The sequence below is a fragment of the Delphinus delphis genome, chromosome 11, assembly GCF_949987515.2.
Source record: "Delphinus delphis chromosome 11, mDelDel1.2, whole genome shotgun sequence".
Classification (NCBI taxonomy): domain Eukaryota; kingdom Metazoa; phylum Chordata; class Mammalia; order Artiodactyla; family Delphinidae; genus Delphinus; species Delphinus delphis.
In genome coordinates, this window is record NC_082693.1 from 69,190,454 (window position 1) to 69,262,542 (window position 72,089).

The window sequence follows — 72,089 nt, forward strand, 5'->3', positions numbered from 1 at the left end:
AGAGAAGAGACACAAATGCAATAGGAGAGACGACCATGTGAAATAGGGGCAGAGACTGAAGTGCTAAAGCTGCCAAGGGATGCTGAGGATTGTTGGCAAACCACCAGAAAGTAGGAGAGAGGCCAGGAAAAATTTTCCCCTACAGGTTTCAGAAAGAGCATGGTCCTGCCATTTCCTTGATTTCAGATTTCTAAGCCTTCAGAACTGTGAGACAATACATTTCTGTTGTTTTAAGTTACATAATCTATTAGTTTGGTAGGGTAACCTTAGGAAACTGATATATGCCATTGGGTCTATATTAAAAATAAATTTCATTTTAATTATGGTTTAAATTAGGTTTGGTTCAAAAGAGTACATAATGATGTCCAACACTTAAGTAAATGTAATTAAAGAAATGCTGTTATGCTTTATTTGTCTTCATAGGAATAAAGGCTATATTATGTTTAATAAGATTCTAGAGTATTCTACATAGTGATTTCAAATTAAATACCTCTTAAAAATAACATGTACTTACTTTTGTATAAGATTGTTTGCTTTCAGTCTTTGTGCATCATTTTTTTTTTTTACCTTTTTTCCCCTCCAACTTTATTGAGGTATACTTGACAAATGAAAATTATACATATTTAGAGTGTACAAGATAATTTGATATACATATGCATTGTGAAATATTTACCACAATCAAGTTAATTAACACATCCATCACCTCATACAGTTACCTTTTTTTGGTAGTGAGAATGCTTAAGATCTACTCTTTTAGCAAATTTGAAGTATATAATATAATAGTATATTAACTATAGTCACCATGCTATACATGAGATCTGCATAATATATTCATCTTATAACTGAACGTTTGTACCCTTCAACCAACATCTTCCCATTTCCCTTACCCCCAGCCCATGGCATCCACTATTCTACTGTTTCTATGAAGTTGACTTTTTTGTTTTGATTACTCCCATGTCAAACCTGTCTTCCCCATCTCACCAAGTAAATGATGCCCACTGTTCAAACTGTGAAAGCCAAAATCTCAGGCATCATCAGTGGAGGTATATTTCTTAATGTTTTGGCTGGCTTTTTTTTTTTTAACATTTTTATTGGAGTATAATTGCTTTACAATGTTGTATTAGTTTCTGCTGTGTAACAAAATGAATCAGCTATATGTATACATATATCCCCATAACCCCTCCCTCTTGGCTTAAAAGGACTGGCTTTACTACCAGAGTCATCCTGCTGTGTAATGCCTTATTTTTACTGTGGACCTCTCCTTTACCAGGGAATGAGTAGGAAAATTTAATTTCTAAATTAGAACTTAAAAAGAAAATAAAACTAGAAGTTATAATAATTTTGAGAAAAGGATCTGGCAGGGTCTTATAAACCTAAAGATACCTCTGTCATATGACCGCAAAATTACAATCCTAGGTATTTACCCAAGAACAGTAAAAACATATGTATGCACCAACTGTCAAGAAAGCTCATAGCAGATTTAAGCAAAATTGATAAAAACTGAAAACTTCTCAAGTTGCCTTCAACAGAATGGATTAAAAAAGTAAGCAATATTCATATGATGGAAAATTGTTCAGCAATAAAAATGAAGATATTATCAATAAACACAATAGCATGTAAAAATCTCAAGAAACCATGCTAAATGAAAGAAGGTTACACAAAAGAGTACCTGTAGTCTGGTTTCATTGATATGGAGTTCTAAAAGAGGTGAAATTATTCAGGATTGTGGTTGCATCTGAGGTTTGGTGGGGGAGGAGACTGACTATAAAAAAGTATGAGGGAACAGGAGCTTCAAGATGGTGAAAGAGTGAGACACAGAGATCACCTTCCTCACCACAAATACATCAGAAATACATCTATATGTGGAACAACTCCTACAGAACACCTACTGAACGCTGGCAGAAGACCTCAGACCTCCCAAAAGGCAAGAAACTCCCCATGTACATGTGTAGAGCAAAAGAAAAAGGAAAAACAGAGACAAAAGAATAGGGACGGGACCTGCACCAGTGGGAGGGAGCTGTGAAGGAGGAAAGGTTTCTGCACACTAGGAAGCCTCTTCGCGGGCGCAGACTGCGGGTGACGGAGTGGGGAAGCTTCGGAGCCATGAAGGAGAGCGCAGACACGGGGATGAGGAGGGCAAAGCGGGGAGATTCCCGCACAGAGGATCGGTGCCGACCAGCACTCACCAGCCCGAGAGGCTTGTCTGCTCACCCGCCGGGGCGGGCGGGGCTGGGAGCTGAGGCTCGGGCTTCGGAGGTCGGATCAAAGGGAGAGGACTGGGGTTGGCAGTGTGAGCACAGCCAGAAGGGGGCTAGTGCGCCACAGCTAGACGGGAGGGAGTCCGGGAAAAAGTCTGGAGCTGACAAAGAGGCAAGAGACTTTTTCTTGCCTCTTTGTTTCCTGGTGCGCAAGGAGAGGGGATTAAGAGCACCACTTAAAGGAGCACCACAGACGGGCGCGAGCCACGGCTAAAAGCACGGACCCAAGAGACGGGCATGAGACACTAAAGCTGCTGCTGCCACCAAGAAACCTGTGTGCGAGCACAGGTCACTATCCACACTGTCCCTCCTGGGAGCCTGTGCAGCCTGCCACTGCCAGGGAACCGTGATACAGGGACAACTTCCCTGGGAGAATGCATGGCACGCCTCAGGCTGGTGCAACGTCATATCGGGCTCTGCTGCTGCAGGCTGACCCCGTATCCGTACCCCTCCCTCCCCCCCAGCCTGAGTGAGCCAGAGCCCCCGAATCAGCTGCTCCTTTAACCCCGTCCTGTCTGAGCGAAGAACAGGTGACCTACACGCATAGGCGGGTCCAAATCCAAAGCTGAACCCTGGGAGCTGAGAGAACAAAGAAGAGAAAGGGAAATCCCTCCCAGCAGCCTCAGGAGCATCGGATTAAATCTCCACAATCAACCTGATGCACCCTGCATCTGTAGAATACCTGAATAGACAACGAATCATCCCAAATTGAGGAGGTGGACTTTGGGAGCAACGATATATATATATTTTTCCCTTTTTCTCTTTTTGTGAGTGTGTATATGTATGCTTCTGTGTTTGATTTTGTCTGTATAGCTTTGCTTTTACCATTTGTCCTAGAGTTCTGTCTATCCAACTTTTTTACTTTAATTATGTAAAAAATTTTTTTCTTAATAATTATTTTTTAATAACTTTATTTTATTTTACATTTATTTTCTCCCTTCCTTCCTTCCTCCCTCCCTCCCTCCCTCACTTCCTCTCTCTCTCTCTTTCTTTCTTTCTTTCTTTCTTTCTTTCTTCCTTTTCTCCCTTTTATTCTGAGCTGTGTGGAGGACAGGCTCTTGGTGCTCCAGCCAGGAGTCAGGCAGGGCTGTGCCACTGAGGTGGGAGAGCCAAGTTCAGGACACTGGTCCACAAGAGACTTCCCAGCTCCACGTAATATCAAATGGCGAAAATCTCACAGGGATCTCCATCTCAATGCCAAGGTCCACTTCCATTCGACGACCAGCAAGCTACAGTGCTGGACACCCTATGCCAAACAACTAGAAAGACAGGAACACAACCCCATCCATTAGCACACAGGCTGCCTAAAATCATAATAAGGCCACAGAGACTCCAAAACACACCACCAGATGTGGACCTGCCCAACATAAAGACAAGATCAAGCCTCATCCACCAGAACACAGGCACTAGTCCCCTCCACCAGGAAGCCTACACAGCACAATGAACCACCTTAGCCACTGGTGACAGACACCAAAAACAACGGAAACTGCGAACTTTGCAGCCTACGAAAAGGAGACCCCAAACACAGTAGGTTAAGCAAAATGAGAAGACAGAGAAACACACAGCAGATGAAGGAGCAAGGCAAAAAACCACCAGACCTAACAAATGAAGAGTAAATAGGCAGTCTACCTGAAAAAGAATTCAGAATAATGATAGTAAAGATGATCCAAAATCTTGGAAATAGAATGGAGAAAGTACAAGAAATGTTTAACAAGAAACTAGAAGAACTAAAGAGCAAACAAACAGTGATGAACAACACAATAAATGAAATTAAAAACACTCTAGAAGGGATCAATAGCAGAATAACTGAGGCAGAAGAATGGATAAGTGACCTGGAAGATAAAATAGTGGAAATAACTACCACAGAGCAGAATAAAGAAAAAAGAATGAAAAGAATGGAGGACTGTCTCAGAGACATCTGGGACAACATTAAACACAATAACATTTGAATTATAGGGGTCTCAGAAGAAGAAGAGAAAAGGAAAGGGACTGAAAAAATATTTGAAGAGATTATAGTTGAAAACTTCCCTAATACTGGATAGGAAATAGTTAATCAAGTCCAGGAAGCACAGAGAGTCCCATACAGGATAAATCCAAGGAGAAACATGCCAAGACACATATTAATCAAACTATCAAAAATTAAATACGAAGAACAAATATTAAAAGCAGCAATGGAAAAACAACAAATAACATGTAAGGGAATCCCAATAAGGTTAACAGCTGATCTTTCAGCAGGAACTCTGCAAGCCAGAAGGGAGTGGCAGGACATATTTAAAGTGATGAAGGATAAGAACCTACAACCAAGATTACTCTACCCAGCAAGGATCTCATTCAGATTTGACAGGGAAATGAAAACCTTTACGGACAAGCAAAAGCTAAGAGAATTCAGAACCAACAAACCAGCTTTACAACAAATGCAAAAGGAACTTCTCTAGGCAGGAAACACAAGAGAAGAAAAGACCTACAATAATAAACCCAAAACAATTAAGAAAATGGTAATAGGAACATACATATTGATAATTACCTTAAATGTAAATGGATTAAATGCCCCATACAAAAGACATAGATTGGCTGAATGGATACAAAAACAAGACCCGTATACATGCTGTCTACAAGAGACCCACTTCAGACCTAGAGACACATACAGACTGAAAGTGAGGGGATGGAAAAAGATATTCCATGCAAATGGAAATCAAAAGAAAGCTGGAGTAGCAATTCTGATATCAGACAAAATAGACTTTAAAACAAAGATTATTACAAGAGACAAAGAAGGACACTACATAATGATCAAGGGATCAATCCAAGAAGAAGATATAACAATTGTAAATATTTATGCACCCAACATAGGAGCACCTCAGTACATAAGGCAAATACGAACAGCCATAAAGGGGGAAATAGACAGTAACACAATCATAGTAGGGTACTTTAACACCCCACTTTCACCAATGGACAGATCATCCAAAAGGAAAATAAGTAAGGAAACACAAGCTTTAAATGATACATTAAACAAGATGGACTTAATTGGTACTTATAGGACATTCCATCCAAAAACAACAGAATACACATTCTTCTCAAGTGATCATGGAACATCCTCCAGGATAGATCATATCCTGGGTCACAAATAAAGCCTTGGTAAATTTATGCAAATTGAAATCGTATCAAGTATCTTTTCCGACCACAACGCTGAAACTAGATATCAATTACAGGAAAAAATCTGTAAGAAATACCACCACATGGAGGCTAAACAACACACTACTTAATAACAAAGAGATCACTGGAGAAATCAAAGAGGAAATCAAAAAATACCTAGAAAAAAATAACAATGAAAACACAATGACCCAAAACTTATGGGATGCAGCAAAAGCAGTTCTAAGAGGGAAGTTTATAGTAATACAATCCTACCTTAAGAAACAAGAAACATCTCCAATAAACAAGCTAACCTTACACCTAAAGCAACTAAAGAAAGAAGCACAAAAAAGCCACAAAGTTAGCAGAAGGAAAGAAATCATTAAGATTAGATTAGAAATAAATGAAAAAGAAATGAAAAAACGATCTCAAAGATCAATAAAACTAAAAGCTGGTTCTTTGAGAAGATAAACAAAATTGATAAACCATCAGCCAGACTTATCAAGAAAAAAAGAGAGAAGACTCAAATCAATAGAATTAGAAATGAAAAAGAAGTAACAACTGAAACCGCAGAAATACAAAGGATCATGAGAGATTACTACAAGCAAATATATGCCGAGGAAATGGACAAATTCTTAGAAATGCAAAATCTTCTGAGACTGAACCAGGAAGAAATAGAAAATATGAACAGACCAATCACAAGCACTGAAATTGAAACTGTGATTAAAAATCTTCCAACAAGGGGCTTCCCTGGTGGTGCAGTGGTTGAGGGTCCACCTGCCAAGGTAGGGGATGAGGGTTCGTGGCCCGGTCTGGGAGGATGCCACATGCTGTGGAGCGGCTGGGCCTGTGAGCTGTGGCCATAGAGCCTGCGCATTTGGGGCCTGTGCTCCACAGCCGGAGAGGCCACAACAGGGAGAGGCCCACATACCGCAAAAAAAAAAAAAAAAAAAAAAATCTTCCAACAAACAAAAGCCCAGGACCAGATGGCTTCACAGGTGAATTCTATCAAACATTTAGAGAAGAGCTAACACCTATCCCTCTCAAAGTCTTCCAAAATATAGCAGAAGGAGGAACACTTCCAAACTCATTATACGAGGCCACCATCACCCTGATACTAAAACCAGACAAAGATGTCACAAAGAAAGAAAACTACAGGCCAATATCACTGATGAACATACATGCAAAAATCCTCAACAAAATACTAGCAAACAGAATCCAACACCACATTAAGAGGATCATACACCATGATCAAGTGGGGTTTATCCCAGGAATACAAGGATTCTTCAATATACGTAAATCAATCAACGTGATACACCATATTAACAAACTGAAGGAGAAAAACCATATGATCATCTGAATAGATGCAGAGAAAGCTTTTGACAAAATTCAGCACTGATTTATGATAAAAACCCTGCAGAAAGTAGGCGTAGAGGGAACTTTCCTCAACATATTAAAGGTCATATATGACACACCCACAGCCAACATCTTCCGCAGTGGTGAAAAACTGAAAGCATTTCCACTAAGATCAGGAACAAGACAAGGTTGCCAGTATTATTCAACATAGTTTTGGAAGTTTTAGCCACAGCAATCAGAGAAGAAAAAGAAATAAAAGGAATCCAAATCAGAAAAGAAGTAAAGCTGTCACTGTTTGCAGATGACATGATACTATACGTAGAGAATCCTAAAGACACTACAAGAAAACTACTAGAGCTAATCAATGAATTTGGTAAAGTAGCAGGATACAAAATTAATGCACAGAAATCTCTTGCATTCCTGTATAATAATGATAAAAAATGTGAAAGTAAAATTAAGAAAATGGTACCATTTACCATTGCAACAAAAAGAATAAAATATCTAGGAATAAACCTACCTAAGGAGACAAAAGACCTGTATGTAGAAAATTATAAGATACTGATGAAAGAGATTAAAGATGATATAAATAGATGGAGAGAAATACCATGTTCTTGGATTGGAAGAATCAACATTGTGAAAATGACAGTACTACCCAAAGCAATCTACAGATTCAATGTAATCCCTATCAAACTACCACTGCATTTTTCACAGAAATAGAAGAAAAATTTTCACAATTTGTATGGAAACACAAATGACGCCGAATAGGCAAAGCAATCTTGAGAAAGAAAATGGAGCTGGAGTAATCAGGCTCCCTGTCTTCAGACTATACTACAAAGCTGTAGTAATCAAGACAGTATGGTACTGGCACAAAAACAGAAACATAGATCAATGGAACAGGATAGAAAGCCCAGAGATGAACCCATGCACATATGGCCACCTTATATTTGATAAAGGAGGCAAGAATATACAATGGAGAAAAGACAGCCTCTTCAATAAGTGGTGCTGGGAAAACTGGACAGCTATATGTAAAAGAATGAAATTAGAACACTCCCTAACACCATACACAAAAATAAACTCAAAATGGATTAAATACCTAAATGTAAGGTCAGACACCATCAAACTCCTAGAGGAAAACACAGGCAGAACACTCTATGACATAAATCATAGCAAGATCCTTTTTGATCCACCTCCTAGAGAAATGGAAATTAAGACAAAAATAAGCAAATGGGACCTAATGAAACTTAAAATCTTTTGCACAGCAAAGGAAACCATAAACAAGATCAAAAGACAACCCTCAGAATGGGAGAAAATATTTGCAAATAAAGCAACTGACAAAGGATTAATCTTCAAAATTTACAAGCAGCTCATGCAGTTTGATATCAAAAAAGCAAACAACCCAGTCCAAAAATGGGCAGAACACCTAAATGGACATTTCTCCAAAGAAGATATACAGATCATCAACAAACACATGAAAAAATGCTCAACACCATTAATCATTAGATAAATGCAAATCCAAACTACAATGAGGTATCATCTCACACCATTCAGAATGGCCATAATCAAAAATCTACAAAAAAGAAATGCTGGAGAGGGTGTGGGGAAAAGGGAACCCTCTTGCAATATTGGTGGGAATGTAAATTGATACAGTCACTATGGAGAACAGTATGGAGGCTCTTTATAAAACTAAAAATAGAACTACCATACGACCCAGCAATCCCACTACTGGGCATATATCCTGAGAAAACCATAATTCAAAAAGAGTCACATACCAAAATGTTCATTGCAGCTCTATTTACAATAGCCAGGACATGGCAGCAACCTAAGTGTCCATCTAGAGATTAATGGATAAAGAAGATGTGGCACATATATACAATGGAATATTACTCAGCCATAAAAAGGAACAAAACTGAGTTATTTGTAGTGAGGTGGCTGGACCTAGAGACTGTCATTCAGAGTGAAGTAAGTCAGAAAGAGAAAAAAAAGTACCATAGGCTCACACATATGTATGGAATCTAAAAAAAAAGGTCATGAAGAACCTAGGGGCAAGACGGGAATAAAGATGCAGACCTAGTGCAGAATGTACTTAAGGATATGGGGAGGGGGAAGGGTAAGCTGGGACAAAGTGAGAGAGTGGTATGGACACATATACACTATGAAACGTAAAATAGATAGCTGTGGGAAGCAGCCACATAGCACAGGGAGATCAGCTCGGTGCTTTGTGAGCACCTAGAGGGGTGGGATAGAGATTGCACAGGTGTAAAATTCATGAAGTAATACATTTAAGATTTGTGTAGTTTATTTATTTATTTATTTATTTTTGTGGTACACGGGCCTCTCACTGTTGTGGCCTCTCCCGTTGCGGAGCACAGGCTCCGGACACGCAGGCTCAGCGGCCATGGCTCACGGGCCCAGCCGCTCCGCAGCATGTGGGATATTCCTGGACCGGGGCACGAACCCGTGTCCCCTGCATTGGCAGGCGGACTCTCAACCACTATGCCACCAGGGAAGCCCTGTGTAGTTTATTATATGGACATTGTATTTTAAAATAAGTTGTTAATAAATATTGACCTTTAAGTGATTATATACATGTTAAAGCTTTTACGAGGAAGTGTACTCGATGTCTACAAATATTTTTTGAAATATACTGATATAAAAGGAAGGATTGAAGTATACGTAGATGGAAGGATAAATAATAAAGCAAGTATAGTAAAATATTAATAGTGGGTATATGTAAATATGGGTATAGGTGTACTATAAAATTTATAACTTTTTTCAGCATGTTTGAAAATTTTCATAATGAAATTTTAGAAAATTTTGATGAGAAAAACCCATACACGTAAATGCATAATCTCCAGAGTGTTTTCCTAATAGCTATAATGAAAAAATGTTACTTCTATTTCAGAGTCTTTCAGTCATATTAGTTTCTGAGCCACTTATCATGATTGTTTAATATATAAGGTATCCATTGAATTCAAACCAGAAAACCATCACCTGAAATAAAATATTGTCACTAACAGATTCTACTAGGATGTCTGTATTTATCACAAGAACTGTACATTGTATACTATTGAACGCAATGCTTTACATTTACAGTTTTCTCATACTAATCATAAGAAATTGATACAATATTGTAGTACATTTGCAGTTATTAATTGGAGGCACTGGGGTGTATTTCATAAGACAAATTATATATTTCTATATTGCTTATAATCTTATTGTAATCTTATTTAATATACTAGGTATCACATAGTGGATTTTAAAGAAATGTTTGTGGAAGGAAAGAATGGATAAATGCATTCCATTCAAAATGATAATAAGAACCATTGACATTTAGGCATCAGCTAGAACTAGTGAAAAATTTCCACCTAGATCAGATGGGGCTGGGGAATGATGCTAGACAGCTGCTTTTCAGAAATAATTTTACATTAAGTAAAGGGAGCACTCAGGTTTTTGGGGTTTTTTTCCCCTTTAGGGAAATTTTTTCCACACTTATTTTGTTTTGAGATATTTTAAAGGCCATATTTTCAGCTACTTGTTTGGGTATTATTTATTTTTTTAAATGAGTAATACCTAAAAAGGCATTTGAAAAATAAATTATGTGTACGTAGACACACACACAGATAATGCATACACAGGGCCTTTGAACACTTTTTATACTTGGATAACTTACTTTTCAATACCTTACTTTTTTAAAAGTGTGATACCTTTTATTAATTGTTAATTTTATGGATTCAAAAAATGTCTAAATTCCTATTTTGTGCCAGACACATATTAGAGCAAAAAATATAAATAAAATAGCAAATTTACCCTTAGTGTGTTCAGAGTTTCCGTATCTAATTTCTCTCTAAACATAATTGCTGAATCTATATAAATCTTTGAATCTATATAAATCTCTAAAAGCTATGAAACAAATAGCAACTTCACTTTCGCTTAGAGATCTGGGGAAGAGGGATAAAAGTGATTTTGTGTGTGTGTGTGTGTGTGTGTGTGTGTGTGTGTGTGCGTGCACAAAAAGAAAAATCACCTAAGGACTTATGCAAGTATTTGTTTTTTGTTTTAAGAAAAGCTTGATTGTTTGCTTGGTCAGCAGCTTAATGATGATGGTAGTGATTTCAATAAATAAACCATTCAAAAAAGAAGAAGGATGACAAAATACAAAAAAACTGAGACGTAAACACAGAGGCATTTTTTTTCCTGCCTCAATCAAATACAGATGTCTTCAGGGGATAATGACATTTTATTTTCTTCTGTACTAATGTTTAGTATGAACTTATTACTGTTGATGCACTGTGCTAAGTATTTTTATAATCATTATCTTATTTGATATTCAAAATAACTTTGTGATATTGGATTTTTATCCTCATTATATATATATATTTTTAAAGAGGACTTCAAGGAGAAAGGACTTATCTAAACTCACAGTGGAGTTTTGAACTAATTCTGTAAGTAGAATGCTATATGCTTTTGAAGACACTGTTTAGTGTGAGTATTTGACTTAATAATAAAAAGATAAAATCTATTATTTATTAATACCCATTGTGCTTCCATAATACTATTAGATCTAGTTCTATCAAAAAGTTTTCATTTAGTCAGCTGCTAACATAGTATTCAGGCAACTACCACATTATCCCAATCCTCTAATCTTTAAATTTCCTGCTGATCCAAAATAGAATCAAGTAAGTATTTTGACCTTTATTTATGGTGTGGATCTGCTAATGTGTACAGGACTGAACAACAACCAGGATCAGTGAAGCATACCCAGCTAGCTCACTGATACTTAGCAACTCAATCTCTAGATACAAGTCAGTAAATGAAAAAAGAGAGTTTTCTAAATCGGTGGCTACAGTGTTTGAAACTTTCTTAGAAACAATAAAACCTAGGGACAAAATATTAAGAAATGACTGTGTCATTTATCTTTTTTCTTGATGACTTTATTGTTCTTCAGTAAACTGCCCAGATTCCAATAGACTCCAGAAGATGCCAAAATATTAAGAATAGTTTTATCTTTCTCACTCTTTCTCTTACACAGCTACACAGCTTGTATTAATATATATATACATAAATATACACACATATATAAATAATATCTATATCTATACCTATCTATCTATATATAAATGAGGTAGTATAAGATCCTCGAGGAAGAGGAATGGATGAGAAAATGGGAAGAAAAAGAAAAGGAAGAAAGGGTATAGGAACAGAGAGACAAAGGAGAAGCCTCAGTTAGAAGAATAAATATAATAGGAAAAGAGCAGAAAAAGGAAAAAGGATAGTATGAAGTAGAGAACCTATGAGCAAAGGGTAAAATGAGGTGAGTGAAGTGCAAAGCCAAGGTCTCAAAATCAATTTTCTGTTCTGAGGCCAGAGAGGTAATGCAAATAAGCAAATTGGAGGGACCGTAAGAAAATAATGTTCCTCTCTTTATGACTTTCTTCTCCCCACATTTGATAGAGAAATAAAAATTAATATTTCTGTTTTTAAAAAAGCAGTGGAATGCAGTGATTAAGAGCAACGTCATCCTTAGCCCTGAGAAAAGGGAATGGTGTGGCAAACCAGTGTTCACACTGGCTCCAGAAGAGGGTGAGAAGTAGGTACTCTGACTGTGGCCAATATTGACAAAATTCCTGATTTTTTATGGATAAGCTGAAATCCAAATTTTATGAGGAATCTGAAATTTCGACAACTCATTCAAAAAATGTTTAAATCTATGTGAACACTCTCATCACCCCTTACTGACTTTACCTCTACCAGTTGGGAGGTTGGCCCAGGAGTACCTGATTGTATGCTTACTAGTAAAAAGATAAGGGGCAGGGGAGGATTTACCTCCAGCTATTCTCAAAGCCTGATGGACCCTGCTGTTTACTGTGCTCTTCTCTAGAACACTGTCCTATTTGTGAGATGAATGCATAGTTCTCTACGCACAGTTTATAAGGGGTAGCCTCATGGTATCACCCATTTTCTGCTTTCATCAATTATTTGGTTTCCAAAAGAGGTTTAGCCTTTTGCTTTGGTTTAAATTCATTTTTTAACTAGAGCCTCACAGTGTCCAATTCTGGCTTATTTGTTGTCATCTATTATCTGAGACCAAGCAAGTGAACTGAAGGAACGAGGGCAGCTATAGCCTAGTTCAAGGAATATGACCCAGAAGCAGGGCTACCTTCGTGGCTCTGCAATCACAAGAGTTACAGAGCGTTCTCCAATCAGAAGGTGACAGAGAGTTTAATGAATGTTCTATGGCTGCAGTCTTGAAATTATTAATAATTTTATGTTTGGATATGTGCTTTGTAAGTGAAGTTTAATGGGACAATGGATCATGAGTCAGGGGTGTTGAGCCTTTGTTTACATGCCACACTGTCTTTCTTGGCCTCCCTCCATCTCCCTCCCTTCCAGAATTGGGCTCTTGTCTGCTCCTGTCCAGTTACCACTGCCACCCTGCACTCCAGCAGGGGCCTGGACACAGGCAAGGTGAGAGTTAGGGTTAGTCACATGAATCCTAGGACTGCATCAGGAGGCTGACTACAAGTACCTATGAGGCACTATGCTCACGTGGAAAGTATCCTCATGCTTGAGAGACATGGCATTAAGTAGAAAGTAAAAAGCTCTATGACAATTCAAGAGAAACCACAGAAGAAAAGACTTTTTTCTGCCTTTTGAACGAGTCCCACATTTTCATTTTATACTAAGTCCTGAAAATTATGTAGCCAGTTCCGTATATTTTATTACCAAGATATTTTATTCCTGCTTACCTACTCTTTCCCTTGCACCTTACAAACCTCTTCTCCTCTTCCTAAAACATGCAATATCAAACAAAAAGTCTAGCAAAACCGGAGCATTTAAAAAAGTTGCGTTAAGAGAAATGGAAGGCAACTCCTTTTAGAATCAGGAATGACTCTACACCCCAAATCTGGAGAGTGTGAAAAGCAAGTGCCTGTGTAATGCTATCACTTTTTCTTTTTTTGGTAACATACTTGCTGTTCATTTTAGTTTTTTCAGGCAAATAGTGTGTATAAAGCAGAGCTGTGATGTACTCAGACAAATCTCATTCAAATCCCAATTCTGCCACTTGGACAAGTTACTTAACCTTTCCTAGCCCGTTTCACTCTTCTATAAAATGATTATAATAATGGCCTTGCAGTGTTGTTCTGGTTGAACGGTATAACATGTAACAAATAAATTGTGTAATGCCTAGCATATGGTACAGGAACATTCTTCTAGAAAATATACATATACAACTTAAAGAATATTTTATATTTTAATATTCCAATTCATACATTGTAAACTCATTTTGTGTGAAATAAAAAGAATCTGTAATTTTAGTCGGAATGATCATAGTCATTATATAGTGTTTCTAAGGCTGTGTCCACTGAACCTGGATATGACCATCAACTGTCATTATGTGGAAGAGTTGAGATGGCAAAGAGTGTCCTTCAGCGGCAAGCCTAAATTTAATTCAAGGGCTTTGGAACCCCTGAGCCCCAAGCAAAGTGTTCAGAATCTTTCACATGCCAAAAAATTTTTTTCTTAGATATTGAGAATTTCCTTGATTGTTTTTGATATGTGAGAGTGTGGTTCTATATTAAGTCAATCAGCATGATTTAATAGAGTTAATGTAATGGCTAATTTTTATGATAATCAGCAATTACTAAAAACATAGTGCTGGATACCTTCTTCACTTTTAATATGGAGCAAACAATACTTGTGAAATTACAGCAGTTTGAAATATAATAAAATTAAGTTCCAAATAAGCTATAATTTCTTACTAGGTTGCTTTAAATAGTCTCTGAGAAATTATGGAGGGTACTGACAGATGCAGCATCTAATTCGTTCAGTCTTACAATGGAATCTCACAACTTAGGTCACAGCTGTGGAAAAACAAGTTGTGCAGAGACAAAATTTACTGCTATTAAAATTTCATGGTCATTCTCAATGGTGAATAACTAAAACCATTTCCACTAAGATCAGGAACAAGACAAGGTTGCCAATTCTTGCCATTATTATTCAACATAGTTTTGGAAGTTTTAGCCACAGCAATCAGAGAAGAAAAAGAAATAAAAGGAATCCATATCAGAAAAGAAGGAGTAAAATTGTCACTATTTGCAGATAACATGATACTATACATAGAGAATCCTAAAGATGCTACCAGAAAACTACTAGAGCTAATCAATGAATTTGGTAAAGTAGCAGGATACAAAATAAATGCACAGAAATCTCTGGCATTCCTATACACTAATGATGAAAATTCTGAAAGAGAAATAAAGGAAACACTCCCATTTATCATTGTAACAAAAAAAATAAAATACCTAGGAATAAACCTACCTAAGGAGACAAAAGACCTGTATGAAGAAAACTATAAGACACTGATGAAAGAAATTAAAGATGATACAACAGATGGAGAGATATACCATGTCCTTGGATTGGAAGAATCAACATTGTGAAAATGACTGTACTACCCAGAGCAATCTACAGATTCAATGCAATCCCTATCAAACTACTACTGGTGTTTTTCACAGAACTAGAGCAATAAATTTCACAATTAGTATGGAAACACAAAAGACGCAGAATAGGCAAAGCAATCTTGAGAAAGAAAAACGGAGCTGGAGGAATCAGGCTCCCTGACTTCAGCCTATTCTACAAAGCTACAGTAATCAAGACATTATGGTACTGGCACAAAAACAGAAATAAAGATCAATGGAACAGAATAGAAAGCTCAGAGATAAACCCACACACATATGGTCACCTTATTTTTCATAAAGGAGGCTAGAATATACAGTGGAGAGAAGACAACCTCTTCAATAAGTGGTGCTGGGAAAAGTGGACAGTTACATGTAAAAGAATGAAATTAGAACACTCCTAACACCATACACAAAAATAAACTCGAAATGGATTAAAGACCTAAATGTAAGGCCAGACACCATCAAACTCCTAGAGGAAAATATAGGCAGAACACTCTATGACATAAATCACAGCAAGATCCTTTTTGACCCACCTCCTAGAGAAATGGAAATAAAACTAAAAATAAACAAAGGGGACCTAATGAAACGTAAAAGCTTTTGCACAGCAAAGGAAACCATAAACAAGACCGAAAAACAATGCTCAGAATGGGAGAAAATATTTGCAAATGAAGCAACTGACAATGGATTAATCTCCAAAATGTATAAGCAGCTCATGCAGCTCAATACAAAAAAAACAAACAACCCAATCCAAAAATGGGCAGAAAACCTAAATAGACATTTCTCCAAAGAAGATATACAGATTGCCAACAAACACATGAAAGGATGCTCAACATCACTAATCATTAGAGAAATGCAAATCAAAACTACAATGAGGTATCACCTCACACTGGTCAGAATGGCCATCATCAAAAAATCTAAAAACAATAAATGCTGGAGAGGGTATGCAGAAAAGGGAACCCTCTTGCACTATCAAGGTAAACTGATACAGCCACTATGAAGAACAGTATGGAGGTTCCTTAGAAAACTAAAAATAAAACTACCATATGATCCAACAATCCCACTACTGGGCATATACCCTGAGAAAACCATAATTCAAAAAGAGTCATGTACCCCAATGTTCATTGCAGCTCTATTTACAATAGCTAGGACATGGAAGCAATCTAAGTGTCTGTTGCCAGATGAATAGATAAAGAAGATTTGGCACATATATACAATGGAATATTACTCAGCCTTAAAAAGAAATGAAATTGAGTTATTTGTAATGAGGTCAATGGATCTAGAGACTGTCATACAGAGTGAAGTAAGTCAGAAGGAGAAAAACAAGTACCATATGCTAACACATATATATGGAATCTTAAAAAACAAATGGTTTTGAAGAACATAGTTGCAGGACGGGAATAAAGACACAGACATCGATAATGGACTTGAGGACATGGGGAGGGGTAAGGGTAAGCTGGGACAAAGTGAGCGAGTGGCATGGACATATATACACTACTAAATGTAAAATAGATTGCTAGTGGGAAGCAGCCACATAGCACAGGGAGATCAGCTCTGTGCTTTGTGTCCACATAGAAGGGTAGGATAGGGAGGGTGGGAGGGAGACTCAAGAGGGAGGAGATATGGGGATATATGTATATATATAGCTGATTCACTTTGGTATAAAGCAGAAACTAACACGCAATTGTAAAGCTATTATACTCCAATAAAGATGTTAAAAAAAATTAATGTCCTCTTTTCAAGATCATGAAATCTGTGCCTGTAGCCTTAAGTAATACAAACTGCTTACTAAAGGATATTGTGTAAATTGGTTTATAACAGGTGCAGTATATACTATCACTCAAGTATAGACAAGTAATGATTAATAAAAGTCAGCAAAAGACCTCTAATGCAGTTAACTAAAAGCAGAACAAATCACAGTCTTACGAATGAGAAAAGCTAGGAGAAAAAATCTGAATTACTCTCTCATGAGCTTATGAAAAACTATGCAGTCGACAACAAACAGAGCTTATTTGGAAAGATGGGGCAAAATGGTTTTGTTAATATAATTTGCTCAATATTTGCATGTGACTAGGTTAACTAAATTACATCTTAGTAAGGAAACTAATATGATAAAGATAACCAGGTCCTAATTACCAGGATTATTAGAAATAATAATTTGGTTGGTGATAAATACTAGAAAGAAATAGTGATAGCTTATATATTTCTAAAAACATTTTCCAAATGATCTACAATATCTATGGAAGGAGAGCTAGCACCATGAAATAGGATGCACAAATGTGAATCAAGTTTAAGTCATTGTTGAAATTGTAGGGACCAAAGTAGTAGCTGAAATTAATTCCAGTTGAAATAACTAAATAAATCACTTCTGCTTCAATGAATTAAACCAAACCATATTTGTTCTAATTTAGGTCTATGTTTTCTTGTTCTATATTCAATGGAAATGGACAAATATTTCCTATATTTATTTCAGGAAGCAATACACTACCACCCCCCTCAGCTTTCTCACATACCTTTTTCAATCTTTTGACCCTATTCACTCTCCACTTTCTTGTAGAGATCATTAAAAGCTTACCACAATAGAATGAAGTTTGTAGGATGCCTTTAACAGCACTGGAGTAGAGGTGATAAAAATAGAGAATAGAGAAGAGAGACAGACAAGAAATAGAGTAAGAGATACCACTGAAAACTACAGGTGAAATCAGTGAAAAATACTGAATCTAAAGTCATTTGATCTCTATTATGTGAAAACCATTGTGTTTGAATTCAAAAAATCTTCTAAAAGCTGCCTGGTTTAAAAAATAAGAAAAAGTATAGTTAGTTTACTTTGTTTTCAGGGCTTTGGTTTATAAAGAATTTTAATGAATACCTTAAATTTTTTTCTCTCTCTTCTCCCACCAGCAACATGTGCTATCCAATAATGGTGTGATATCGTTGGGAATTATAAGGTAAACATTCAACAGAGAGATGGTAAGATTTAAAACTTTGAAAAAGTTTGGGAAAGATAAGCCTTGTCTTCTAGAATCCATGATAGTCAACAAGGCAGCTTAAACAGCATCAGACTTCAATATTTAAGGAGGCAATTTTCAAATATTCCAATAAAAATATAAGCATTTCATTGATATCACTGAATAGCACTTTAAAAGAAATGATAAGTAAAGATGACTGGAAAACTCTGAAGAAAAAATTTCTGAGTTGATATCAAAAAATAAATTAAAAATATTATAAACCCATTTATCAAACTCCATTTACAATAGCAACAGAAAAACTATAAGGTAACCATACTTAATTAACAAGAGATATAAAATATTTGTCCAGATAAATACAAAATATTACTGAAACAATTTATAAAAGATCTCAATAAAATTTTTTTAAATCCCCACTTTCATGAGATTTGGAATGCACAATATTATAAAGATGTCTAGTCATCTGAAGTAGATCTATAGATTCATCGCCAATTCCGATTAAATACAAACATACTTTCCTTGAACATGAAAATCTGATTTAAAAAAAAATAGAGAAATGTAAATGAAAACCACAATAAGATACCATTATTGCATTAGCTCAGACTGCCATAACAATATCCCATAGATTAAGTGGCTTAAAGAATGGAAATTTATTTTCTCTCATTTCTGGAGGGTAGAGGTTCAAGATCAAGATGTCAACATGGTTGGCTTCTGGCGAGGCTACTTTCTGGTTTGTAGAAAGCTGCCTTTTCTCTGTAACTTCACATAGCAAAGAGAGGGAGGGAGAGAGAGAGAGAGAGAGAGAAAGGGCTCTCTGATGTCTTTTTTGATAAGGATACTAATGCCATCATGAGGGCCCCACCCTCAGGACTCCAATGTAAACATAATTATTTCCCAAAGGATCCAACTTCAAAGAGCATCATGTTGGGATTAGGGTTAAAACAATGGACATTTTGAGCGAACACAATTCAGTCCATAGGAACTACACAGTTAATAAATTTCTAAATTTAAAAAGAAAGGCCATCTTGCAGGACTGAAACTTTACACCATTGTTTCAGTCATGCAAAATGAAAACGTTCAAGAGATCTGCTGTAAAATATTGCCCTTATAGTTAACAATACTGTACTGTACACTTAAAATTTTGTCAAGAGGGCAGACCTCATATTAGGTGTTTTTTACCAAGAAAGAAAGAAGGGAAGAAAGAAAGGAAGAAAGAAAAAAAGAAGCAAGGATGGAAAGAAGGGAAGAGGGAGGGAGGGAGGAAGGAAAGAAAAGAAAGAGGAAAGGAAAGGAAAGGGAAGGGAAGGGAAGGGAAGGGAAGGGAAGAGAAGGGAAGGGAAGGGAAGGGAAGGGAAGGGAAGGGAAGGAAAGATCATACCAGGTGCTGGTGATGATATGGAGACACTGGAACACTCTCACACAGTTTGTGCAACTATTTGGAAGTTTCTTAAAATTTTAAACATATAACTGGCTCTTAATTCAGCCATTCTATTTCTAGGAATTTACTCAAAAGAAATGAAAGTATATGTCTGTGCAAAGACTTGTACATCAATGTTCATAACATTTTTATTTGAAATAGACAATAACTGGAAGTAAGCTAAATGTTCACTAACTCCAGCTACTGATCTAGCCCTCCTCTGTAAATAGCTATAAAACAGCACACAGCATTTAAAAGAATAGTTTTCAGACATTTGACTAATGGAGTTCAGGACTTTGATCCCTGAAAAATAAATGAGTTGACCCCTATGCATGTTGAATCTTTCTTCCTAGAAGGCCAACCAAGGCTGTAGAATAATAAAAACAAGTATGGCAGCCTTGTTAAGCTGAGAAAACTGAAATCAGAATTCAGGGAAGCTGAAGATAAATTATCACACATAAAAGATCTATGTAGTTAAAAAGCTCTAGAATTCTGCACTTGAGATGCTCAGAGGTAAAGAACAACCACTGTGAAAAGAAAAACAACGGGGGACAATAAACTGAACAGCTCTCTTAGGTGACGCAGGACTGGGAGATGTTTGGGATCCAATCAACTATAGTGAAAAGATTTCATTGACTATTAGAACATTTAGTAACGTTAAGAAAGGGGTTACATTATTCCTAAAGTAAAGACTACTGTTTAGCCACACTAGCAAGTTTTAAAAACAGGCTTTGAAAGGATCAAGCTGATTTGAAAACAAATTAACTCCCTGCCACAAAATTCAAAACCTTTAAGAAAAAATAAGAAAGAAAAATGTAGTGAGTCACAATGTGTATCATGAAAACATGAAATTACTAGAAGAATCAGGAAAATATAACTCAGAATAAAAAACTCAGTTATTAGAGACAGACTGCAAAATGACAGGAATAATCAATTTAACGTTCAATACATGTTCAATACACACACACACACACACACACACACACACACACATATATATATATATATATATGGTAGATTTAACATCATATTAGAAACCACATAGAAGAAAATCAGTGTACATAAGACCTGGAAATGGAAACTATCCCAATTGAAAAACAGAGAGTTAAACCAATATTCAGTGACCTATGGGATAAAATCCAGCCATGTAACATTGATATAATTAGGATCCCAGAAGGGGAAGGGGGCAAAAATTAAAGAAATGTTTTTCAAAAAAAAAAAAAATCAATCCACAGATTGAAAAGCTCAGAGCACCCCAAATTAACACACAAAAAGCACAAAAAATGCTTAAACAAATACTTAGAATAAACACAAAAAACATACTTAGATAATTCATAGTGATTAATATGTTAAAGGTTCTAGTGGAAAAAGAGAACAATGTGAATAAGTAGATGAAAAAACCCATCAGACAGTTGGAAACAACAGGAAAGAGCCAAATGGAAGTAGGGTTCAGAGGTATAAGTTCCTGAAAGATCATCCCAGCTGAAACCTTCAATAAGACTGTATCTCCATGCAACTTCTCTCCCCTGTCTCCTTCTATTTTGTAGGTGTTGAACACACTCTAAAAATCTCCTACATTCGAATCTATATCTCAGAATTTGCCTTCCAGGGGACCCAGCCTGGGTAAAGGGTACATCAAAAAGAGAATGTTAAGTAACCTGGGGGAGAGTAGCTTTAAATATAGAAAATAAAGAAAGGGAATTTATACATTATCACTTGTGCATCAGGCATAGAAATATCTATTCTGGATTGGAACAGGAAAATGAGGGGCCCTAAAGCAAAAGCAGATGGAATTAAAAAAAAAAAAAAGTTTGAGCTGAAACACTGAACAAATGTAAGACAATGTTTAAGAAAAAAAAAAGAAAAAAGAAAGAAAATTCAAAATTCAGCTGTACAGGAAGAAAAATGAAATGGTCATTGACTATAGTGAATACACTCACATAAAGCTAATTTATGTACTAATTTTCAACTGTTATAAATCAATCTATTTGCAAGGAATGGTAGACAAGAATAGTGTCAGAAGAGTGTTTAAATGCTAGTAACATTAACAAAGCAAAAATGTTACTACAGATGGCAGAGGTTGTGAGACAGAAGGGAAGGGAGAGCTGAAGAAGGAAGGGGATATCATTGTAAACAGGAAAGTCAAAAGACAATATCAATAGTTGAAGAAATAAGGAATGCAAGATTGGGGTTAAAAAATGGGGATCTAAATTTCTGGGATGGATATAAATTCCTGGTAAAGGAAAGGCAGGTGTTATCCAAAAAATGTAAATACAGATACAATATAAGCATATTATTAAGGGATTTGAATATGTCAGGAAAAAAATAACACACAAGTGTAAGTCAGAGTGTTTTCTTCTGGGGAATGGGATTGAGAGTGGGAAGGAAGTGTGCCTGGGATGGTAGTTTTGATGTTAGGCATATACTATGTTGATAACAATACAAACTTTTTTTTCTGAGGAATTAGGATATAAGAAGTTGGAGTGTGGGTGGGATATGAGTCAACTTTGGCTGAAAATGTGGAAGTCTTTTCTAATGAATAACACTGGAATAAACCACCTTGTAAAGGAGGGAGTTTTCAATAAGATAATTGAGGGGTGCTACATTCACGTAGGAGACATTCCAATCTGACATTCTATGGTTTACTGTGTCTTTAAACAGAAATATTTTCAAATAACTGCTACTAAATGCCAAAACTAAATTATTTTTTTAAATATAATATTTAACTGCATTTTTGCAATAAGAGATCTCATAATTGTCCTTTTCCTTCTCCATGAACATCTTATGTTCAGCTTTTAGAAATAAAACAAATTTAACTTAAGGGAAAATAAAGACTTATATTAAATTTCCTTTCAAGATATTTTGCTGAAAACCCCTTAGAGAAATCAAAGGAAAAAGAAGGTAGAACTGCATAAACAAGTTATGAAGGAGAAATTGGTTCTGTAAGGATATATTTATTTGGTTTAGCTTTCCCTGAGTAATATGAAATATATAATGTATTTTATGAGAATCTTCTTATTGTCCATACTCAGTTCAAATTCACCTCTCAGAGGAAAAGATAATGTTGATTCTTCCTGGTTAGCCTGAACTTTCTTTTCCAATACTTTCCACAGAATGAAATATTAGTACTAAACCGCACTGCCTATGCTTGAGGGAGCAGCCATAACACAGCTGGATGACCCATCACTGCCCCTGACGTCTCATACCATCTAGTATGCAAGTTGTCTCTTCAGACTGGATGGTGCTGGCACCAGCCAGCTCACTTCACTCTTGAACCACACGAATTGTTGAAACATGCTTCCTCATATTGAGCTCAATTTCTAGACTGTATAAATTAAGTATATGGCTTTTCTTTCTAATATGATGATATTCTTTTGTACCATGAGTTTGCTGTATAATTGGATTAAGTGTGAGCTTCTGTGTCTAAGACAACAACAAAAAAATTATTGAGTATATTATATTGTAGTATAGTAAATTATATTATATTTTATGTAAAATGCAATGTATTTCCTCTCACATCCATCACTACATCATAATGGTACATCTTCTTCATAAGTAGTACAAAATTCCACTGTTACATTCATTGTTCAGAATCACTCCAGGTTCCTGTTATTAATGGCTTTTAGGCTGCTGTTGTTGGTCACTCTCAAGTGATGAAACTGCCAGTTTTATCTCTGACCTTTACCTCTCTGGTCTTACACCTTAGCCATAAAGCATTAGTTAGTGATCAAGACATGATTTCCATGTGCTTTTTGCTAATCTTCCCATTTTGCATGGGATTTCAACTTCTATCACCCAGCACCTGTTTTTCAAGATGTAATACCTACTCCTCTTTAAAAAACTCAGGTTAAATGTTTCCTGAAAGGGAGTATTTTCTGACCCACCCCAATATAATTCACTCCTTTGCGCTCCCATTGAAGCTCACACAGATATCTGTCAAGGGAAAACCTATTACAGACCCCTATATGACTTTCCTATCTCCTGCACATACCAAATCATTCTCCATGATACTGGACTTACCTGACTACAGTGCAATTCTGATTGCATGATTTCCCTTCATAATTCCTTCCCATTCTTTGCAGGATAAAATAAAAAGGATTTATCACTTTTAGCATGGAATATAGGCTCATGCTTTGATTCCAGACAATTTTTTTTTAGCTGTTTTCCTGCAGTCACTTCCCCACTAGCTCAATATTTTTAACTGATAGTAAATTTCTTGATATCACATATATATCCTACATACTCTCTCATATTGCCCCAGCAACCCACCAAATTTTTTCACTTAGTCTCTTAAAGTGGCAATGGATGATTCTTTCATATCTTTAAGATCTAAGCTTAAATATCATCTCTTCAGAGAGGCATTTATTGACCCCTATATAAAATGGCTTTCCCCACCACTCTATTTTTTCTGTTTTATATTCACTTAGCATTTATTACAGTGAAGAACAGTAATACTGTTTTGTCCCCTGGCTTCTTCCATTATAGTAATTTAACTTCTGATATAATAATTTAACTTCCACTAAAATTTAATGATACTAGGAATTTTTTTCTTGTTTCCTGCTCTGTTCCTAACACCTAAAACAGTGTCTGTTTTTTAAATGAGTGAATGAATGAACGTTTATTTAGTGAATGAATGAATATGTTTGTTATTTACCTAGGAAACTCATTATTGAGTCAGCAACTTGTACTTCCCCTTCTTCACATCAAGTATCTGAAAACTGGAAGAGACTCAATGGTCTTCTCTCCAAAAGTGCCCAATATTTTAGGATTCAATGAGTAATAAATTTTAAAACAAAATCATCCACTGTAATTTCAAAAAAGAAATGAAATTTCAATTCCCATAAAGTAGTAAGGACATAACTTCACAATATATTGCATGAATTTAGATTTATGCAAAGCCTGCTTCATGGTCCTTAATGTTTCTCTTTTGGCCATGGAATACTGTAAACCTCAGGAAACACAGACCAACACCTGCAGCTCTATACTGGAAACCTCTGACCCAGCTCTCCTTTCTGCCTTTACAAGTTGTCCTTCATCACATCTTCCTCTAAATCCACTTTTGTGTCTCTTTCCCTTACTCCCAGCTCAGTGAAGGAAACTAATCTGATAATCCTATTTTAACAAAAATGTTAATGTCTTTTTCAGAGGTTTGTATTTGTTTTAAACAACCACCATTAATCCAAAGGAATGAATAAATAACTCAAGATTGTGGTTGGGATTCTAGTAAGGAGAGATGTTATCTTTCCTTCCTCAAACTATACTATGTAAAAAGACTGCATAAAGATGATCGAGATTAACTCATCTAAGGAAAAAAATATTTACTAAAACACATTTCCTTTGAATACTATTAGTTTCTTAATAGTCAATATTTTCATGGTAACAAAAATAATAATGATAAGTAAAATTTATTGAAAACTTAGCATGTACAAAACACTATGCTTTTCACACATTGTGTCTTTGTGCCTGCATAGTAGTATTAATACTATAGGAAATCATTTTTTATCCCAAACTTACAGGTAGAAAAGTAGGCTTAAAGAGGTTAAGTAGCATACTTAATATCTCACTGTTGGTCAGTAGTGGGGCTAAGACTCACATTTTTTTTCAGTGTGATTCTAAAACTTTAATATTCTATAACCTCTCACAAAAAAAGGTTTACAATTGGGTTATATCTTATTTTTCATTAAAACTTATGCATAAATCCCCTACTAACAGCCCTAAAGGGTAATAAAGTCCCTCTATATGAATAATAGAAAAGTCATGACATCATAAAGTGCAATTTATAAATTTTTTTAGCTCTAATTGTTTCTGTATTTAATTGTTACCATTTTCATTACTGGATCAAAACCTATCACCTAAATAATATACATCATTTAATCCTATTTTTGTTCCTCAACTAATAAGATGAGTAAAATCAAATAGGACTCCCAAAGACTAAAAAAAATTTGTGTAAATATTTTGTCAAAAAATTAATAAACAGAAATCTCATGTAAGCAGAATTGAGAGACCAGAAGGGGGAGCTCCCATGTCATGTGAGGACAGCAGAACCCAACAGGAGCAAGGAACAATTCTCTTCTTTCCTGGCAGGGACTCACCCAATGAAAAGCCATGAACCTTTGTTAACTATAGCCCTCTCATCTTCCATTTCGCCTCTATACAAGTGTTCTTCTTTCTCTGCCATGCGGGGGACTTGCAAGTTGTTCACTATGTTTGCAGACCCCAAACTGCAATTCTCTGATGATCCTGAATAAACCCATCTTTGCTGAAAAAATATCTGGAAACCTATTTTAGGTCAACATTTTGGTGGCCCATATGAGGACCAGAGAAGACCCCCAAAGGTTCTGGGGCTAGTCAGCAAACAGATGCAGTACCTATAATTGAGCCCATTTTCCCTCACTGCTTTTCTTGCTGGGGTTTGAAGGTACATCTTTCTCCTGAATTTGAGCGCACACCTTCTTTGCCTTTGAAGCTCTCCAGGCTTTATTCAGGATTTATTTTAAGGTTTTGTTCTCTCTGGTTAATGCTTTGTTCTGTATGCAAGTACTTGTTTGGCACTTCGGTCTGATTTTGAGATATGACTGCTTCAGTTGAAGCTGGCTAGCCTTTGTCCCATTCCTTCAAAACAGTAGTTGCTTTATTGAAACTGTGCCAATTCAGCCTTTGGAAAAGAGGCTGTTCTCTGGAAATTGCCTGACAAAGCCTTTGGCCTTGTTTCTATTGAATCAGCAACCACCTTCGTTACGGGCAAAATCTCCAACTGATATTGGCAAAATTCATTGCATATTTCCCATCAAGATTCAAATAGACCCCTTGAAACCTCTTCCCAGAATTAATCTTGTATAAGAAGACTTCCAAGGCATAAAACCCATAATAAAAGATTAAGTGTCAAGGCCTCCTTATCCCTTGTACTAGCCCCTGTAACACTCTCATTTTACCAGCGAGAAGACCTAAGGGCCAAGGGTGGAAGTTTGCCCAGGACCTCCAACAATAAAAAAACATTGCTATCCCTCGACATCTTGTTGTTCCTAACCCCCATACCTCACTAACATCCATTCCCACAGGAAATAAATTCTTTACTGTAATTAACTTATGCCATGCATTCTTTAGTATTCCAGTGGATGAAGCTAACCAATACCTTTTTGCCTTCGCTTGGGAAGAAACACAATTTACTTGGACTGTAATGCTTCAGGGTTTTTTTGAGAGTTCTTCTCATTTCCCACAAATCCTAAAGGCTGATCTGGGTGACATAAAGTTCCCTAGAGATTCTATTTTATTGCAGCATGTGGATGATTTGATAGCATCCACTTGCTTTAAGCCTTAAAGGTACAGAAGATCACCAAAGAAAAATTACAGTTTTCCCAAACCCAGGTTTGATATTTATGTCATCTGATATCAGAACAAAGTCCACACCTAGATCCAGATAGATTTCATAATGTCCTAAATTTCCCAAAACCCAAAACTGAGAACTGACTGTGAGGTTTTCTTGGCCTAGTTGATATTGCTGAAATTAGATTCCAAGTTTTCTCTTATGGCCAAATCTCTGTATGTTTTACTAAACAATAACAACCCCAAAATAATTTTATGGGAAGAACCAGACAATATAGTTTTCAAGGCTTAAGGAGAGTTTGATGAACTCACCTGCCCTTGGGCATCCCAATTATCAGATTCCCTTTTTCCTTTTTGTATGTGAAAAGAAAGGGAATTCCCTTGGGGTACTCACCAAAGAACACAGGGACCACCATGAACCCATAGGGTATTATAGCCAACAACTGTACCCTGTGGTACAGGGATACTCCCTTTGCCTTAGAGCCATTATGGCCACTTTGATTCAGACTGCTAAGAAAATCACCGTGGGATCCCCTTTAACCCTTTTTGTACCTCATACAGTAGAAGCTATCCTGAATCCTCATTGCACTCAACATTTCTCAGTCAGCCACCTCATCTCCTATGAAGTCCTTTTCTTAACTGTCCCTCACATTACTCTGTCACATTGTAATAACCTTAATCCTGCTACTTTTCTTCCCTCTCTTACCAGTGAAGTCTCTCATGACTGTTTAATGCTGACAGACCACCTCTTGACTCCTTGTGATGATCTGTAGGAAATTCCTTTGGGTAATGCTGCCTTCTATGGTTCACTGATAGTTCTTATTTAATTGGTGACAATGTCAAATATTGTGCTGGGTATGCTATTGCAACTCCTTTTGATGTTACTGAGGCTGCATCTTTACCTATGGCTATTTCAGCCCAACAAGCTGAATTATACACTCTTACATAGGCTTGTACTTCAGCCAAGCACACAACTGCCAGTATTTATACTGTGAGTAGATATGCTTTTGGAGTGGCTCATGATTTTGGAATGTTATGGAAGAAACATGTCTTCCTTAATATCAGTAATAAATAAATTAAATATAGCTCCTCTATTCAGTAATTATTGTAATGTGACTTCTACCTGCCACTTTAGCTATTTTTAAGATTCTGGGGCATTATAAACTTGACTATCTGGAAGCTAAGGGAAATCACCTTGCTGATATTTCTGCAACTTCAGTATTGCAAAGGCCTAACTGCTTATATTAAAAATAACTGTGTTTTGGTAGAGCAACATTTTCACAGTACACTGTTGGGAGTTGAAGACTTTAAGCATCACACCTTGCAACCTGGAGATATTGTCCATTGGAAAAGACACCTCCAGAAGAACTCTCTTCAATCCCACTAGAAAGGCCCTTATCAAGTATTGCTAACCAACCCTTGTGCCACCAAAGGCAAAGGAATAGACTCTTGGATTCATGAGACACACCTAAAAAAAGTGCCAAACACTGACTAGACCCACACACCATCTGGTCACCTGAAAGTAAAGATTTCCCAGAATTGGAGCAGATAACATCTGAGCAGACAGCTTTCCCAAGTTGTCCAGTGTAGGTCTGTTGGAAGTTTGCCCTCAAACCTTTGATGATGACATAACACTTCAGATGATCTCCAATGTCTATGATCTTGATAATAGAAGGAGTTTAGATAAAAAGTCCTGAGAGTTCTTCCTCCTATCCCTCATGGTTACTCACGTGACCCAATAAGTTTCCAATCTGTACATTTTTCCTTTGACATGAAACACTACACCCAGGAAAGGTCCCTCCTGGCATTGAGGGAAAAAAGGTACTGAAATTGGAAAACCTGACTCTTGATCAATGATGTTTTCTGAGAAAGAGCTTGATAAAACGGGGAAAATGTAAAAAAAAAAAAAAAATTAATAAACAGGAACCTCAGTTAAATAGAGTCAAGAGACAAGAAGGGGGAGTTCTCATGCCCTGCAATGATAGCAGAGCCCAATTGGAAGAAGAAAGAGTCCTCTTCTTTCCTGGCAATGATTCAGCCAGTGAAAAGTCATGGACACCTTGTTTACTACAGCCCTCTCAGCTTCTTTTCCTCTCTATAAAAGTGTTCTCCTTCCCTAGCTGCTCAGGGGACTTGCATGTGGCTCATCATGGTTGCAGACCCCAAATTATAATTCTCTGATGATCCGAATAAACCCATCTTTGCTGGAAAAATATCTGGTAGTTTGTTTTAGGTCAACATTTTTGATATTTAAAAAATTTAGATAAATTTTAATATTAAGTCTATATGCTTTTAAATTCTCCAAAATGTACTATAATTTTTTTTAGTAATAAAAGTGTCTTAAGATATCTATCCTTATGTTTTGATTTCAACATTCTCTAAAACCTATGTATAAAAAAATTGTTTTAAAAATCTGATAATTATGAGAATAGATAAAATCATGTGATATTTTTTATTTTAAAATACAAGGTCATTTTAGTTTCATCAGCAAACATTCTGATCTAAGGTGTACTTTCTACTTGCATGGGTTATTTAAATTTCTTAAAATATGATTTAACTCTTATTGTGGTTAATATCAAGAGTTCAAATATGCTTTTTTGGGGGATGGAGCTCAGCCATTCATCATTTTGCAGATAAATAATTAACATTAAATCAATTGAATTATTTGAATACCTAGTTATCTCAGGTGTGCTTTCTAAAGACTACAATATCTTGTATCTAAAATACAACATTCATATTCTTGTTCTTTCACCTCCTTGTTTTGATTTAACTTGAGATTTTGTACGACATAAAATAGATAATTTACTCTTGGGTGCAGATATAAGATTTTTAAAAATTTTATTTTCCAGACTAAATGAAACATTTTATTTGACTTTTATAAAGTTTTAGGAAGTACCTTGACAGTTTGGAAATTCTTTTTTAATTATAAAAGTTAAGGAGAACATTGGGAGACATCTTTGAAACTATACTAGATGAATATTTTAATGAAATGCTGAAATGGCTTTTATAAATTATATTTATTCAAGTACCACTATGTTCTTTTGAAAAATATTATTAATTCGTACTTTTGAAATCAGATAGCTATTTACATGTTTCTCTATTCTAAGTCATTGCTTTAAACTTTGAACTAACATAGTTACTACTTCTTTTTTAGAGTTGTAATCTTATCAACAGCTTTTATCTTATTTTTTTTTAAGAGATGGAAGCAAGATCAGTATTATATTGAATTTGTTTAGAAAAAAGAAAGTTAGAGGGTATTTTTAATTTATTGTTGTTAAAGCTCCTGCTGTTAGAGCTGTCAGTATTGCTGCTTTGTTGAAATTCAGTGGAAGTGATCAGTAAGAAGGCCACTTCAGTTGCTTTGACTTGAAATCACAAAGCATATTCCCCAGACACTACCTCTTGCTATTTTTGGTAGCTCAGGAATGTGCTCATTTATGAGTCATAGAGCATCCATTTTTAAGACTGTAAAATTGCAGTAGCATGAGATAAGGTACTTTAGATTTAGATTGTAAATATATCAAATTTATAATAATGCCTGCTTCAGTTTCTGTGTACATAGTCAAGTTTATTTCTAGAAAAGGAGAGGGGAGTTAATTCCAAATTTTATTTATTATTCAAGTTATTATTTAAAAGATTATAAGCTCTTCACAAACATTGCTCTTTTTTATTGGCTTTGCCTCAGAGCTTAAAATGTTACCGTAAAATTCAACAACACATGAGGTGCCATGGGTAGTATAATTTTAGAGGAATTTGAAAGACTTAATAAAGCCCACAGAAACATTCTCATGGAAGTTGTCTTTTAACTATCTATATAATACTATTTAGTCATATGCATGTCCACTGACAGGAAACAAAAAAGAAAGAAAATAATTTGTGGAATTTTAAAATATCTCAGTGAAACCTTATATAAAATGGATATAATATTAAAATTGTTTATAAAAATTAAGCTAAAAACTTAGAAAAATAATAAAACTGGTGGGAAATTAACTCTCCATTTCATTATCTATTAAATTGTCAAAAATTTTATGTGTATATTTAGAGAATTCAAGGATAGATAGATAGATAAGTAGATAGTGATAGCAAGCAAGGAAAGATGGTAGTTTACAAAATGTTCTTATTGAATAAAATTATTTAAGAAAAAGTGTCTGACAAAGTTCTTAATATATACCCCCTTCCTCACATCTATTCCCTTTGTTCCTCCTATTCTCAGTGTCTCTCCCAGTGTCTCCCAGTAGACACTGGGAGAGACACTGAGAATCCTTTTTCCATGGGATTAGAACAAAAAGACTTACGAAAACTATACACTATTCAGTCCTTCCCTCACCCAGATTCATCATTTATTTAAATCCCTAATACATTCATTTTAATCTCTAATACATGCATTTAAATCTCTAGTAATCTGTTTTTAATGTCAGATTATTAATTAATTCATTCAGCAAATATATATTTTTTTCAGACACAACTCCAAGTGTTTGTAATATCTGTCAAAAGTCAAATCAAATAAAAATAAAGTTTCATAAGACTTACATTCTAATGGAAGAAACAAGTTAAAACTAAGTGTAAGTAAATATATAATATAATACATTAGTAGAAAATATTTAATAGTATGGAAAAGTAGAACAAGTTAAGGGGATCAAAAGTGGAATGATACGTAATTTTTATTTCCATTGGTGGTCACAATAGTCTTCACTATCATTTAAGCAAAAATTTTGATCATGTAAGGAATTTAGCCATGCAGATAGCTAAGTAAACTATATCTGGACAGAGGGAACAGCCTTGTGCCAGCTATAAGATAGATGGAAACCTGTATATGGCATAAGTATTAGTTTCCTATTGCTGCCATAACAAATTGTTACAAATTTAGTCTATTATAACACAGATATATTATCTTACAATTTTGGAGGCTAGAAGTTTAAGATAAGTTTCACTGGGTTGAAATCAGTGGTCAGCAGGGTCATGTACCCTCTGATAGTTCTACGGGAGAAACTTTTTCCTTGCCTTTTTTAGCTCCTAGAGTTGCATTCTTTGTATTCCTTGACTTATGGCCCCTCCTAGGTCAAGCTCTTGCTTCACGCTTTACATCATCTTCCTCTTCTGTCAAACCTGCCTTTTATAGGGACCTTGTGATTAAATTTAGGGCCCACTCAAATAATCCAGGATAACCTTTCAAGATGCTTAACTTAATTTCATCTGCACAGTCCATTTTTGTCACATAAATGAATCAAGTGCCAATGATATGACTTGGATATCATTGAGGGTCATTATTCAACCTACCACAGCAGTCATACAGATCAGGAACACAAATGAACAATGATGATCAGAATCAGGCAAAGGTGAGTGTGAAAAAAATTTATTCTATGATCCTAAGTAATAGATGTGACACCATTTTTATACCAAAATTCCTAGGCAAAAAAATTCAGATCTGTTTCTGAAAGATTCTGTATTATGTATATGTATTATATCTATATATAATATATATGTATGTATACGGAATAATTCAGTAGCTGTATTAAAAATTATGTAATATTTATGTCATTGAGACAAAATATATAAAAATTGCTTGAGTATCTTGTCATCAAATCCTAATTAATTATGTATGCTTACATGTTAATTATTATATATGAGCAGATAAATAATATGTTTACTTTTATATACATATTAATCACATAGTCATAATTTTCTAGACCGTAGATGATTTAACTTCTTATCAGCTAAAGAAATACTGTTTTTTATAACAATTTTGTTTTAGTTAACTTATTCCTTTTAAATAAGAAAGGAATCTATTCTAAGACAACTATAATTTAACAGCATGAAAGATTTGAAAAGTTAACTAATTATAGATACTATTTGTGAATATCATCATTGTGAATACATTTGAAAAAAGACTACACTGTTTTCTTTAAGTGTATGGAACATAAACATGAAACATATTTTAAAATACCAAATGTTTCTTAGGTCTAAAAATTTTTTTCCTAGGTATGGTGGCTGAAGAATTGTATAAAATAAGGAAATATATCTTACTGTCATATTGTTTTTATACTTTGTATCAGAGGATGATAAAACATAAGAATAAAATGTACATAGCCCATAAGATAACTTGCCTAAACTTACACAAATTTAGAGTAAATTATCATAATTTATATTTCAATGTTTTACTTGATTTTTGTTTATTAGTGGCTAATTTGGTATAGTTTTAATATATTTAATCTTTATTTTCTAAAATAAGATTTAAGGAATGGCAATATGAAAAGAACCAATAGTTTTTTAGGATCATAAAATATTTAAGGCAGTTGTCAATATGCTGTAGGCAAAGAAAAAATTTAAGTATGTAAAACAATGATAATACAGTTAACACAGTTTAAGAAAAGAATAATATTGTCCTATAGGTGTTGTATTCCAAGTCACTACTCAAATGAATTTTACAGCAGTTAAAGAAATAACTATAATATAAAGAACCCTAAATTCACAGTACATCTTTTTTCTGTATTACTCATTAAAATTATTTAAAATAAATATTCATGCTCTTTGATTTCTTACTGAAAAATATTCCATTAAAATTGTTGCTTTCCATAATCCCTTTCATACCAATATGATATTTAAAATCAAAGACTACAAAAGAGTACTGAATCTTACCAATTAGTCTAAATGAATCAATGAGGTTTTAATCCCAGTAATCATTCAAGGTTATAAAATGTACAAATCAGTAGAAGACAAAATATTGTAGTTGAATGAAGACAATGTTAAAATTTCTTATGTAAGCCGTTAGTAATTAAAAAAACTAGAAATGAAAATAGACTTCAATTAATTTTATTCTTTAGTTGGTTTATCACTAGAGGCAGAATTTCTTTTCTTTCAATTGAATACAGTAATGAAAATGAAGCATATTGTCACAAACTCATTGATCTTTTCTTAACTAGTAAGTTAAATCACTACTGTTAACAACAAAATACAGATTTCTCTTCTAAGGTTGTTGACATATTGCTACTTTATTTTAGCTATCTCTCAAATTCCTGCAGATTCTCATGGGTGGCAAAATAATGGTTGATGCTTCTATCTGATTAAATTGCATATTAAGGAAACACATTATCTTGTATTAGGAAACATAAGTGTGCCTGGTGTCATCATGAAATGGTTTCCAATACATATTTCTATATTCTTACATTTCTTTCATATTTTTTGTGCATCTTAGATACTGATTAAAATTTATTTTATACTCATTTTATTTTTTGTTAGATTTTGATATGTTTATTTCATTTTTGCTTTTAATTACTTGTAGCTGTAGATGTTATTGCTAAACATGTGATTTGAACCCAGGAGTAATTAGAGCATGTTTCAAATATGCCACTTCATTAAATGTGAATTCTAAAGGGAAAATTATATGAACAACATAGTAATTGTACCATTTAGAAATTCAAATGTTGTATTAGGAGGTAATGTGGTAAGAATACAAATACTTTGGTAATGTGCCCATAAAGAAATGAGTTTTTTCCTGCGTGTAGAAAACAAATTAGGAAAACAGTCAATATTTCTTTTTCAGTAACATTTGCTCTCTGTCCCAGATTTATGTCTAGATGTTTACTTGGTTTGTATCACTCTCAAGAGATGTGGCTTATTAGAGCCACTTGGACAGAAGTCTTAGAAATCTAATGACAATTGTTTGTTTTTCCCAAAGAACCACTTCGTAATGATTTTTATTCAGCTGTGCAGTATTAAAACGACATGTTCAGTTCCAGATGAGAGTTTTTAAATTAGTTCAGCTATTCTAATACGTGTTATAGGATAAATGTCAATTTTTCTGACCTATAGTATATGTTTAGAAGCAGATCAACTGTTTTGATATAAATGTTGCCTACTTCACTAATGCCTCACACAAATATGAATAACAATTTGAAGCTCCCAGATCAATACCATGCATGTTTATTTGCATTAGGTAGACAAACACAGACATTTATTTTTCAATACTATAGATTCAATTATCTTTAATATAATTTGGCTCATAGTAACTGCTAATACTGAGAATTATAAAAAGTTGTTCTTCCTTCACGTAGTCAGATATTGATCTTTTCCATGTGTTTCCATATGAAGTTCTCAGTAATCATTACATACTCAGGTAGATATAAAACAATTAGTATTTACTGCAAAATTATTGTAGCTTTGTTATATAGGCTTTACAAAAAAGTCCTTAACCAAATTCACAAATAAATATACAGTGGAATAGTGCCAAAGTTCTAACTGTGCAATTAAAAAGGATCGTGGTTCAATCCTGACTTCACTACTTTGTCTCTGGATATGAACAAATCCAAACCTCTCTATGGCTCAGTTTATTTATCTGTAATGTGGGTAAAGTAAAAGGATCTAAAGGAGCTACTGTATTAAAAGCAATACAATTCATGCCTGACACAGGGCTCTCTCTCTCTCTCTGTAGTCATTTTTATTCTATTACCATTAATGGGATTACATTAACGTCAGATGGTGTGGTGAGTATCGCATGGGCTTAGCAGTTAGGAAGACCCTCTTGACTCTGCTAATTGGCTGTGTGACTTTGAGCAGGTTCTATTACCAGTAAAAGTCTGCTTATTATTTATAAAAATGAGGATCATATTTTCTTTTACATAATATTGTTGGAGGATTAAATGAGATAAACCATATCTTTTCCACAGTAAGTAGTCAATAAATATTAGTTTTACTCCCTACCCATTCAGTTGAAGAATCATAAAGCCTTAAATTCATTAGACTTTCTAATAAAACGGTAGATTTGTATTACAGAAAAGTAGATGAAATTACTAAAAAGTAACTTTTTAAATTTGTAATTACACATGGGTCATATTTTACATCATAGATGGAAATTGTTAATGTTTGTAGAACCAACTTAACTAATCATTTAAAAAAATTAAGAAAACCACTTCAACTTTCACATTTCTGGAAGTGTGCAAATATCTTACCAGTTTTCTTTCTCCAAACAAAAACATATTCAACAGAATATGAACAATGAGAAATGAAAGCAGTTAAAAATTAAAGCCAAAACATTTTAGCTAACAAAAGTCACTCTAAAAGTGTCTTATCTTACTCCCCCTTAAATAACAACAGGAAAGATAAGGTAGTAAGGTAGTTAAGGAAGATAATTTAGACAAGCTGTATTTTGATATCAGGAAGGTTTTTATATGACTGCCTCAAATATCAGAACACTGCTTGAATGGGTTAGATTTCTTTTCTTAAAAATTTCCTTAAAATATATAGGACCATATATATCATTAAAATGATCATAATTGGTTATGTAAGTACACTACGATCCTTGCAGGATGTTTGGTTCTGTCTGAAACATCCATAAGACATTTGATCCATAAGACATTAGGTACACACCAAAAGGTCCTTGATATTTGGTCCTGTCCAAAACCATTCAACATAGACCAAATGTGCTCATGGATGTGTTAGATAGGACCTTTTGGTATGGACCAGATGTCTTATGGACCAAAAGTCTCATGGACCTTTTAGATAGGACCAAATATCTTCTAATACTTTACTATCCTTTTTTATAATAAAACAATATCGTTTCACCATCACCTTGAGGTCCTGGGGTGCACCACTTTGTAAAATGTCGGCGAAATGTTGTCACCATGGAAATGTAAGGATCAGAAGGACAAGGTTCTTCTTCTGTAAGTTCACTATTTTCTTCCTGCTTCAACCAGCTTGTTGAAATTAAAGATATTTCTGCTCTTGGTCATCTACTAATTAGGGCACAGTGCTATGGTAAGGAGAGGTGGGAAGGAGAGAAGAGGAATTTTCCCCCAAATTCTAATGTCTCTAGGGAGGTCCTGCAGGTGGGAGTTGTGGACAATGTTTGGAAGAATTTGTTTATTTGTATTACTTCCTACATCACCATTCATTTAATGAGGGTTACCTGTAATAGCAAGATCTTTCTTGAAACCTGCTTATATTTGTGCTGAGGCTATTCTAGTTGGTGCCTCAACTTACTTACTTAACGTATCTACCTATTTATTTATTTATTTATGGCTGTGCTGCAAGGCTTGTGGGATCTTAGTTCTCCGACCAGGGATTGAACCCGGGCTCTGGGCAGTTCAGAGCATGGAGTCCTAACCACTGGACCACTTGGAAATTCCCCTCAACTTCTTTTAAAATTCTTGAACTCCATCTCAGCAACTCATGCTGCTCTTTTGAAGATTAAAGATAGAGAAAATCTACTAAAATCCCATAAGACTGTAATGCTCACCACTTCAAAGAAAGCATTTGGAATGAGCTGTAAGAGCCAGGATTCAAAACAATCAGGTTGAATTTGGAGACTTCATCAACAGAAAAGTTCTAAAAAGTCTTGGCTTTCTCTGGAGTGATTTCTGGAGATTTTTACTGAGAAAATTCTAGGTACAATTTTATGTCATAACAGTGTTCATGACATTTCTCTGAAACTTAGGAGAAAGTGTGTGTGTATGAACCTGTATGTGAGCATTTACATTTATTTTAAATGAGCAGTATATTCTAATACTGTAAATGATTCACTTTAAATATATCCCCAGATGATAAAGTTAATTATGCTATAATTGGGCCTAAAAAAACAATCTACATTATTACATATAATGTACTGCATACAATGAATTATACATTTGAAAGAATTTATTTATTTGAAAGCTTTTCTAAGTCAGTTTCTATTTAACCACTCTCTGAAATATTGCCATGCAGGCCACTTGTGTAAACATTGTATTTTTCTTAAGACAGATTTCATATCTTTCATACTGTCATTACTGTGTGAGATGAGATAGGGACTAAGCAGATAATATTTATCAAAAATGCTTATATCTGTGCAGATTACCACCACTGAAAGTACTTATGTTTCATTATCTTCAAAATAAGGAAAAATAATCATGCATACTTCATATTATTCTGAGGATCAAATGATATAATCTACACAAAAGAAATGGAAGATAATTGGCACATTAAAAAACTCAATGAAAAATAGCCTTATTATTATTATTACTATTATTTCATCCAGTAGTGTCTAAACTTGTTGATGCTTAGCAATAAAATATTTTAGTGTTGCCTTTAATACTAGTCATCACATCATATTTATTTGTAAGTCATTCTCCATGCTTATCACTAAATCTATCTATCTATCATTTGTCTACATACATATATATATAAATCAGCTAAAGAATGAATATTATTGGCTAAAGAAGAATACTTAGAAAATATTTTAATTAGGCTCAATTGTATGTGTAAGTGTTATACATTTGGGTTTATATTCATGTTTTTGCATGACTCTGTAAAGTATATTGAAATAATGTGTTAATAACTAGTCCAGCAAGTTCTGATTACTGCAGTAATCAGAATACTTTTTTAAGTACTGGCTTTGAGCTAGTTTGTACTTTTTGTTTTACTAATAGAAATACCAATCACCCTTTTTTCTCATTTCCTCCCATCCCTGAAACCACTTTTAACTTTTGTAGCTGCTCTCTTAATGCTACTTCTTGTTTTGTTTTCAATTTTAGGCACCATTTATCAACACCTCACCAGGACAATAAAGAATTTAGCACTCTTTCCTCTCCTTAATCTAACAACCATGCACAACCTTCCTACAACTTTTTCCCCCTAATTTAATTTAATTTTTAGGAGTTCTTTAAAACTTACAAAATTTTTAAAAATTAATTTAATTTAATTTAATTTTAATGTAGGCTAAATAATCCAAATTTTGACAATGTGAATGCTATTCACATCACAGTTACATAATGAATGATGATTTGTTTCATATTTTACATAACCCTTTTAGTTTTTCCTGACAGTAAGTTTGCTTGGACTTCTTATATCTGCTATTTTTGTTGTTATTACTTATTCATCTGAAACTCTCCCCCAACTGTCTATATCTCCTCTCAAAATGATCAGACACTGTAGGTATTCTATCAGTTTTCTCTTTTTTTGGAGAAATTTTTCACAGAGACTTCTGCTATGCTCAAATTTGGCCTGTTCTGTGTCTGGCACACAGCTGTTTTCCTTGTTTCCCCTACACTACTATCCTGGGATGTCTGCTGCCTTTCTTATTATTTAAACCTCTCATTTTTATGTGTGTGTGTGCGCACACGCATGTGTGTATTTCTTTCTTGGTATGTGTATGCTCTCTTGTTTCTCTGGAAGACATCCTTTAGTAGGTTTCTGAGAAATGATGCATGAAAACTAATGTTTTGACACCTTGAGTGCATAACAAGGTATTTAATCTATGCCCACATTTGACTGATACTTTGGACACAGAATTTTAGACTGGGTAGGAGGAGGGTAGAACAACTTGGTGGAGTAGGAAGAGGAGGAGGGCTTGCCTCCTCCCATGGACATACCAAAATGACAACTTCACATAGAGAAACTATCTCTGAGAATGACCTGATGACTAGCAGGAAAAATATTCCACAACTAAAGATAAAAAGAAAAGCCACATTGAGATGGATAGGAGGGGCAAAGGCACAGTCCGGACAGGGCTCACACTCCCAGTGCTGTGACCCACAGGTGGGAAAGATACCACAGTCTTGGAGGTACTCCCTGAGGACCAAAGCCTCTGAACCCCACATTGCACTTCCCAGACTGAGGGACCTGCACCCATAATGGCTGGCTTTAACTAAATTAATCTTTGGTTTCATACAACATCTTGATACTCGCACAGCTGAGCCCTCCCTAGATCTTATTTATTAACTATTCTGTTCTTTCCTTCACAACATTTACCACCTGTAGATAAATTTCTGTAGGTATCTGTCAATATCTTTGCCTTTAAAGATTGTGGTTTGTGAAAACATCTGAATTTGGTAAAAAACAAGTGCTGTTCAAAAATTCCAATCCCTTCTTGGTTTTTGGTGTTTTGCATCTGATATATTTATTGTCCTGCCTCATCCCTAAAAGTCTGCACAAACTTCCATACTCCTAAAAGCTTACCATGACTAGACTCACTTTTATTTTTATCCACTGTACTGAGTACTTAGTGGACACTTGCAATGGGGGAAATTATGTTTTTCAGTTTTTGAAAACTGTATTGAATTATTTTATTGATGCTTTTCCCCACTCATTTTATTTCTCTTTTTTTGAAAGTCTATAATTCAGATATTGGGACTCCTAGATGAATACACTAATTTGCTTAATTTTTTCTCTCCTTTTTTTCATCTTTTTGTCTCTTTACTTTGCTTCCTGGGAATTGTTCTCATTTACCTTCCAACACTATATTGCAGTCCTGTGCTGAGCCACACCACAGATGAAGCAAAAGAAAAAATCAGTAATACTGATATTGTCTATTTTTAAAATTATTTTGTTCACTTGAGATTTATGCATTAATTTAAAAATATTTTATTAAAATATAGTTTATTTGGATTACTGAGTTGATTGTTGTACCCTTACATTTTACACTCAAAGTCTCATTTGATTCACCCTAGTCTCAACCCTGCTTAATGTTAGCTGATGTGTATTCTTTCTTAGAGCAAAGTAAGCCTGGTGCTGGTTAAAGCCTTTTGTGTTTCATGGGTTGATTTGTTAATCCAAAGCAAGGACACTATGGCTAGTATAGCAGAATTGCAATTAAAAATTCAAACTTTAAAAATTATGAAAACAAAAATTGGAGGAAATTGATATACTTAATAAAATAGGATTTCAAAATAAACAAAAATTATGACTTAATTAGAAACATATGAGGATATTGCCACCAAGAACTGGGTGCTATTTTCAAAACACAGACTAACCAGAGAACTAACAGTTGTTCATTTTTAATCATCTCTCTTTTTTTTTTGCTTCTATCCTACCCTATCATTTATCCCCAGAATCAGAGGTATCTCATGCTGCAAATAACTAAGACTTTGGGGAATTCTGCAGTGTGAAGTCAATTATATTATTTATTGTATTTCCCCACTGATAGCTTAAGGTTTATTTTTCTCATGTGTTTGTTATTTACTTCTAACCCAGAGACTTCCCAGCTTGCAAAATGTTGTTGCATTGTTCTCAACTCCCAGTATCCCCAACTTGAAAGTTTGTGTCTTGAAATGAAAACAAAATACCCTTTACTGTCATTTCATTGGAGTTTGTGGATGGAGAGAAAGCAGAGGTAAGTGTTCAGGCTACCATCCTTATCTAAAATTTGGCTCCTTAAACGTTTATTGGGTTTATAAGATACTATAACCATTACCAGCACAAAAATGGAAAGAAATGAGTCAAAATTTCTGCAAAGAGACTTAAGATGTGCAAAAAATATTCATTTTTTAGCAGAGGGGTTTTCAGCATCTTCTATGTACCAGGTGCTATACTCTTTATTGAGTACACAATCTTTTGGGGAATATAGACATATCAAAGGGCATTGTTTATAGTCTGAAATGTGCTATACTGGAGAAAATCTCAAGGTGCTACGGATACAACCACAAGGAAGTTTGATCATAGCTTGGTAGTTCAGGGAAAGTCCAGAAAAGATGACATCTAAGTCGAGTCATTTAAAAAAATGAGAACAAAGTAATGAAAGATGACAAGGAATGGAGAGGGACAGCTTCAGCTAAATGTAATAGTAACACATGTGAAATTGTGGGAAGATAAAAGAACGTGGCAATGAGGGAAGCCTCAAATAGTTCATTCAGCATATTTAGAGCAAGATATGAAAGGCAAGAAGGCCTGAGAATTGTCAAGGTACTGCCTCCAAAGGATAAGTCACCTATTCTTAACATTATTAACAATGTCCTTACCGAATTAGAATACTATATATTGACAGTAGTAGTGTAAACAAGATTTAAATGGATAAATTTACTACTTGATCTGCCAAGCAGTATGCTTGGCTTTTAGGTTTATTTAGGAAGAGAATAATATTTATAATATATACACTCTAGATGTAAGAAAGTTAAAATTATGCAATTCATGAAGAAAATATGACAAGCAAACAAATGTCAAGGGAAACTATTTTACTTTTTTGTGGAACTGATTGTAAGATACATAATTGTGTTAGAAAAAAATACTGGGAGCACGAGTTGATTCTTGACCTTCCATTAAGTTACTAAGGTTAGGATCTTGACAAAGCTTTTTAAGAAACTGATGTTACCTTTCATTCCAGTGAGCATCTCTCAGCGCTTTAAATTTATCATCACAGAACATACAGTCAACAAAAGGAATTAGCAGCAAATATAATTTTTTTAAAAGTCATGGTTTTCAGAAAATTAAAAAGCATATTTATGCTCAGGTACTAATGCTTTGTCTCTGTTACTTACTGTTAGAAAACAAAATGACTAAGAGCTCATATTTCCAAAGGGCTTAACTGTATCTTAATTGCCACAACCCTAATGAACTGCTAAAAATGACATTTCAACCTAATTGTTTTCTGCCAAGAAATTGTCCCCTGCATGTCTTTGTTTGTGTATTCGATTAATTAATGCTTCCCTGTCCTATTAAAACGATTAATATAATGGAGATTTTGACATGTACTTTTTAAATTAAAGGGCATGGGAGTCATAGTCTAACGTACTCAAGGTAAGTATAATTGCATTGGGAGTACACATGCAAGAACAAAGACATAGGCTAAATGGTTATTTTTCCTTCTCTGCATATAATCATAAAAGGAGAGCTGTTCTCCCAAAAGAATATTTTGGTGTTTATTTTAACATGAATGTTATTTATTCAGGCTATTCTCTTCTCACTTTTCCATTATGCAAGTAAACACTCACTCATTTACTCTTGAGAATATTTTATTCACGGGGCAGTGACACCCAAATTGAAACCAACCTATTTTTTTTTCCCTAAGCTAGAAGAAAACACAAAGATATATATTTTTCCATTATGAATTATGATCATTTTATAATTGAAAAGATGATGGATCTGAAGATTTAGGAAGCTGTTTAAGAATATTATTACATTGATATTTTCCATTTTCCTATTAGCAGTAAATTTTTGAAACCCTTATTTCTTTCAGTTTTGGATATCTCCACAAGGACCTTATATCAGTAGTTTGAAGAACAAAGAGCATTGATATTCTAGACCTTAACAATATTTGTGTTTGGGGACCAGTTTTTGGCTTCTCACAGTATTAATTTTTCGATATGTAAAATGGAACACTGACCACTAATGTCCCTATTAGCTGCAAATTTCTACATATGGCTTTTAATTATTTACTCAGGACTTAAAGTCTCTCAGTTAAATATTATATGCATATCCTGATTTAATTTTTATTTTGTAAGCTTTCAAATTCTTTTCTATATAAAATAAATGTATGAGCAGTATTTTTATTCAATTACTTGGGAGACATTTTAATAAATATATTCATTTATATTTATTATTTATTATACTAATTCAGTTTCAGTGAATGATTATTTAATATTTACTTAATAGGATTAAAAAATTGTAGACAAAGTAGATATCACGACAAAGAGTATTATCAGGCATCAAAGAAATATTTCCCAGTGATAAAAGGGGTCAATTCATTGAGAAGACATAAAGAACCTAATTATATGTGTACTTAAGAGCACAATTTTGAAATACATGAGACAAAAACTGGCAGAATTGAAGAAAGAATCTACACTTTTGTATGGAGATTTTAACACTGCTTTGGTAATTGAAAGCAAAAAGACAAGAAAAACAGTGAACAAAATTATCAACTTACATTAACTAATTGATATTTACAGAGCACTATTTCCCAAACATATTCTTTTCAGTACATAGAGCATTCATCATATAGTGGGCTATAAAAAACTCCCAATAAATTTTAATCAATTAAATAATGTACAGTATACTATTTTACCACAAAGCTATTAATTAAGAACCAATTAAAAAATAGGCAGAAAATCTCAAAATAATTAGAAATTAAAGATTAAACTTGTAAATAATCCATGGCTCAAAGAATAAAATACAAAGGAATTTGGATATCATTTCAAACTGTACAATAATGAAAGCAGACCATGCCAAAAATTGTGTAATAGTTTAAGCAGCATGTGGACAAAATTTGATAAGTTTAAATTATTCTATTGGTGAAGAACTGAAGTACAAAAATAATAATCTAATCTTCTACCTTTAGAAGATGGAAAATAAATATCTATTTAAAATTCAAAAAGATCAGAAGAAAGGAAAATTAATAATATTGATAAATTTGAAAATCAAAAAATATGAAAAAATCAACAAAATTTTAAAAATTTGAAAAGATTACTAAAATTATTATATTCTTAGTTATATTTGTGGAAAACAAAGAAGGTAAATTCAAAATATCAATATCAAGAATGAGGTGAACAGTGCTACAGATCCAACCAACAATAAAATTTCATAATATTTCCTAATAGTATTTTATGAATAATTTTATGTAAATTGAATAATTTAGAAACAATAGACAAATTTTCTGAACAACATAAATTGCCATAACTGACATAAGGTAATAAAGATAAACTGAATATCCCTTTATCTATTGAGGAAATTATATTTGCAATTCAAAACTTTTCCATAAAGAAAATTCCAGGCTATTTAAAGAGCTACTAAGATAGCTCTTTTTTTTTTTTTTGAATTTTTTATTTCTTTATTTATGGTTGTGTTGGGTCTTCGTTTCTGTGCGAGGGCTTTCTCTAGTTGTGGCAAGCAGGGGCCACTCTTCATCACGTGCGCGGGCCTCTCACTATCACTGCCTCTCTTGTTCTCTGTGGAGCACAGGCTCCAGACGCACAGGCTCAGTAATTGTGGCTCACGGGCCCAATTGCTCCGCGGCATGTGGGATCTTCCCAGACCAGGGCTCAAACCCATGTCCCCTGCATTGGCAGGCAGATTCTCAACCACTGCGCCACCAGGGAAGCCCTAAGATAGCTCTTTAAGTAGCTTTCTAGTGAATCTTATCAATTACTTGAAGAAGAAATAAGACACAAACTTAGAAAATCGTGGAAAGTAATCCTTTCAAAGCTTATTTTATGTCTTGAAACCAAATGAGATAAAGACCTGAAAGGAAAGAAAATTACAGTCTAATATTGTTCATAAACATAAACATAAAAATTTTTAAGACAATATTAGCAAATCATATCCAGTCATATATATGAAGCATGTTACATGATGACCAAGTGGAATATATTCCAGGAATGCATGGCTGGTTTAGCATTCAGAAATTAATCAATGCAATTTGCCATATATATATATATATTATAGAGAAGACAAATAATAAGATCATCACAAAAGATGCAGAAAAATATTATTTGAAATCCAGGACTCATTCATGATAAAAACTTTTAAACTCCTAGGCATAGAGTAGAACTCTCTCAATCCCATTAAGAATATATGTGAGGGGCTTCCCTGGTGGCGCAGTGGTTGAGAGTCTGCCTGCCAATGCAGGGGACATGGGTTCATGCCCCGGTGTGGGAAGATCCCACATGCCGCGGAGCGGCTGGGCCCGTGAGCTATGGCCGCTGAGCCTGCGCATCCGGAGCCTGTGCTCCGCAACGGGAGAGGCCACAACAGTGAGAGGCCCACATACCACAAAAACAAAAAAGAATACATGTGAAAACTAAAATCATACTTTCAGTATTTCTCTCCTACCATTGGGAATATTACAAGAGAATCAGTTCTCACCATTTCTATTCAAAATTGTAATGGAAGTCCTAGTTAGTGAAATTGGACAAAGAGAAATGAAAATACAAATGTTGGCATGGAAACCTTAATATTAGTAATATGCCTGTGTATATAGAAAAGCCTACAGAATCTACAAGTAGCTACTTAAAGTAATAAGTACAATAAATTTAGCAAGTGCACAGGATAAAATATTGGTATAAAAACTGTATTTCTCTATACTTACAATGAGAAATAAACACTTTAAAATGTTTCCATTAATGATAGCATCAACAAATATTAAATAGGAATAAATCTAACAAAATATGTGTGGGATCTCTATTATGGAAACTATGAATTGCTTCAGAGAGAAAGAAAATAAGACCTAAGTAAAAGGAGAGCTATGCTTTATAAATGAGAAGACTCATTATTTTTAAGATGCCAATTTTTCCTGATTTGTTAGCTTTAATACAATTTCAGTTAAAATATCATAAGAATCTTAACTAGTTCTAAGATGAAATGGAAAAGGATCTGGAATAGTCAAAATAATCTTGAAAATGGAGACATTTGATAGAGTTACAGTAACTTATTTCAAAACTTGCTCTTAATATGTAGTAATAGATATCTCAATAGCATACTTTAAGAATTTAATAATACACAAAAAGATCAATAGAACAATAAAATATCTCACACACATATTTTCAATTAATTTTGGAACAAGGCCTTAGTCAACTTAATGAGGAAGGAAAGTATTTATGAAATTATACTGGAATTAAATGGATATTTGTACTTAAAAATTATTGTTGATCCCTACTTTGCCAACACACAAAAATTATTTAGCTGGTTCATAGAACAAAATGTAAAGCTGGAGGTAAAAAGATTCTAGAAGAAACTATAGAGGAACCTCCAAGATGGCAGAGGAGTAAGCCGTGGAAATCACCTTCCTTCACACAAATACATCAAAAATACATCTACATGTGGAACAACTCCTACAGAATACCTACTGAATGCTGGCAGAAGACTTCAGACATCCCAAAAGGCAAGAAACTCCCCACGTACCTGGGTAGGGCAAAAGAAAAAAGGAAAAACAGAGACAAAAGAATAGGGATGGGACCTGCACCTCTGGGAGGGACCTGTGAAGGAGGAAAAGTTTCCACACACTAGGAAGCCCCTTCACTGGTGAAGACGGGGGGTGGGCTAGGGGGTGAAGCTCCAGAGCCACGGAGGAGAGCGTAGCAACAGGAGTGCAGAGGGCAAAGCGGAGAGATTCCCGCAAAGAGGGTTGGTGCCGACCAGCACTCACCAGCCTGAGAGGCTTGTCTGCTCACCCACCTGGGCAGGTAGGGGCTGGGAGCTGAGGCTTGGGCTTCACTGGTCAGACGCCAGGGAGAGGACTGGGGTTGGCTGCGTGAACACAGCCTGAAGGGGGCTAGTGTGCCACAGCTAGCCAGGAGGGAGTCCGGGAAAAAGTCTGGACCTGCCTAAGAGGCAAGAGACCATAATTTTGGGGTGTGCAAGGAGAAGGGATTTGGAGCACTGCCTAATGAGCTCCAGAGACTAGCGCAAGCTGCAGCTATCAGTGCGGACACCAGAGATGGGCAAGAAACACTAAGGCTGCTGCTGTAGCCACCAAGACGCCTGTGTGCAAGCAGAGGTCACTGTCCACACCTCCCCTCCTGGGAGTCTGTGCAGCCCGCCACTGCCACAGTCCCATGATCCAAGGACAACTTCTCTGGGAGAACACAAGGTGCACCTCAGACTGGTGAAACGTCACACAGGCCTCTGCCGCCACAGGCTTGCCCTGCATTCCGTACTCCTGCCTCCCCTGGCCGGAGTGAGCCACAGCCCCCTAATCAGCTGCTACTTTAACCCGCTCCTGTCTGGGCAGGGAACAGATGCCCTCAGGTGACCTACACACAGAGGCGGGGTCAAATCCAAAGCTGAACCCCAGGAGCTGTGAGAACAAAGAAGAGAAAGGGAAATTTCTCGCAGCAGCCTCAGGAGCAGCGGATTAAATCTCCACAATCACCTTGATGTACCCTTCATCTGTGGAATATCAGAACAGAAAACAAATCATCCAAAATTGAGGTGGTGGACTTTGGGAGCAACTGTAGACTTGGGGTTTATTTTCTGCATCTAATTTGTTTCTGCTTTTATGTTTATTTTCATTTAGTATTTACAGCTTATTATCATTGGTATATTTGTTTATTGATTTGGTTGCTCTCTTCCTTTTTTCTTTAATAAATATATATTTTTCTTTTTCTCTTTTTGTGAGTGTGTATGTGTATGCTGCTTTGTGTGATTTTGTCTGTATAGCTTTGCTTTTACCATTTGTCCTAGGGGTCTGTCTGTCCTATTTTTTTTTTTTTTGTACAATTTTTAGCACTTGTTATAATTGGTGCATTTGTATTTTGGTTTGGCTGTTCTCTTCTTTCTTTCTTTTCTTTATTTTTAATAATATACTTTTTTCTATTTTAATAACTTTATTTTATTTCTTTCTCTTCTTCCCTTCCTCCCTTCCTTCCTTCCTTCCTTCCTTCCTTCCTTTCTTTCTTTTCCCTTTCCTTCTGAGTTGAGTAGCTGACAGGGTCTCCATGCTCCGGCCCGGTGTCAGGCCTGAGCCTCTGAGGTGGAAGAGCTGAGTTCAGGACATTGGTCCACCAGAGACCTCCCAGCTCCACATAACATCAAATGGCAAAAGCTCTCACAGAGATCTCCATCTCAAAGCTAAGGCCCAGCTCCACTCAATGACCAGCAAGCTACAATGCTGGACACCCTAGGGCAAACAACTAGCAAGACAGGAACACAACCTATCCATTAGCAGAGAGGCTGCCTAAAAACATAAGTTCACAGACCCCCCCAAGAAAAACACACCACCGGACGCGGTCCTGCCCACCAGAAAGGCAAGATCAAGTCTCATCCACCAGAACACAGGAACCATCCTCTCCACAAGGAAGCCTACAAAACCCACTGAACCAACCTTAGCCACTGGGGGCAGACACCAAAATCAATGGGAACTACGAACGTGCAGCCTGTGAAAAGAAGACCCCAAACACAGTAAGTTAAGCAAAATGAGAAGACACAGAAATACACAGCAGATGAAGTAGCAAGGTAAAAACCCATCAGACCAAACAAATGAAGAGGAAATAGGCAGTCTACCTGAAAAAGAATTCAGAATAATGAGAGTAAAGATGATCCAAAATCGATCCAAGAAGAAGATATAACAATTGTAAATATTTATGCACACAACATAGGAGCACCTCAATACATAAGGCAAATACTAACAGCCATAAAAGGGGCAAACGACAATAACACAATAATACTGAAGGACTTTAACACTCCACTTTCCCAAATGGATGTATCATCCAGAATGAAAATAAATAAGGAAACACAAGCTTTAAATGACACATTAAACAAGATGGACTTAATTGGTATTTATATGACATTCCATCCAAAAACAAGAGAATACACTTTCTTTTCAAGTGCTTGTGGAACATTCTCCAGGATAGACCATATCTTGGGTCACAAATAAAGCCTTGGTAAATTGTAAGAAAACTGAAATCATATGAAGTATATTTTCCAACCACAATGCTATGAGACTAGATATCAATTACAGGAAAAAAAACTGTAAAAAATACAAACACATGGAGGCTAAACAATACACTATTAAATAACCAAGAGATCACTAAAGAAATCAAAGAGGAAATAAAAAAATACCTAGAAAAAAATGACAGTGAAAACATGACGACCCAAAACCTATGGGATGCAGCAAAAGCAGTTCTAAGAGGGAAGTTTATAGCAATACAGTCTTACCTTACAAAACAAGAAACATCTCAAATAAACAACCTAACCTTACCCCTAAAACAATTAGTGAAAGAAGATCAAAAAACCATAAAGTTAGCAGAACAAAAGAAATCATAAAGATCAGATCAGAAATAAAGGAAAAAGAAATTAAGGAAACGATAACAAAGATCAATAAAACCAAAGCTGGTTCTTTGAGAAGATAAACAAAAGTGATAAACCACTAGCCAGACTCATCAAGAAAAAAAGGGAGAAGACTCAAATCAATAGAATTAGAAATGAAAAAGGAGAAATAACAACTGACATGCAGAAATACAAAGGATCATGAGAGATTACTACAAGCAACTATATGCCAATAAAATGGACAACCTGGAAGAAATGGACAAATTTTTAGAAAAGTTCAACCTTCCTAGACTGAACCAGGAAGAAATAGAAAATATAAACAGACCAATCACAAGCACTGAAATGGAAACTGTGATGAAAAATCTTCCAACAAATAAAAGCCCAGGACCAGATGGCATCACAGGTGAATTCTATCAAACATTCAGAGAAGAGCTAACACTTATCCTTCTCAAACTCGTCCAAAATATAGCAGAGGAAGGAACACTCCCAAATTCATTCTACAAGACCACCATCACCCTGATACCAAACCAGAAAAAGATGTCACAGAGAAGACTACAGGCCAATATCACTGATGAACATACATGCAAAAATCCTCAACAAAATTCTAGCAAACAGAATCCAACAGCACATTAAAAAGATCATACACCATGATCAAGTGGGTTTATCCCAGGAATGCAAGGATTCTTCAATATATACAAATCAATCAACGTGATACACCATATTAAAAAATTGAAGGATAAAATCCATATGATCATCTGAATAGATGCAGAAAAAGCTTTTGACAAAATTCAACACCCATTTATGATAAAAACCCTCCAGAAAGTAGGCATAGAGGGAACTTACCTCAACATAATAAAGGCCATATATGACAAACCCACAGCCACCATAGTTCTCAATGGTGAAAAACTGAAACCACTTCCACTAAGATCAGGAACAAGACAAGGTTGCCCACTCTCACCACTATTATTCAACATAGTTTTGAAAGTTTTAGCCACAGCAATCAGAGAAGATAAAGAAATAAAAGGAATCCAAATTGGAAAAGAAGTAAAGCTGTCACTGTTTGCAGATGACGTGATACTATACATAGAGAATCCTAAAGATGCTACCAGAAAACTACTAGAGCTAATCAATGAATTTGGTAATGTAGCAGAATACAATATTAATGCACAGAAATCTTTTGCATTCCTATACACTAATGTTTACTACTCTGAAAGAGAATTTAAGGAATTACTCCCATTTACTGTTGTAACAAAAAGAATAGAATACCTAGGAATAAACCTACCTGAGACAAACCTACCACAGCAGTGAGAGGCCCGCATACCACAAAAAAAAAATTAAAATAATAAGTGTTACACAGTAGTTAAATTAGTTTGGTAAATACTGGGTTAAACAGCAACAAATTTATTAGTGTAATGGTTCATGTTTTTAATAGGTTGTTGTGTTTTTTCATATCTAAAACAGGTATTGTACATGATATTTCCCAAATTTCTTTGAAATTATCAATTACAAAAAAAATTATCACAAAATTCCTATTTACATCTTGCATTGTATGTGCTATAAAGAATATGTTTAGGGAAGTAATAGGTTACAGATATCTTGGCTTTTTGGTCATCGAGGTCTAATTAAACACTTTTTTTTTTGGAAAAATGAACTTATTTACAAAATGGAAGTAGAGTCACAGATGTAGAAAACAAACTTATGGTTACCAGGGAGTAAGCGGGGAGGGATAAATTGGGAGACTGGGATGGATATATAGACAGTACTAAATATAAAATAGATAACTAATAAGGACCTACTGTATAGAATATGGAACTTTACTCAATACTCTGTAATGGCCTAAATGGCAAAAGAATCTAAAAAAAAGAGTGGATATATGTACATGTATAATGAGTTCACAAGTCATCATTCTTATGAGTTCTTCCTCAAGTGTGACTCTGAAAGATATGCCCTTCATCTGATATTTTATTTCATGTTTCCTTGCTTTATCAGTTTATTGAGTATTTGCTGAAGTGACCAGTAGTTTCCATACATAATGACACTGACTTCTCCTCTAATCTATTTTTAAAATAAAGCCAGATTAAGTGATACACATTTACTATGCACACACACATATAACACACACCCTGACACATGTGTATGTGTGGCATGTATGCATGTATGCAAATATATAGCACATACAAAAGGGAGATCTTGTAATACGTAATGCCAGATTTTTCTGTGTAAACCATCATTCAAAATAATCACATTCTTTTTTTTTTAGGCTTCTAAAATAAGAAGAGATTGAACATATTCTAGGGACTTAGCTACATGCCAACAAAATCCCTATTTCTTAAACTAGAATTAAATCTTCCACAATCTTGTCCTAATCTATTTTCAAATATAACTTCCATCCAAAGCAGCTGCCAAACATAACATAATATATCCTCCTACATTTATCTGATATCCTCCTACATTTATATAACATAATATATCCTCCTACATAATATATCCTCCTACATTTATTTGATATACCTGTTGAAATGAGCAACTAATTCTTACTAAACACCTTCTTCATGCCTTTTCTTATGCTATTCCCTCTGCCAAGAATTCCTTCAGCTTTCTTCAAAGATTAGTGTCAAATTAACCTCTGCAGTATGCTGTTGCTATTTCCCTCAGCTAAAAATGAACTCTAGTTCTGCTAAATGCCATTAACATTTTCAACTTCTGCTCTATAGTTAAAGTTCTACTTTAACTTTTTAAAAGTATATATTGAATTTTCTTACTATATATTGATCCCATGAGGTGAGAGTTAACCATTTACAATAATAAATCTCCTATAGACTTTTGCACAGTTTCATACACAGTCAGCTCTCAATAAACACTTGTAAAATAACTGGTTGTTTTTAAAAACCATAGATATTTTTGTTTCTCTTTAAACTATTTCAGAAGATATCCATGGAAATTTTCATAATTACTCTAAGACAATACTACTTACAGATTCCATGGCACTTAATATCTAATAGGTATTGGTAGGGTTCAGTTGTTTTCTGGAGAAGCTACTGTGTGAAGCTTGCTGACTTGTCTGTTTGTATATGATATTTGTAATTATTTTGTTAAATTAACCAGTAATTATATAACTTTCTGTTCTATATATTTAATATATACTTTATATTTCTTATACTCTTAGTTATGGAATTATTTTAATTATCTGATTTCATAAACTCAACAAATTTTATTGACTATTATATACTAGGCACTATGCTAGGCACTGAAATTGTGCTTAAGTTTTGTATAACAGACAAAATATAAACAGGTAAATAATATTCTTTCTCTCTATATATAGTATATTATTTATATAATTAATATTTATAAAATATAGGTAAAATACTTAAATATTATGGCAAATGCTATGAGATCAAAGAAGTCTGTGAGAGATCAAGACTAGATTAGACAACTAGAAAATACTTTTTAGAAGAGGTGATATTTAATCTATTTAAGCAGAGTCTGAAATGTGGGGATTTACTCACCATGTAAAGAAAAGAGAAAAAGAATGGCTGTTATTGAAAAGACAAGAAATAACAAATGTTGTAGAGGATGTGGAAAAAGGGAACCCTCATACATTGTTGATGGGACTGTAAAATGGTGTAGCCACTATGGAAAATAGTTATGGATATTCCTCAAACAATTATGAATAGAACCACAATACGACGCAGCTATTAAACTTCTGGGTGTTTATCTGAAGAACATGAAAACACTAATTCAAAAAGATATATGTACCCCTATGTTCACTGCAGCATTATTTACAATAGCCAAGATGTGGAAACAACATAAGTGTCCATCAATAAAAGAATGGATAAAGATGTGGTGTATGTATGCAATGGAATACTACTCAGCCATAAAAAGAATGAAATCCTGCCATTTGTGACAACTTGGATGGACCTTAAGAGAATAATGCTAAGTGAAATAAGTCAGATGGAAAAATACAAATACCTTAAGATTTCACTCATACGTAAAATCTAAAAAAACAAAACTAAACAATAAAAATAAACTTATATATAGAGATAAGATTACTGATTACCTAAGTAGAAGGGATTTAGGAGTGGGTAAATTAAGTGAAGGGGGTCAACTGTATGCAGTTGGATGGTAATTAGACTTGTGGTGGTAATCTCTCTTTGGTGTATACAGATGTTAAATTATAATGCTGTACACCTTAAACTTATAAAAGAACAGAGGAAAAATTCATGATAGATATAAAAAACTATTTAAAAGTACCATTATAATCTTAGCAACAAAATACTTGTTAAATCCTTTAAATGTCTCTAACAAAATGGTTCATTTTATTCCATAAATGGCTCATGCTATTTTCATTCTGAAAATAACGTGAATTTAGTCTGTATTTATAAAAGATTTTTCTTAAAAAAAAAAAATTAAGAAAATACCTTGTAGTGAGGTATATAATAGGTTTAAAAAAAGATATGGAAAATTCAAAGTTATGCATTTTTTATTGTCTATAGCAAAAAACAAAATTGGAATGGAGAGAAGAGGGCAGAAATATGCCTAATCATGTGTACTTTGCATATGGTATAACAGTATTTTTTTCCTAGTTTCATGAACTGCTTTTCTTTCTTTCCTTTCTTTTCAGAAAAATGCTTACTAATATTTTGAAATCTTAAAATAATATTATTAAATATATTTACTTCACACTCCTGTTTATTAGGAGGCCTTGCAAGGTTTTAAGACCACAGTTTAATTTAAGGATTGTGAAATGTGAAGAATATCTTATTTAAATATTGTGAATCGTGCATAAATGACTTAGTAGGTTCCTACAGTAATGCCCTAATTATGATATAACTCATTAATAGGAAAATTCCAGTTTATGTTAAATGTTCCACATTTTCACACCTAGGATAAAATCTGAAGACTTACACTATATAAAAATGTAGCATAGGGCTTCCCTGGTGGCGCAGTGGTTGAGAGTCCGCCTGCCAATGCAGGGGACACGGGTTCGTGCCCCGGTCCGGGAAGATCCCACATGCCGTGGAGCGGCTGGGCCCGTGAGCCATGGCCACTGAACCTGCGCGTCCGGAGCCTGTGCTCCGGAATGGGAGAGGCCACAACAGTGAGAGGCCCGCGTACTGCAAAAAACAAACAAACAAACAAAAAAAAACCCCAAGGGAAGATATTAGGTTTTAGTTTTATATACCCCATCATGGAAATAATAAAATGAAGAATAGGGTTTTTTCGTTTTTGCATTTGTTAAATATACCACATAAAAAAAATCCATATGAAAAATCTCTCAGCACAATGTTAACATATAAATAGACATCTCTTTCTTTTATGTTCCTTTCAAATTTGAAACAGTATCTGTCTCACTTTCCAAGGTATGCCATTTTCTTTCAAAATATATAGAGTAACAAAGTAGAATTGCCACAGTAGAAAACTATATTATAAATGGGAAAACTCTTTGCTTTCTAAAGATTTTCTTCCAGGAGACCTGTTTCAAACCAGCTCTGCATTTTTTTCCCACTATAAAGTAATGCACTTAAGTACATATCCCTTTGTTTCAATAAATAAAGGAGTCATAGAAATGCATTCATCAAGGGCTAGGCCATTATTGGGAAACATATGTATAACTACTTAATTATCAGGATAAATGATTATACTAACAGCAGAAAGGTTGATTAATTTTTTGTTACATACACCTGCATATTAATAGACAAATTGTTGTCAATCCCTTTGCTGTTGAAATGTTCCAAGAGATCATCTAACATATGTTCACGTTACCAGTCCTCTAACAGATAAAAATTCAGTAGTGAGAGGCTATATGAATCAAGCATGCACCATCCTATAGCATAGGTCTGACGACCCCTGAATGTGTCCTGCTCCCGGAGGAAACCAATTTAATGCTTCATCACACACAGAGTAGTATGTATGAATCACAAAACCTCCAGATAAATTAGTGACAGGTACATCTGAACAGGATTCCTTCTAAGTCGCTTATCTGAAGCCAGGCAAGCTTGTTTCATCCTCACTTTCAAAGATAAAGCCACAAGGCATGTTGCCTTCGCAGATTCTCACAAAGCAAACAGCCCCGATAGTCCATTTATTGGGGGAAAAAATTCCCTTATTATTTCAGGTACTGTGTACTGTGACAACAAATGGGATAAAGTGAAAACTACCTGCCAGTGGAAAATTCACCAGTTGATACCAGGCTTTATGTCTTCTCTAAGTTTCATAAGCTCTGTGCCTCTTGCTCTTTTACTTTTATTTTTGACAGTTCTGATACCCCACAGTTGTAGCCATGGCAAAGTTCAAGAACAAAACAGCAGGTTATCAAAGACAACTTATCAGAAGCCAAACAGGGAGAAGAGATGCCAACAATTAGTAAGTAATGGAAAGACGGATCTGTGACAGAACAAGGAAAAAAGGTGCACCAATCTTTTATCTTTAACCGACTACTTACTCCATTTGAAAAAAAACTCAGAGAAAAACTGAAACAATAAATATAGGCTCTAAGTACTCAGGGATATTGATCACAGAAAAGATGAAAAAATAAATTATGTACAAAATAGCATAGGAAATGTTTATTTGTAAGGGATTATTTTATAAATTTTATCAACCATAAATAAATTGGAATATCAAAAGTATATAAAGCTATCTGCTTTAAACTAAGTATCAGTGAATAGCACGGTTATATTATCTTCTTCAAAGTTAAGTATCTACTAACTACTAGAATTCTTTAAACTGAACAATAGAACAGACACATCAGTTCTTACTTTCTGCACTTCTTATGGTCTACACTTAAACTTAATCAAGACTTTCATTATATATCTTGTGATATATGTCTTATCACAAGGTCAGTTATATAGCAGAGCAGAATTCAGTAGCACAGAATAAATAGTACTCACGTTTTAGGTTCCATAGATGGTCCTTCTCATGAAAAATCAGGGTTGTGCTTTCTGGGTGAGTCTGTGTTAAATCAAAATAACAAAAGTCTTAGTTTCCCATGCACTGCCACTTAGAATGCATGCAAATAAACTCCCAGTTAGTCAAGGAGAAAAAAATTGCTTTAAAAGAGTACTGATTTGTAAATTTGGTCCTTTCAAATGTAGATAATATTTACCCCTCCTCTTTCCCCCATATCTTTACAAAATTTCTGCCCAATGAACTCATTACTGTAGAAACTCAACTATGGCTATGGTCAGTTAATGAAATTCAGGTGCGGGATTAACCTCCATAAACATGTACATAGTTGGGCTTCTGGAATTGGGAGAGACAAGGGTGATGCTGGAAAGGAAAAATAAGTAAACCATATAATTTAAAGAATGATAAATTCTTACCATAGATTTAGCTAAATTAAGTGCTGTCCTATATTTGAGGTGATTCATAAAATTCTTAATGTACAAAAAATGAAAGCAAAAATACTATGAAAACATAACCAATACCATATTCAATGACACTGTGGGGAATATTAATGTAATATTCATGTAGCTACTAAGTTTACCTTCTTTGAAATTACACAGGTTTAATTAGATTAGATGTATGTTCTTTACAGCCACAATAATTTAAGCAATATTAAACACCATTTAAAATATGCAAGAACTTCAGTTAGCATGCAACAAAATTATTTTTGCTCTATCCAGTTACTATGTTTATACTGAGTTATTATTTACAATGCACTTTAACATCGTCAATAATTTCTTGGAAGCTTCAGTATTTGAGAACTAAATGTCCAATTAAAACATTAACCTGCTTGTGAAGTACCATATTATAATAATGTTAGTTTATTTTTATGAATTAGAGAAATATGCAAATGTAATCAGAACAATTAGTTTGAATATTTAAAAAGCCAAATGTCATGTGTGTATTTAAATTTTATAAATAAAAACTCATATAAAAGTCCTTAATTACTACATGTCAAACTTTATTCACTGTATAATGGAGTGTTCAGATTTTCTGGTTAATTATCCATTTATTTAACAAATAGATCCTGACTAAGATGGCCTTACAATTCCCCTAGGCTTGACTAAACTTTACATAGGTTTCTTCTGATTTTAGGCCCCTGACCTCTCTTTTCTCAGAGCATTTACTTTAAACTTGCAATTATGAATTATTTTTCTGGCCCTTTGAGATATAATTCTTTTCCCAACCTCTTGCCAGTTTCACAGCACAGGAATGTCTTTCTCAAGGACTTGGGAGCCACCCTTTTGAGATGTAATCATCAAGAAAAATAGTGTCTCTATCTCCTAGCGTCTAGGTGAGGGTCCAAGCCTAATAATAGGCACTATTAACAAACCCAAATGACCTCATCACATTGACTAACTTCCTCCTAACATCTTCTAGTATTATTATTTTTAATTAATTAATTAATTTATTTTTGGCTGCATTGGGTCTTCGTTGCTGCCCGGGTTGCTCTAGTTGTGGCGAGCGGGGCCACTCTCTATTGTGGTGCGCGGGCTTCTCATTGCGGTGGCTTTTCTCGTTGTGGAGCATGGGCTGTAGGCGCATGGGCTTCAGTAGTTGTGGCTCGCAGGCTCTAGAGCCCAGGCTCAGTAGTTGTGGCACACAGGCTTAGTTGCTCCATGGCATGTGGGATCTTCCCGGACCAGGGCTCGAACCGCTGTCCCCTGCATTGTCAGGCAGATTCTTAACCACTACACCACCAGGGAAGTCCTCATCTGCTAGTATTTTTTGACCAGATCAGGTCAGCTCTTAAAAATTTCCCACCATATATTTCAGCAGAGTTAAGTTCAATATCTCCTCCCTTTTACAATAGTCTTGAATAAAGTCTTCCTTGACTGTTTAACTCCACGTGATGCAAGTTTCCTTTATGTTCTCAAGTGTTCATTATGTGCCAACACACTAGTAATTCAGTGGTAGAGAAGGCAGACACTGTACTTGCCCTAACAGAACCTATGGTCTAGTTGGGAGACAGAGACATGTAAATTGACATTTAAAATAGAAGGTGATCAATACTATGACTGTAAGAACAGAATGGGGCACCAAATAAAAGTGGAGCAGATGATAAAAAGTATAAAAGAATAAGTGTGATTGAATCTATCACTTCACATGATGAGGTATCATCCAGAGAAGCTGGACAAGGGAAAATGCTCCAGGAAGAGGGTTCAGCATGTGTGAAAGCTTAGAGACAAAATAAACATTTCAGTACAAAGAAAATAAGATAGAAATGGCTGGATTGTACACAGTGATGTGGGGGAGTGGCAGGAAATGGGGCTGAGATGTAAAAGAAAGGAGGTAAGAAAAGGCACTTAGTCATATAGTTGTTCACTTTTTTTTTTTTTTTTTTTTTTGCGGTATGTGGGCCTCTCACTGCTGTGGCCTCTCCCGTTGCGGAGCACAGGCTCGGGACGCGCAGGCTCAGCGGCCACGGCTCACGGGCCCAGCCGCTCCGCGGCATGTGGGATCTTCCCGGACCAGGGCACGAACCCGTGTCCCCTGCATTGGCAGGCGGACTCTCAACCACTGCGCAACCAGGGAAGCCCTGTTCACTTTTCTTTTAACGAACATGTTTACAGGGGAGGTGATATAACAAGTTCAATGCCAAGGGCTCTGGTGTCAGACAATCAGGCTTTGAAATCTGGCTCTCTCACAAGTTGTATGAATTAGGAAAGTAGTCTAAACTCTCTTAGCCTCAGTTTCCCCATTTCATAAATGACAAGAATAAAAATACTCACTTCATGAGGTTTTGTGAGGATTAAAAGGAAAATTCCACATAAAATATTCAGCACAAGGCTTAGGACATGAAAATGATTGATGGTGATGATGGTGATGAATATGATGATGACAGAGACAATGATAGAAAGTAATCTATGATGATATTAGTGATGAGGGGGCCATACAAGGGTCACAGTGAATTTTCTGAAGAAAAGAGAAACTGCTGAAGCATTTTTTAAAAAATTTTTTTACTGGAGTATAGTTGCTTTACAATATTGTGTTAGTTTCTACTGTACAGCAAAGTGAATCAGCAATACGTTTACATATATCCCCTCTTTTTTGGATTTCCTTCCCATTTAGGTCACCACAGAGTATTGAGTAGACTTCCCTGTGCTATACAGTAGGTTCTCATTAGTTATCTATTTTATACATAGTGTATATATGTGTATACACAGTAGCGTATACATGTCAATCCCAATCTCCTAATTCATCCCAACCCCCCGTCCCCCTTGGTATCCATACATTTGTTCTCTACGTCTGTGTCTCTATCTCTGCTTTGTAAATACGATCATCTGTACCATTTTTTTCAGATTCCACACGTATGCATTAATACACGATATTTGTTTTTCTCTTTCTGACTTACTTCACTCTGTGTGACAGTCTCTAGGTCCATCCACGTCTCTACAAATGACCCAATTTCATTCCTTTTTATGGCTGAGTAATATTCCATTGTATATATGTACCACATCTTCTTTATCCATTCCTCTGTTGATGGACATTTTGGTTGCTTCCTTGTCCTGGCTATTGTAAACACTGCTGCAATGAACACTGGGGTGCATGTGTCTTTTTGAATTATGGTTTCCTCTGGGTATATGCCCAGTAGTGGGATTTCTGAGTCATACGGTAGTTCTATTTTTAGTTTTTTAAGGAACCTCCATACTACTCTCCATGTTGGATGTATCAATTTACATTCCCACCAACAATGCATGAGGGTGCCCTTTTCTCCACACCCTCTCCAGCATTTACTGTTTGTGGATTTTCTGATGATGGCCATTCTGACTGGCATGAGGTAATACCTGATTGTAGTTTTGATTTGCATTTCCCTAATAATTAGCAATGTGGAGCATCTTTTCATGTGCCTGTTGGCCATCTGTATGCCTGAACCAAGTTTAAAACAAGACCTACATTACACTAGAAAGAAAAATAGTGGGCTAGTCAGATAATAAAACTGACTTCATTAAAAATGGAGGACTACTATCAAGTTTACATTTTGAAATAGCATTCTGATTAGTTAGAAGAATGCTTTTAAAGTTGAAAAGTGAATGCTATAATCTCTGTTTGGATGATAAACTATGTAGTAGATGTCTTTGTGATCATCAGTTGGTATGTTTTATAAGGGGAGTTTTGTTTAATCACACAAATCAGTTGAATGGATATCATCTCCAATATATAATGCAATAGTAATCATAAGAGAAAGAGTTAATATGTATTTTAGCATATTTGTCAGATGCTGCTTTTTGCTACTTACATGTATTAACTCATTTAATCCTAATAACAACCTTATAGACAGTATTGTTATGCTCATTTTACACATGGAAAAATTGGAGCACATAGAAGTTCAGAAATTTGCCCAGTTCACACAGCATATGGAGAAGCACAGATTCAAACCACATAGTCTGGATCCAAAACTTGTATCCTTAACCCCTGACTGAAGAGTGCTATAATAGAGTAGTTTTTAGAGTACCTGGAGCTTAGCAAGTGGTACTATAATCTAAGAGGATATTAAGGAATCAAACAAAGAACTTTGGGGCAATCGGATAAAACACTATTTTAGCAAAGTAGAAAGCACAAAGAGGATAAAATTAGAGTAACTTAAAAAAGGAAAGGATATATCAGATAGATTTTCATGAATGAACTGGATATTTGTCTCCTTGAGAACCAAACATAGACTACTTTACAGGAAAATCTGTAATGGTACTTATTTTTCCCTTTCCTCCCAACTAGATATAATTAACTAGATATGATTACTCCATTTCCTAAATGCCCTTGTATTTTGCTAAACATATATAAAAATATGTTTATCCATGTCAAATAAATCTGCAATCAGCAACACTCTGATGGATTTCTATTATACTTAAACAAAAATCTAAAATTCAGACTCCTCCCCATGGCCTCTCCGATTATATTCTTTCCTGCTGTGTATACACACACACACACACACACACACACACACACACACACACACACACAGAGTACATGCCATTATCCAAGATACTCCTGGCATAATAGTTTTTGTTTTCCTCAAACACACAAGGGTTCCACTGTTTCTTTGCTGGTATAATATTCACCCAAATCTTACATTACCAGATCTATCTCACATGTTTGTTTGTCCACTTTCTACCCCATTTTAGAATATCCTTTAAGAGATATATGGTGCCTATTTTTAGGGATGATAATTATTCTTTGCTAAAGACATTCCATTTTTAGTTGAGAGAACTGTACCTGCTGTCTCACTCCTGGCCCTTCTACAATCCCTACCTCTTTTGACACTACCTGATGGTAATGAGTATCTCTCTTTCCTAGCAAGTGTCACAGATTCCATTTTACATGTATTTCTATTATTGTTGGTAAAATGATTACCAGTTTTAGGTCCCACAAAGAGCAGAGGCCCTGTTTGCTTTTATATTATATCCTGTAGGAAATCAGAATATACCACCCCAACATATGCCACTTTTGAATATGGATTACTTTGAGCTGAAGGTAATTGAGAATCAACAGATTCAGAAAGAAGCCTTCTCAGGAATTCCCTTATGTGACTAAAAGCAGAAACTTCAGAGAAATGAGGACTGCCCTAAATCCTTTCTCTGGGAGATTTTATGGCCTTAAAGAAGATGGAGAATCAACATTAAGTCTTCACCAAAACAAACAAACAAACACAAACCCACAAAACAAACAAAAAAGCTTACTAAAATAGGCTTTACTTTCCATTAGTTTCCCCATATATTTACCCTCCTAGAAGCCCAAATTTCCCTTTCTTTGTCTAGTCCACAAGTTATTGCCCTTTGTTAAAAATATAAGCTTCCAAGTCTAACCACTTCTTGGGGGTTCACTTCTTTTCTATGGAGCCTACATGCATGTAAAAACAAAATAAATGAACATATGCCTTTTATCCTTTTAATCTGTTTTTTTGTCAGTTCAATTCGAAAGTCCCAGTACTACACCTTAGAGGGTAGAGGAAAATTTTTTCTTCTGCTACTATCCGCAGCACTTAAAGCAATGCCTGACTCAATAAATACTTGATGAATAAATGATGGGGAATGGGCAGGAAACCACGCACTTGGAGCGAGTGATTCATAGGAATCAGCAAATGAACACTATCGACTGAAATTACCAAAGAAAGGTTGATGCAAACAGAGTGTACCATGTTCAGTGCTGTCCTTATCATCATGACTGTTTCTAGAAGTTAGATGAGGTCCAAAGGCAAACAGCACAAATAATAATAACAAATACAGACAGACAGATAGATAGATACATAGATGATACACAGATATATAGATAGATAGATAGATGGCTCGAATGAGATCGAGATGAGAAGTCCAGGGCTGCTTTGGCAGCTTTGTGGTCATCAGACCCAGGAGCACTTCTGATTTTCCACTCTAAGCAAATGACTTCCACCTTTAAGGCATTTGGAATCTTGTTACCTCAATTGCAGCTTTTACAAGTTTCAGGAAGCAGAAAATAGGGAGGGAAGAATGCAAAAAGACACATACAATAGCTTTAGTAGGACCCTTAAAAAGAGCTATTCTAGAAACTGACCTAAACTTCAGCTTATATCTTAGTGGAAACACCTTTCAAAATGGAAACTGAAATGTGGATATATAGATAATTCTATTGCCACCTCAAACAATGAAATGATCTATTAGTAAGGTAAATGGAAGAAATATAAACAATTTTTCTTTTCTCTTATGAAAAGTATCCATTTTTAACTTTTTAAGCATTTTGCATCATAAAACTGTTTGTTTTGGTTTGTTTTTACTGAAGGAAGTAAGTCTTGGCAAAATAATTTTTATTACATATTTTCCTTTAAACTTACTGAGCCATAACAGTAAAAAAGGGAATCTCAGGATTAAAACTGGACTCATGGTTTGAAATATTAAGAACTGTGAATTTATAATCGCAAGCACAAAGACAAACTTCAAGTGCATTCCAGATATATACATGAAGATGCAAGATTTTCTCTTATAATCTGTCTACTTTCAAATACATCCCCATCAGCAACCTGATGAAACTTCAACATCTTATCTCCAGTCCTTCACTACCCTCTTTTCAACTCTAATGAAGCTTCATTCCATCATTTCTTAATGTTAAAGCTACTGAAGCTAAGCCATAGCTGAAGGAAGGCATTCTTCTTTGTCTTTTGAATGTGTTTTTTATGTGTCTGTGTGCTTACATTTGAGTTGAATGCTTGCTATTTTGGTTATTTTTTTTTTTAATTGGAGTACAGTTGCTTTACAATGTTGTATTAGTTTCTGCTGTACAATGAAGTGAATCTGCTATATGTATACATTAATCTCCTCCCTCTTGGACCTCTCCCCCACTCTCCCCCATCCTACCCATCTAAGTCACCACAGAGCACCGAGCTCAGCTCCCTGTGCTATACAGCAGGTTCCCACTAGCTATCTATTTTACACAAGGTAGTGTATGTATGTCAATCCTAACCTCCCAATTCATCCCACCCTCCCCTTCCCCCCGCCATTTCCACATGTCCTCTTCTTTTTACACCAAACAAGGAATCTATGCAGTGATGACCTGAATTGGGAGAAGTTTGGCAGCTCTACCATTTCTTCATTCTGCTCCTTTGCTGAACTTTCCTGTTACTTGTTCTATGCTGAAAACAGAATTATCTGCCAGAATAAAATGAGGATTGCAGATTCCCTAATTTATCCCCATTCCCTCTTTTCCCCAAAGATAGCCTGCATTTCAAAGAAAATCTCTTCATGAAAATCAAATAGATAGGGTAAAAGTCAAGGAAATAACCATTTAAGGATATAGGTTCTCTCACTAAACTTGAGAAGAAGTTGTTCTGTTCAAAGAATAGAAGTGAATATAATTTGAAATGAAATTATATTTGTACTCTTAAACTCATTTTAGAGTTTTATTTTAAACTTATTTTGATTCTCAAAAGAGAATTTGTTTTTAATTGATAAGGTAAGATCCTGAAGAACTAAAAGACTACTTGTTTTTTTTTACTCCTTGAGAGTTTTGCTATTCTGAAGAAAAAAGCTTACCTGTGCCTGCCCCCACTACCCCAAAATGAACTAACTTCTGAAAAGTTGACTTGAAAAATTTTTGCCAAACATAGAGTTAAATAAAATTAAATTCATTTTCTCTACTATTTCTTGTTAGCACTTTAGAAATATCAGACAGGTTCCAGTTGATTGTACCTTATACACATTGAATAGAGACTACATAGGTGTGTTTAAAAATCCCTAAAATACAAAGGACTTAATTGAGAAAAACGTCACCTCTTTTAAGTGTTAAATAGCCAGCAATAAAGCTGTCTCTTTCCTCAGTGTGTGTGTCTGTGTAAGGGTGATGGTGGGATGAGTTCTAAAGTACCAAACATAAGATTTCCCAAGAGAAGGCTGCTGTCCACTGGATTAGTTATGTGACATCTTTGGCTATGAAATAACAGCTAGCTTCTATTTAGTTTGTGACTATTCGGATAACTATTTACAGGTGCATACGTATCTTTCAGCTTGTGTATGTCCTATAAAAATTCCTAAGGAGAATACTAATGAAATCATTGAAGAAATATTCCATTACTTATGCATCATAACCTCAGGCATTCACTTTTTATTTGAAAATTTTAACACAAGATATTTCAGACATACTAATATAATTCCCACACATACATTCAAGGTAATGTAATATACTCATTTTTTAAAAACGTTAAGAACCGACCTTAAGTTTGTGACTAACCATAAGTTTCCTTTATCCCCCCTGCTTTATTGAGGTATAACTGACAAAAAGCAGCATATATTTAAGATTTCCAATGTGATGTTTTGATGTACATATACATTGTTAAATGATTACCACAATCAAGCTAATTAACATATCCATAAACTCACACAGTTATTTTTTTCTTTTTGTGATGAGAACATTTAAGATCTACTCTCTTAGCAACTTTTAGGTAAACAAAAACAGTATTGTTAACTGTGGTTACCACTTGGTACATTAGATCTCCAGAACTTACTCATGCTGCTTAATGGAAAATTTGTACCTTTTGACTAATATCTCCCTATGATCCCCATTTCCTTGTAACCACCATTCTACTTTCTACTTGTATGGGTTTGATGTTTTTAGCTTCCACATATAAGTGAAATTATACAGTATTTGTCTTTTTGTGCCTAGCTTATTTTACTTGTCAAAATGTCCTCCAGGTTTATATATGTTGCTGCAAATGACAGGATTTCCTACTTTTTTAAGGCTGAATAATATTTTATTGTATATTATGTCCCGTTTCATTGTGTGTGTGCACACACACATGCACACATGCACACACATATCAAATTTTTCTTTATTCATTTGTTGATGGACACTTAGATTGTTTCCATGTACTGGATATTGTGAATCATATTACAATCAACATGGAAGTATAGGTATCTTTTCAAGAGAATGGTTTTGTATCTTTGGGATACATAATCAGAAGTAGAATTTCTGAATCATATGCTAGCTCTATTTTTAACTTCCTAAGGAATTTTCATACTGTTTTTCATAATGACTATACCAATTTACATTCCCACCAATAGTGCACAAAGATTTCTTTTTCTCCTTACCTTGCCAACACTTATTATCTTTTGACTTTTTGATATAGCCATCTTGTTGTCAAACCCAAGTTTGTGTGCCTGACACACAGTGAGGACAAACAAACTGAAACATCAGAGTTTGGGGCACAGAAAGTTTTATTGCAGGACATCAAGCAAGGATAAGGGTAGCTCATGCTCAAAAGACCGAAACTCCTTGATGGCTTCCAGAGAAGAGTTTTTAAAGGCAAAATTTATGGTGAGGTCTTGAGGGCTGCAGGGTGTGTGACTTTCTTCTGATTGGTTGGTGGTGAAGTATCAGGGTGATATCTCCAGAATCTCAACCTTCTGGTCCCAACCAGTCTGGGGTCTACTTGTGTGTGGTCACTATGTAGTCACCATCCTCCATCTCCACATTTTGTTTTCTCTTTGTTGACTTGGGAGTTATATATTCTCTATCACTTTAGTGATTAGTAAATGGCAATTTGCAAATTGTATTCAACTAAATCTAAAGTTACTTCGGTATCTCTCCCTGCTCTAGCACATTCCAAGAACCAAAGAACCAGAAGAACCACATCTTTCATATAGGTTGGTATTAAAGTGACACCTTGCTTATAAATGTCCTGCTATTAATCAGTATGGTTGTTTTCGTTGTTGCATTTTTTCTTATTTTGTAGCCAAAGTGTTTACTAATTTATTTGCTTACCATTGCTTTGTGTTCATCTTTGTCTTTCTGGGTTAATTATTTCCAAGTAAAGTACAAATTTACATGGCTTTTAAATGAGGATCTTGTTATAATTTTTGGACCTTTTCTTGAAAATATTTTGACCTCACTCTCTTCTTTTTTCCTCTTCTTCTCTTCAATACTTTTATCTGAGAATCAACTACCAATAAGGCACATGTTAGTCCCACAGCTTGCAGTGGATACAAGGGCACAAAAAATAGACAAATATATTCCTGTCTTCACTGAGCTTACCTTTAGCTGGGAAGAACACTGTGTGCTCTTAACTCCCTTCCACTAGGCAGTAAACTACCAAAGGAAAGAGAACTTCTCTCCTCTCCACTGTCTTCTTGATACAGAATTCCAGAGTCACTTTCCTTCAGACATTTGGAGATACTGGGTTTTAAGGATTCTATTTAATGAGAAGTCAGCTGTTGTTAAAATTCTAATACCTTTTAAAATAATATATAATTTCTCTTTAATTTTCTCTTATTATACATGTTTTTCAGTTTTATTATAATTTGTTTAGATGTGGCTCTATTGTCTTTGTTTTCTGGTCAGGATAATATTTGATTCTTCAACCTGAGCATTTATGACTTTTATCTATCCTGGGGAACTCTGTAATTATAAAGTTAAATATTGCTTCGCACACATTATCTCTTTTTGGAAATTCCTTTACTTATATGTTGGCACTTCTAATTCTGTTTTCTGTATTTCCTAACCGTTTTTCCCTATATTTTTCTGTCCTCAATGCTGAATATTTTAAATTCTTTAAAATCTGAATTACATTTAAATATTCTATTTAGATGTGTCTAATCTGCTGTTTAACCTATCAATAAAGGTTTTATTTTATTGACTATATATATCTTTGCTGAAAGTTCTAGTTGATTGTTTTTCAGATGTGTTCCTTTCTCTCCAAACCAAATTGTTCTGTCATTATATGTGGGTTTTAGTGTCCCTTTTATTCCTTTGACCATTTTATGTTTCCTGATTTCATAGTCTCTTTCAAACTGGTCTATGATTTTAGAGGGTATAGTCCTTCTTCCCTTATGCTTTAATCTCATTCTACCTTTTGATTTGGACATTTTTGTTGTGAATCTTTCATAGTGTTGTATAGTTGCATGAACTTGGGGGATACAGCAGTGGTCCTCTTCAGATTCATTTTGCATTTGTTTCTCTCCTGAATTTCAGGGGTTTCACTAAATGAAGACCAGTTTGTCATCGTTGTTATTCATTTCATTGTTATTTTTGCTGTTGATCTGTTGGCTATAGTATATGTATGTAATTTACATATGTGTGTGTATATATACATATATATATAGATAGATATGTATATATAATATATATATGTATATATGTAAATTAGAACTCTGTGCCCAGAAAATGTTCTGAACTTTTGTTTTCAGGTTTTCACAGCATATTTGTTTTCCCTAGAAAGATCCCTGAGGAGAGTTAAACTTTCTTGCTTCTTTCCTGCGGTCCACTTACAAGATCCTCTCCATCAGAAGCCCTTTTCTCCATTCTATTCTGGACTTTAAAAGTCCAGCTCATTCAGGAAGTACATCTGACTGTGGTATCATACCTGGCTACCAGCTTCAACTGTATCAGTTCAAAAGGTTACTGTGCTAGCCACAAGTTCCTTCTCTGTTTACGACATCTGCAAATTTCCCTTTCATTTCTTCTTTTACTTTCAACAATTTACTATTCAGTTTAAGGTAGTTTGTCCAATATTGTCAAGTATTTGTGGCAACAGTGGGTGGTACAATACATATTTAATCAGAGCAACATGTTAACAGGACAAGAATTACATATGGTTCTAAGAACAAACACTTCCTTTCTCCTTTCTGCTATAATTATAAGTTGATGATTTCCATGTTCCTTTGGAATTCACCTAACATAAAATAAAGTCACATATTACCCTTTTCCAGAACACTGACAAAGTATAAAATAGAGTGTTTTATGAATTTCTGTAGTCTCATCTTACATAATGCATTTTTTCTTGCTGATTTGAAAAATAAGTACAAATGCCTGCTGTTGAATTTAAAGAGCTATCTCTTTTTAAACTTCAATAGACTCTTCATCTTTTAGATTCTTTTATGGTATTTAATTCACTTTGTGAACATAGATTTAGTACTATTTTCCCTGATCTTGGCAGGACTAGATTGCTCATCAGTATATTCTGGATCCTTAATAGCTTCTTCTTCCTCTTCTAATTTTTGTGTCCTAACTCAAATTTTTTTTAGTGCACTATTCTTTTGTATTTACTATTTCATTTTTAGAAAACAGGAGTAGCACAAATTACTGCTTTATGAGAAATCAGTTGAATCAGGGCATCAATAAGAAACAGTTTCCCATTTATTAAGAAGTGATTACTGAGTGTCAACTTTGTAACATTTACTGAGCTAAAAGTGAGGTGCCCTTTACAGTCAAAAGTGAGGGGGTAATGATATAGTGTATTAGATCTTAGAATAATGACACAAAACAAAAAGAACAAAAAGCAGAACATTTCATTCAGGCAGGTAGTAACAGGGAAGTCTTCCACCAGGGTGTGATAACTTGAACACAGACTTGAAAGATAAATAGAAATTTTCAACTTGAGAAAGCAACATGTACAAAACATAAAGGAGAGAGTAATCATGATGAGTAAGAAAAATGCAAGCATTTAGTATAATTAAACCAGTATAATTAAACCATATGTTATATGTGAAAACTTGTCTAGTGATGAGTTCAATGAGCTTCCAGATGTAAGCAGTTACCAGATCTTGAATGACTTTGTTTCTACGAAGGGAGTTGAATCTTCTTTAGAAAGTAATGGAAAAGAATAGATGGGTGCTAACAAAGGAAGCACCTTGACTAAAATATACAGGCAGCATAGAGTACTGAGGGCAAAATATCTATGATTCTCATCACTCAGTAAAGAAGCTCTACTGCTCCTCAGTATTTGTTTTGCTGCTTGTTTTTGTTTTGTTTTTTCTGTTTAATCACCAAAAGTTCTCTGAGTCAATATGCATGCATAATTCCTCAGGTACATTTATTTCAGTAGTATTGACTATATCCTAGCACTAAATGCATTGTGCTAAGTCCTAGAAATACTAAGATAAATAAGACAGGTTTCCTGTTTTCTCAAACTTTACTACTTTATTGTGGGAGGGCAGTTCCTTTCAATAGCGTGTCAAACTGCCTTCACAAAATTATGCAAATTTGTGTGTGTGAGAAAGACACACACACACACACACACACACTAGGATCTTAGAGCAGCTGTCTCAGGAAACATTTCCTGTAGGAAATAAAATTTACACTGAGACTTTCAAGATTAATAAAATTTCTAAAGGTGCTTACTCCCCTTGGGCTAGTAGTAGTTACTGCTCCAGTTAAAGAGGAATAAATGTTCCAGAAGTCTGCTTCCTTTCCTTCCTGCCCTTTATCTCCACATCCTAAATCTTTATAGTCACTAAGACTCCCTGTCCACTCGTGTCATTATGAAGGGGGAAAGCTTTAACTCAGACGTTTCTCTCACATTCTGCCTTTCATTTCCTTCCCACTCTCTCTGGTCCCTCATCGTCTCTCACTTAAACTTTGGTAATTACCTCACTCCAGGACAGTCAATCTTCCATACTGCTGCTGGAGGGAGGTTTGTGAAAGATAAATTTGCTCTTATGATTCCCTTGGTAAAAAAATAAATAAAACAACAACAGAAGCATTTGGTAGTCTTCTGTTGCCTTTAGGGAGAAGTCCAAAACTCTGAGCAGGTCACAGAACATTTCTCATTCGGTGATGGTGACACCTCATCAGCGTTCCTACTTCCTTTTCCCTTGTTTTTAAATCCTTTTAAGTTTGTTTTTATAATGTGTTTTTCATGAAGCCTTCCTCTCTATTCTGAAGGTAGAATTAGACAGGACTCTGAATTATAACACTTTTCTCTTTGTATGAAATTACTTACACATCGTTTTCCTCTACTTGACTGTGAATAATTAAAGGTGAGGAAAGTATTTTATTCATCTTTACATCCTCGGTACTTGGCACAGTTCCTGGCCTACTTTTTGTCATGTTGAAAGTATGCAATACAGTTTAAAGTGAATCAAATAAAAATAAATTAACCCAGAGTTGAGAACAAGACCTAGAACTTAATATAATACATCATGAAAGAAACATTCTTTTGGAAAGCTGAGGTGTTAAGAATGTTTCTGTAGAATACCTCTGAACTTAAGTATTCAATGTTTGCCTTTGGGCTTTTCAAAGATACATAAGATTTTGTTTCAAGTCCATTAAATGGTTTTTAGAAAACAAATTTACCAAAATACAATGAGTAGAATAAAATTTTATGTACAGTAACCATATTGTTAGGCTTTTACAAAGTGTCAATTTAATTCAATTCAGAGTACTGAATGTTTGCATAGCTAACCTCTTCTTTTTTTGAATTCAGAATATATCAGTTCATGTGTTTTATTATTTTTAATATGACATCAAGACACTCCAGGGTACATTTTATTATTCCATTTATTCATGCCTAGGGTACATTATGAGCTACAAACCTAAAGGCTAAGTGCTTTACCCACCCAAATCATGTATTAGTGGATCAATAAAACACACCCTGGAGTATCTTAATCCTATAATATGTCTCCTACTTATTAAAGGGAAAAAAAGCAATTAATATCTAACAAAACTAATACTTTAAAATCACATATTCTACTCTTACCTATTATATACAGGGTATAAATAAAAAAACAATGGGAGTTTCTTGTTAGTATATTATTAGAGAAATGATGAATTATGCAGTCCATCTACTGAAAGAATAGCACATATTTCTGCTCTAAAAGTTTTTATGGATAGACAGCCCAAGTCTACGTGAAGTATTTTATATTTGTAAATGGTAATTCCTTACGTAGTGGCAATCCAAAACGAAAGAGCTAGACAATGGAGTGTTGCATTTAATCAATTATGTCTGATAAACTGTGACTTGCCATTTATTTCAGATGATTTTACATTCAATTACAATAGCTTGCATTAACTGTAATTTCTTATTATAACTTTTCCTCTGCCTTGTGTTTAGTACCAAATTTTTCTTCTGTTACTAGAGTTATCACACCCAACACATCAATTTGCATGTTGTAGATTCTCAACAAACATGCAGTTTAAATGATGGAATAGCTATATTACTAAACAAACTCATACTACATTTTGGAAGTTATTGAATTATAAATGAAATTAAATACACACATATTTTATATGAATAACCAATTATCATAATAAAATTACCATAAAAGGCAAGAAGAGGCAATGATTATTTATATAACTTCTGGTTGTCAACAGTATTTTCATATGTTAGCTCATTTAATATTCACAGTAAAACTAAACACTATGCTTTATTATACCTTTATAAATGATGAGAAGTCTGAGGCCAAGAGATATTAAGAACATTGTTCATGTTAGTAACTAATAGTACTAAGATTGAAGAGGCAGCAGATCTGGAATGTGTGTGATTACACCATTTTTATTTACACTGTAACATTTCTAAGCTAAATGTGTTCAACTCTTTAAACTTTGTTTAACAAAATTGACTCAGCTTTAAGGATTC